General features: G+C 45.4%; 1 protein-coding gene across 1 annotated transcript; it reads right to left on the minus strand.

The window, feature by feature from the left end:
* Positions 1–33,825: 33,825 nt before the first annotated feature.
* Positions 33,826–53,639, minus strand: LOC124009468 (alpha-N-acetylgalactosaminide alpha-2,6-sialyltransferase 5-like). The gene is made up of 5 exons (XM_046321279.1): positions 53,592–53,639; positions 48,777–49,010; positions 40,777–40,955; positions 37,642–37,749; positions 33,826–34,121 (listed from the first exon to the last, which is right to left on the minus strand). Exons 1-5 carry the CDS (start codon positions 53,637–53,639, stop codon positions 33,902–33,904), a joined length of 789 nt encoding a protein of 262 aa, XP_046177235.1. The 3' UTR covers positions 33,826–33,901.
* Positions 53,640–72,089: the final 18,450 nt, after the last annotated feature.

A 72,089-nucleotide genomic window follows, 5' to 3' on the forward strand; every position in this document is an offset into this window, starting at 1 on the left:
CACACTACAGGCTGATCCAACTTGATGTAATGTCCTTAAAATAAGTCAAAATGAGGCTCAGTAGTGTGTGTGGCCTCCATGTGCCTGTATGACCTCCCTACAACACCTGGGTATGCTCCTGATGAGGTGGCGGATGGTCTCCTGAGGGATCTCCTCCCAGACCTGCACTAAAGCATCCGCTAACTCCTGGACAGTCTGTGGTGCAACGTGGCGATGGTGGATGGAGCGAGACATGATGTCCCAGATGTGCTTAATTGGATTCAGGTCAGGGGAACGGGCGGGCCAGTCCATAGCATCAATGCCTTCCTCTTGCAGGAACTGCTGACTCACTCCAGCCACATGAGGTCTAGCATTGTCTTGCATTAGGAGGAACCCAGGGCCAACCGCACCAGCATACGGTCTCACAAGGGGTCTGCGGATCTCATCTCGGTACCTAATGGCAGTCAGGCTACCTCTGGCGAGCACATGGAGGGCTGTGCGGCCCCCCAAAGAAATGCCACCCCACACCATGACTGACCCACCGCCAAACCTGTCATGCTGGAGGATGTTGCAGGCAGCAGAACGTTCTCCACAGCGTCTCCAGACTCTCGTGTCACGTCTGTCACGTGCTTAGTGTGAACCTGCTTTCATCTGTGAAGAGCACAGTGCGCCAGTGGCGAATTTGCCAATCTTGGTGTTCTCTGGCAAATGCCAAACGTCCTGCACGGTGTTGTACAACCCCCACCTGTGGACGTCGGGCCCTCATACCACCCTCATGGAGTCTGTTTCTGACCGTATGAGCAGACACATGCACATTTGTGGTCTGCTGGAGGTCATTTTGCAGGGATCTGGCAGTGCTCCTCCTGCTCCTCCTTGCACAAAGGCGGAGGTAGCGCCTGATGCTGGGTTGTTGCCCTCCAACGGCCTCCTCCTGATGTACTGGTCTGCCTCCGGTTAGCGCCTCCATGCTCTGGACACTACGCTGACAGACACAGCAAACCTTCTTGCCACAGCTCGCATTGATGTGCCATCCTGGATGAGCTGCACTACCTGAGCCACTTGTGTGGGTTGTAGACTCCGTCTCATGCTACCACTAGAGTGAAAGCACCACCAGCATTCAAAAGTGACCAAACCATCAGCCAGGAAGCATAGGAACAGAGAAGTGGTCTGTGGTCACCACCTGCAGAACCACTCCTTTATTGGGGGTGTCTTGCTAATTGCCTATAATTTCCACCTGTTGTCTATTCCATTTGCACAACAGCATGTGACATTTATTGTCAATCAGTGTTGCTTCCTAAGTGGACAGTTTGATTTCACAGAAGTGTGATTGACTTGGAGTTATTGTGTTGTTTAAGTGTTCCCTTTATTTTTTGGAGCAGTGTATATTCTATCATTACCGAACAGCAGTAATGTTATGCAGTAATACTATTACAAGCCTCTCAACAACGACAACAAAAAACCTTCATCCAAGTCGTGGGAGGCGGAAACAGGTAAAGTAGGAGATGGCCAGACAGGGCCAGACAGGGCCAGACAGGGCCAGACAGACAGGGCCAGACAGGGCCAGACAGGGCCAGACAGGGCCAGACAGACAGGGCCAGACAGGGCCAGACAGGGCCAGACAGAGCCAGACAGGGCCAGACAGGGCCAGACAGGGCCAGACAGGGCCAGACAGGGCCAGACAGGGCCAGACAGAGCCAGACAGAGCCAGACAGGGCCAGACAGGGCCAGACAGGGCCAGACAGGGCAAGGTTTTGTGGCCAGACAGGGCCAGACAGGCCATGGAGACAGAGCCAGAACAGACGGCCAGACATTGACAGGGCTGGTCCTTCAACACTGTGCAGCAATTTGGTCAAGTTTTCTGCAAACTAAGATGCTGGTCTCTTCAACACTGTGCAGCAATTTGGTCAAGTCTGCAAACTAAGAGGACTTACTGTTTGGCCACAATCCATAGCCTGGTCCTGTAGCGCTCTTTCTATTGTGGCCTGGTCAGAATGTGTGAAGGTACTGCAGCCAATTCAGTGTTGTTGAACACTGCATCACACCCTGGCATATCACTGCTGTTGTCTACGTCTCATTCACCAAGATGGAACTATATGAAACGATTTCTATCTTTTCACCATTTCTTAAAGTAGTTTTTTCAGATGAACATGCCACTGCACTCCAGAAGAATCAAGTGGATGAACTCTCCAGAAGAATCAAGTGGATGAACACTGCTCTCCAGAAGAATCAAGTGGATGAACATGCCACTGCTCTCCAGAAGAATCAAGTGGATGAACTCTTCAGAAGTGGATGAACATGCCACTGCTCTCCAGAAGAATCAAGTGGATGAACTCTCCAGAAGAATCAAGTGGATGAACTCTCCAGAAGAATCAAGTGGATGAATCAGAAGTGGATGAACATGCCACTGCAGAAGAATCAAGTGGATGAACCAGAAGAATCAAGTGGATGAACATGCCACTGCTCTCCAGAAGAATCAAGTGGATGAACATGCCACTGCTCTCCAGAAGAATCAAGTGGATGAACATGCCACTGCTCTCCAGAAGAATCAAGTGGATGAACATGCCACTGCTCTCCAGAAGAATAAAACAGCAGATAAAACAGCAGATCAACGACAACAATGGAAGGAACAAGTCAACTCAATCCCCCCCCCAAGACTGAAGTACTGATGTTCTCCAACGAGAACATCCAGTCTAGTGGCAGGTGACCAACAGCTTGGGGGACAGTCCGCTCCAGGCAAAGCAGCGTGTGCAGTGATGCTGCGTAACATGTGCCTTAGGGCAGAAACCAATGACAAGAACATCACATTGAAAGTGATGTGAATAATGCGTTGTGAGAAACAGATACTTAGAGGTAATATGTTTATTTAGGATTGATTTGGTAACAGTGAACAAGTGACTTGAAAATGTACTTGTTTTAAAACATGTCCTATTTTGATCATCTGCTGATGTGCTAATAGTTGTGAAAATGACAACCACGTTGTCGGAAAGAAACAGCACTGAAACACACAGGGAAGCTTTTGAACGTTACACAGGGAAGCTTTTGAACGTTACACAGGGAAGCTTTTGAACGCTTTTTACACAGGGAAGCTTTTGAACGTTACACAGGGAAGCTTTTGAATGTTACACAGGGAAGCTTTTGAACGTTACACAGGGAAGCTTTTGAACGTTACACAGGGAAGCTTTTGAACGTTACACAGGGAAGCTTTTGAACGTTACACAGGGAAGCTTTTGAACGCTACACAGGGAAGCTTTTGAACGATACACAGGAAGCTTTTGAACGTTACACAGGAAAGCTTTGAACGTTACACAGGGAAAGCTTTTACACAGGGAAGCTTTTGAACGTTACACAGGAAGCTTTTTACACAGGGAAACGTTACACAGGGAAGCTTTTGAACAGGGAAGCTTTTCAACGTTACACAGGGAAGCTTTTGAACAGGGAAGCTTTTGAACGATACACAGGGAAGCTTTTCAAGCGTTACACAGGAAGCTTTTGAGCGTTACACAGGGAAGCTTTTGAACGTTACACAGGGAAGCTTTTGAACGCTACACAGGGAAGCTTTTGAACGTTACACAGGGAAGCTTTTGAACGCTACACAGGGAAGCTTTTCAACGGTACACAGGGAAGCTTTTGAACGTTACACAGGGAAGCTTTTGAACGGTACACAGGGAAGCTTTTGAACGTTACACAGGGAAGCTTTTGAATGTTACACAGGGAAGCTTTTGAACGTTACACAGGGAAGCTTTTGAACGATACACAGGGAAGCTTTTGAACGTTACTCCCATTGACATCCTACTACAGTCTCTTTGTTTGCCATAATATGTCTACAGTGTATTTAGATAGTCCATCTGTAGAGGTTTTATTTAAATGAGAACCTGTATTTAACTAGGCAAGTCGGTCAACTTCTTATTTACAGTGACGGCCGACACCAAACCCGGACGACGCTCTCCAGACTATCGGAAAACATTTCAACTAATTATCTACTAAACTTAACCCTTATTCTAAACATAACTCTAACCGTAACCGTAGCAAGGAGTTGCTTAGCAACACATTGTTTATTAATAGTATAACTATATGTAGAGCATCAACAGATGGAAAATCCAGACTATCCAAATAAATGTGACCCAGTGTATCGCCGAAAATAATTTAATGAATCGAATATACACCTGAACCCGTTCCATCAGTGCATTGTAAACTACACCTTAACCCACCTTAACCCATTACATCAGTGCATTGTAAACTACACCTTAACCCACCGTAACCCATTACATCAGTGCATTGTAAACTACACCTTAACCCACCTTAACCCATTCCATCAGTGCATTGTAAACTACACCTTAACCCACCGTAACCCATTCCATCAGTGCATTGTAAACTACACCTTAACCCACCTTAACCCATTCCATCAGTGCATTGTAAACTACACCTTAACCCACCTTAACCCATTCCATCAGTGCATTGTAAACTACACCTTAACCCACCTTAACCCATTCCATCAGTGCATTGTAAACTACACCTTAAACCATCAGTGCCTTAACCCATTCCATCAGTGCATTGTAAACTACACCTTAACCCACCGTAACCCATTCCATCAGTGCATTGTAAACTACACCTTAACCCATTCCGTTCCATCAGTGTATTGTAAACTACACCTTAACCCATTCCATCAGTGCATTGTAAACTACACCTTAACCCATTCCATCAGTGTATTGTAAACTACACCTTAACCCATTCCATCAGTGCATTGTAAACTACACCTTAACCCATTCCATTCCATCAGTGCATTGTAAACTACACCTTAACCCATTCCATCAGTGTATTGTAAACTACACCTTAACCCGTTCCATCAGTGCATTGTAAACTACACCTTAACCCACCTTAACCCATTCCATCAGTGCATTGTAAACTATACCTTAACCCATTCCATCAGTGCATTGTAAACTACACCTTAACCCATTCCATTCCATCAGTGCATTGTAAACTACACCTTAACCCATTCCATCAGTGTATTGTAAACTACACCTTAACCCGTTCCATCAGTGCATTGTAAACTACACCTTAACCCGTTCCATCAGTGCATTGTAAACTACACCTTAACCCGTTCCATCAGTGTATTGTAAACTACACCTTAACCCGTTCCAGCTGTGCATTGTAAACTACACCTTAACCCGTTCCATCAGTGCATTGTAACTACACCTTAACCCATTCCATCAGTGCATTGTAAACTACACCTTAACCCATTCCATCAGTGTATTGTAAACTACACCTTAACCCGTTCCATCAGTGTATTGTAAACTACACCTTAACCCATTCCATCAGTGCATTGTAAACTACACCTTAACCCACCTTAACCCATTCCATCAGTGCATTGTAAACTACACCTTAACCCGTTCCATCAGTGTATTGTAAACTACACCTTAACCCGTTCCAGCTGTGCATTGTAAACTACACCTTAACCCGTTCCATCAGTGCAATGTAAACTACACCTTAACCCACCTTAACCCATTCCATCAGTGTATTGTAAACTACACCTTAACCCGTTCCATCAGTGCATTGTAAACTACACCTTAACCCACCTTAACCCGTTCCATCAGTGTATTGTAAACTACACCTTAACCCATTCCATCAGTGTATTGTAAACTACACCTTAACCCATTCCATTCCATCAGTGCATTGTAAACTACACCTTAACCCATTCCATCAGTGCATTGTAAACTACACCTGAACCCATTCCATCAGTGTATTGTAAACTACACCTGAACCCATTCCATCAGTGCATTGTAAACTACACCTCAACCCATTCCATCAGTGCATTGTAAACTACACCTTAACCCACCTTAACCCATTCCAGCTGTGCATTGTAAACTACACCTTAACCCACCTTAACCCATTCCAGCTGTACATTGCAAACTACACCTTAACCCGTGCCAGCTGTGCATTGTAAACTACACTTTAACCCGTTCCATCAGTGCATTGTAAACTACACTTTAACCCATTCCATCAGTGCATTGTAAACTACACCTTAACCTGTTCCATCAGTGCATTGTAAACTACACCTTAACCCATTCCAGCTGTGCATTGTAAGTAAACTACACCTTAACCCGTGCCAGCTGTGCATTGTAAACTACACTTTAACCCGTTCCATCAGTGCATTGTAAACTACACCGTAACCCACCTTAACCCATTCCATCAGTGCATTGTAAACTACACTTTAACCCATTCCATCAGTGCATTGTAAACTACACCTTAACCCGTTCCAGCTGTGCATTGTAAACTACACCTTAACCCACCTTAACCCATTCCATCAGTGTATTGTAAACTACACCTTAACCCATTCCATCAGTGCATTGTAAACTACACCTTAACCCGTTCCATCAGTGCATTGTAAACTACACCTTAACCCATTCCATCAGTGCATTGTAAACTACACCTTAACCCATTCCATCAGTGTAATGTAAACTACACCTTAACCCGTTCCATCAGGGTATTGTAAACTACACCTTAACCCACCTTAACCCATTCCATCAGTGCATTGTAAACTACATCTTAACCCATTCCATCAGTGCATTGTAAACTACACCTTAACCCGTTCCATCAGTGCATTGTAAACTACACCTTAACCCGTTCCATTAGTGTATTGTAAACTATACCTTAATTCCAGCTGTGCATTGTAAACTGTGCACACCACCTTAACCCGTTCCATCAGTGTATTGTAAACTACACCTTAACCCATTCCACCTTAACCCATTCCAGCTGTGCATTGTAAACTACACCTTAACCCGTTCCATCAGTGCATTGTAAACTACACCTTAACCCACCTTTACCCATTCCATCAGTGTATTGTAAACTACACCTTAACCCGTTCCATCAGTGCATTGTAAACTACACCTTAACCCATTCCATCAGTGCATTGTAAACTACACCTTAACCCATTCCATCAGTGTAATGTAAACTACACCTTAACCCGTTCCATCAGGGTATTGTAAACTACACCTTAACCCACCTTAACCCATTCCATCAGTGCATTGTAAACTACATCTTAACCCATTCCATCAGTGCATTGTAAACTACACCTTAACCCGTTCCATCAGTGCATTGTAAACTACACCTTAACCCGTTCCATTAGTGTATTGTAAACTATACCTTAACCCGTTCCAGCTGTGCATTGTAAACTACACCTTAACCCGTTCCATCAGTGTATTGTAAACTACACCTTAACCCGTTCCAGCTGTGCATTGTAAACTACACCTTAACCCGTTCCATCAGTGCATTGTAAACTACACCTTAACCCACCTTTACCCATTCCATCAGTGTATTGTAAACTACACCTTAACCCGTTCCATCAGTGCATTGTAAACTACACCTTAACCCGTTCCATCAGTGTATTGTAAACTACACCTTAACCCATTCCATCAGTGTATTGTAAACTACACCTTAACCCATTCCATTCCATCAGTGCATTGTAAAGTACACCTTAACCCATTCCATCAGTGCATTGTAAACTACACCTGAACCCATTCCATCAGTGTATTGTAAAGTACACCTGAACCCATTCCATCAGTGCATTGTAAACTACACCTTAACCCATTCCATCAGTGCATTGTAAACTACACCTTAATCCACCTTAACCCATTCCAGCTGTGCATTGTAAACTACACCTTAACCCGTGCCAGCGGTGCATTGTAAACTACACTTTAACCCGTTCCATCAGTGCATTGTAAACTACAATTTAACCCATTCCATCAGTGCATTGTAAACTACACCTTAACCCGTTCCATCAGTGCATTGTAAACTACACCTTAACCCATTCCAGCTGTGCATTGTAAACTACACCTTAACCCGTGCCAGCTGTGCATTGTAAACTACACTTTAACCCGTTCCATCAGTGCATTGTAAACTACACCTTAACCCACCTTAACCCATTCCATCAGTGCATTGTAAACTACACTTTAACCCATTCCATCAGTGCATTGTAAACTACACCTTAACCCGTTCCAGCTGTGCATTGTAAACTACACCTTAACCCACCTTAACCCATTCCATCAGTGTATTGTAAACTACACCTTAACCCATTCCATCAGTGCATTGTAAACTACACCTTAACCCGTTCCATCAGTGCATTGTAAACTACACCTTAACCCATTCCATCAGTGCATTGTAATCTACACCTTAACCCATTCCATCAGTGCATTGTAAACTACACCTTAACCCATTCCAGCTGTGCATTGTAAACTACACTTTAACCCGTTCCATCAGTGCATTGTAAACTACACCTTAACCCATTCCATCAGTGCATTGTAAACTACACCTTAACCCATTCCATCAGTGCATTGTAAACTACACCTTAACCCACCTTAACCCATTCCATCAGTGCATTGTAAACTACACCTTAACCTGTTCCATCAGTGCATTGTAAACTACACTTTAACCCGTTCCATCTGTGCATTGTAAACTACACCTTAACCCACCTTAACCCATTCCATCAGTGTATTGTAAACTACACCTTAACCCATTCCATCAGTGCATTGTAAACTACACCTTAACCCATTCCATCAGTGCATTGTAAACTACACCTTAACCCACCTTAACCCATTCCATCAGTGCATTGTAAACTACACCTTAACCCGTTCCATCAGTGTATTGTAAACTACACCTTAACCCATTCCAGCTGTGCATTGTAAACTACACCTTAACCCGTTCCATCAGTGCATTGTAAACTACACCTTAACCCACCTTAACCCGTTCCATCAGTGTATTGTAAACTACACCTTAACCCATTCCATCAGTGGCGAGAATCTGTCTCCTCACCACGCGCTCTCACCACTGGTGTCCCCCAGGGCTCTGTTCTTGGCCCTCTCCTATTCTCGCTATACACCAAGTCACTTGGCTCTGTCATAACCTCACATGGTCTCTCCTATCATTGCTATGCAGACGACACACAATTAATCTTCTCCTTTCCCACTTCTGACGACCAGGTGGCGAATCGCATCTCTGCATGTCTGGCAGACATATCAGTGTGGATGATGGATCACCACCTCAAGCTGAACCTCTGCAAGACGGAGCTGCTCTTCCTCCCGGGGAAGGACTGCCCGTTCCATGATCTCGCCATCACGGTTGACAACTCCATTGTGTCCTCCTCCCAGAGCGCCAAGAACCTTGGCGTGATCCTGGACAACACCCTGTCGTTCTCAACCAACATCAAGGCGGTGGCCCGTTCCTGTAGGTTCATGCTCTACAACATCCGCAGAGTACGACCCTGCCTCACACAGGAAGCGGCGCAGGTCCTAATCCAGGCACTTGTCATCTCCCGTCTGGATTACTGCAACTCGCTGTTGGCTGGGCTCCCTGCCTGTGCCATTAAACCCCTTCAACTCATCCAGAACGCCGCAGCCCGTCTGGTGTTCAACCTTCCCAAGTTCTCTCACGTCACCCCGCTCCTCCGTTCTCTCCACTGGCTTCCAGTTGAAGCTCGCATCCGCTACAAGACCATGGTGCTTGCCTACGGAGCCGTGAGGGGAACGGCACCTCAGTACCTCCAGGCTCTGATCAGGCCCTACACCCAAACAAGGGCACTGCGTTCATCCACCTCTGGCCTGCTCGCCTCCCTACCACTGAGGAAGTACAGCTCCCGCTCAGCCCAGTCAAAACTGTTTGCTGCGCTGGCCCCCCAATGGTGGAACAAACTCCCTCACGACGCCAGGACAGCGGAGTCAATCACCACCTTCCGGAGACACCTGAAACCCCACCTCTTTAAGGAATACCTAGGATAGGATAAGTAATCCCTCTCACCCCCCCCCTCCTTTAAGATTTAGATGCACTATTGTAAAGTGACTGTTCCACTGGATGTCATAAGGTGAATGCACCAATTTGTAAGTCGCTCTGGATAAGAGCGTCTGCTAAATGACTTAAATGTAATGTAAATGTAAGTGTATTGTAAACTACACCTTAACCCATTCCATTCCATCAGTGCATTGTAAACTACACCTTAACCCATTCCATCAGTGCATTGTAAACTACACCTGAACCCATTCCATCAGTGTATTGTAAACTACACCTGAACCCATTCCATCAGTGCATTGTAAACTACACCTTAACCCATTCCATCAGTGCATTGTAAACTACACCTTAACCCACCTTTAACCCATTCCAGCTGTGCATTGTAAACTACACCTTAACCCATTCCAGCTGTGCATTGTAAACTACACCTTAACCCGTGCCAGCTGTGCATTGTAAACTACACTTTAACCCGTTCCATCAGTGCATTGTAAACTACACTTTAACCCATTCCATCAGTGCATTGTAAACTACACCTTAACCCTTTCCATCAGTGCATTGTAAACTACACCTTAACCCATTCCAGCTGTGCATTGTAAACTACACTTTAACCCATTCCATCAGTGCATTGTAAACTACACCTTAACCCACCTTAACCCATTCCATCAGTGCATTGTAAACTACACTTTAACCCATTCCATCAGTGCATTGTAAACTACACCTTAACCCGTTCCAGCTGTGCATTGTAAACTACACCTTAACCCACCTTAACCCATTCCATCAGTGTATTGTAAACTACACCTTAACCCATTCCATCAGTGCATTGTAAACTACATCTTAACCCGTTCCATCAGTGCATTGTAAACTACACCATAACCCATTCCATCAGTGCATTGTAAACTACACCTTAACCCATTCCATCAGTGCATTGTAAACTACACCTTAACCCACCTTAACCCATTCAATCAGTGCATTGTAAACTACACCTTAACCCGTTCCATCAGTGCATTGTAAACTACACTTTAACCCGTTCCATCTGTGCATTGTAAACTACACCTTAACCCACCTTAACCCATTCCATCAGTGTATTGTAAACTACACCTTAACCTATTCCATCAGTGCATTGTAAACTACACCTTAACCCGTTCCATCAGTGCATTGTAAACTACACCTTAACCCATTCCATCAGTGCATTGTAAACTACACCTTAACCCATTCCATCAGTGCATTGTAAACTACACCTTAACCCGTTCCATCAGTGCATTGTAAACTACACTTTAACCCGTTCCATCAGTGCATTGTAAACTACACCTTAACCCATTCCATCAGTGCATTGTAAACTACACCTTAACCCATTCCATTCCATCAGTGCATTGTAAACTACACCTTAACTTTCAATTGTGGCTCATTCCATTGTGCCACATGATTTCACCAGAGAGATCCTTGATGAAAACCTGCTCCAGAGCGCTCAGGATCTCAGACTGGGGCGAAGGTTCACCTTCCAACAGGACAACGAGCCTAAGCACACAGCCAAGACAACGGAGGAGTGGCTTTGGGACAAGTCTCTGAATTACCTTGAATGGCCCAGCCAGAGACCGGACTTGAACCTGATCGAACATCTCTGGAGAGAAGAATGGGAGAAACTCCCCAAGCTTGTAGCGTCATACCCAAGAAGAGTCTAGGCTGTAATCGCTGCCAAAGGTGCTTCAACAAAGTACTGAGTAAAGGGTCTGAATACTTGTTTTTACATTTTTTATATATTTGCAATTATAAAAATAAAAAAAACACTTTTTGCTTTTTAAAATTAATTTTCATTGTGTGTAGATTGATGAGTGGAAAAAAACAATTTAATCAATTTTAGAATAAAGATGTAACATAATGAAATGTGGAAAAAGGTCAAGAGGTCTGAATACTTTCTGAAGGCTCTGTAAATTAGACACGACGACTGCCTTCTGAATAACCGGTCTGGGCACTTTCCAATCAGCTTCAGGTAACTTTGTAAGGTGACTTCTTCTCTGTCACGCCCTGTGCAGTTCAGTGTTGCTTATCTACTGTTCACTAGATATATCAATAACACAATGTTGAATAACACTTTTTATTAAAAAATAAAAACTATTATTTGTGGCGAAGTAATAACGGAGTTCATTTCAACTGATGACTTAAAAAAATAAAATACAGAGGCACAATTACAAAGTGATAAATTATAAAGGTAGTACCGTATGTTCTTCATAATCAAAGACAAAATACAGGTTGACTTGTTGGCTACATTTACAGTACACTTTGAAAAACTACCGTCAAACAGCTGTTTTTAATATAGCGCCTGCTCTGAAACACCTCATCCATGATGTATTGTGGCCCATCTCCAACTCCATCTCCAGGCCCATCTATAGGCCCATCTCCAACTCCATCTCCAGGCCCATCTCGAGCTCTAGGCCCATCTCCAGGCCCATCTCCAGGCCCTTCTCCATCTCCAGGCCCATCTCCAGGCCCTTCTCCATCTCCAGGCCCATCTGGAGGCCCTTCTCCATCTCCAGGCCCTTCTCCATCTCCAGGCCCTTCTCCATCTCCAGGCCCTTCTCCATCTCCAGGCCCATCTCCATCTCCAGGCCCTTCTCCTTCTCCAGGCCCTTCTCCATCTCCAGGCCCTTCTCCATCTCCAGGCCCTTCTCCATCTCCAGGCCCATCTCGAGCTCTATGCCCAGCTGCAAACAGATATTCTAAAATAAAAAAAATGTGCTCCATCTTTTCATAATCAGCAGACACATTGACACAGAAAAAGAAAATAACTAGTAGTGGATGGCCATATATAGCAAAGCCCTTTAGTGAGAGCTGTGGCCGGATATCTGTTCAAAGGGAATGTCCTGATTGTTTAGACCAGGCCTGGGTAGTGATTTTCCATGGAGGGCCACATTAGAATAGATTTTTTGCCTTCCTGGGCCAGAATCCTATTACAGGATTATACATCATGTGAACGACTGTGTTGACAGATATATCTACTGTAAATCACGTCCAGATATGCTACTTATTTTTACTTTCTTAACATGCCCAGAAATAAGCCACATCCATGTTCTCCTTTTGGTAGATATTTTCATTCTTAAACAAGCAAAGAGCTACACATTGACTAGAGGAGGGAAGTCTCTGATGGGCATTGACTAGAGGAGGGAAGTCTCTGATGGGCATTGACTAGAGGAGGGAAGTCTCTGATGGGCATTGACTAGAGCAGAGAAGTCTCTGATGGGCATTGACTAGAGCAGTGAAGTCTCTGATGGGCATTGACTAGAGCAGAGAAGTCTCTGATGGGCATTGACTAGAGCAGTGAAGTCAGATACAGTTTCTGATGTCGCTGTGCGCAGGATTGCTGAGAGGGGAGAGTCAGTAAGAGATGATCTGTGCTTTGACTTGTTATATTTAAATCACTGAAAAAGTCTGTTCACATCGGTTGACCCAAACAGTACAAACATCTTCTGAGCTCGACTCCTAATCTTTGGAAAGTTGTGTTCATTGAGAGATGCATAGAACCTCGTCAGTGGCATTGTTCTGAATAGTTCTCCAATCACTGCATCAGACTGAATCACTGCATCAGACTGAATCACTGCATCAGACTGAATCACTCCATCAGACTGAATCACTGCATCAGACTGAATCACTGCATCAGACTGAATCACTGCATCAGACTGAATCACTGCATCCATCAGACTGAATCACTCCATCAGACTGAATCACTGCATCAGACTGAATCACTGCATCAGACTGAATCACTGCATCCATCAGACTGAATCACTGCATCAGACTGAATCACTGCATCCATCAGACTGAATCACTGCATCAGACTGAATCACTGCATCCATCAGACTGAATCACTGCATCAGACTGAATCACTGCATCCATCAGACTGAAGATCAATAAGCTCCAGTTGCAGGTCAGTGGGAGCGTTATCCACATTGAAGGTGAAAGGAGAGGAAACCAACAGCATGTCATTTTCCAACACTTTGAAATCCTCAAAACGATGAGAAAACTCACCGTTCAAAGCACACAGCAGCGATGTATAGTTCTCACGTTGGTCGTCAGATAGGGAACAGACGAGTGGTGTCAGAAGGAGACTGTTGACTTCTACTTGGTGGGTCAGGAGGAGTAATGATCCCTTGAAGGCTACATCTTTGTACATTGTACATCTGATGTTGAAAAAGGCCCCAAAAAACATCCTACATTGAATTTTTTTCTAGCTAGCTACTATTTGTAACTGTGATGTGTGTGTCAGCCTGTCAGTCACAGTCTGTCCTCGTGCAGTTGTTATTTATACGTGCCTTCAAAATAAAAGTCCCACAAGCGGTGTGAGTTAAATCATTACACAAAGGTGAGTATTCATTGGGTTTTTAATATGAATAACAAATACCTTTTTCAAAACTTTTATTATCAAAAATTCTTTATGTGTTCTGAGCATGATTCCGCGGGCCGTATTGAATCGGGTCGCGGGTCACATACGGCCCCCGGGCCGGGTCTTTTCTAAAGTAATGGGTCAAGTCACTGCCTGTACTGTACATGTCAATGTTGTTCATCTCAATGACCAAGACATTACAATTCTGCACTAATAATATTGTAGAGAGCATTGCATCTTATTTATGGTGAACTTGATGCCACCACCTGACTCCAAAATGTCAGATAGTTGGTCCATTCCATAGTGGGAGGACTTTTTCAACTCTATCCCACCTGGCATACACTCTACTTCAATGACCACCTTCTTGGCAGTCACAGTCATTATATGGAACTCTGCCATGTTCACCTGTTTCATCTAAACAGAGAAAAAACCAAGCCATGAGGTTGAAGGAATTGTCCGCAGAGCTCCGAGACAGGATTGTGTCGAGTCACAGATCTGGGGAAGCGTACCAAAACATTTCCGCAGCATTGAAGGTGGCCTCCATCATCTTTGAATTTTTGGAACCACCAAGACTCGTTTTAGAGCTGGTCGCCCGGCCAAACTGAAAAATCGGGGGAGAAGGGCCTTGGTAAGGGAGGTGACCAAGAACCTGATGGTCACTCTCACAGAGCTCCAGAGTTCCTCTGTGGAGATGGGAAACCTTCCAGGACAACCATCTCTGCAGCACTCCACCAATCAGGCCTTTGTGGTAGAGTGGCCAGATGGAAGCCACTCCTCAGTAAAAGGCACATGACAGCCTGCTTGAAGGCACCTAAAGACTCTCAGACCATGAGAAACAAGATTATTGATGAAAACCTTTTCAAGATCACTCAGGACCTTAGACTGGGGCGAAGGTTCACCTTCCAACAGAACAATGAGTGGCTTCGGGAATGCCCTTGAATCAGGAATGTCCTTGAGTGGCCCAGCAAGAGCCCGAACTTCAACCTGATCGAACATCTCTGGAGAGACCTGAAAATAGCTGTGCAGCGATCCTCCCCATCCAACCTGACAGATCTTGAGAGAATCTGCAGAGAAGAATGGGAGAAACTCCCCAAATACAGGTGTGCCAAGCTTGTAGCGTCATACCCAAGAAGACTCAAGGCTGTAATCACTGCCAAAGGTGCTTCAACAAAGTACTGAGTAAAGGGTCTGAATACTTATGGAAATGTGATATTTAAAATAAAAAAATTGCAAACATTTCTAAAAACCTGTTTTCGCTTTGGAATTATGGGGTATTGTGATGTCATTATGGGGTGTTGTGATGCCATTATGGGGTATTGTGATGTCATTATGGGGTATTGTGATGTCATTATGGGGTATTGTGTGTAGATTGATGAGGGAAAAAAACTATTTAAACCATTTTAGAATAAGGCTGTAACGTAACAAAATGTGGATAAAGTCAAGGGGTCTGAATACTTTCCGAAGACACTTTATTCAGATAGTTGAGGGTCATGTTCCCTGACCAAATTGCAGGTAATACATTGCATCAACCAATAGTTGCATAGCATGTAATTTCAACGCAGTCGGGCATTAGATTGATATACCGCTATATGATATTGGTGGCATTCCTGCATGACTACATTGCAGACCAGATCAAAGCTTGGAAAGGTGTTTAACATATCAGCTAACCACATCATATGAAATAGCAATGTAATGCCTGACTATGGATGACGTGGCGCACAGCCATTGGTTGATGCAATGCAACATCTTCAATGTAATCAGGCAGGAACACCACCACTATGTGGTTTGGTGATATGTTTAACACTAGCCTCGCGTGGCCATCCTTCCAATATGTTTAACTCCCATGGCCATCCTTCCAATATGTTCAGCACTAGCCTCGCATGGCCATCCTTCCAATATGTTTAACTCCCGTGGCCATCCTTCCAATATGTTTAACTCACATGGCCATCCTTCCAATACGTTCAACACTAGGCTCGCGTGGCCATTCTTCCAATATGTTTAACACTAGCCTCGCGTGGCCATCCTTCCAATATGTTTAACACTAGCCTCGCGTGGCCATCCTTCCAATATGTTTAACACTAGCCTCGCGTGGCCATCCTTCCAATATGTTTAACACTAGCCTCGCGTGTCCTTCCTTCCAATACGTTCAACACTAGCTCTCATGGCCATCCTTCCAATATGTTTAACACTAGCCTCGCGTGGCCATCCTTTCAATATGTTTAACACTAGCCTCCCGTGGCCATCCTTCCAATATGTTTAACACTAGCCTCGCATGGCCATCCTTCCAATATGTTCAACACTAGGCTCGCGTGGCCATTCTTCCAATATGTTTAACACTAGCCTCGCGTGGCCATCCTTCCAATACGTTCAACACTAGCCTCGCGTGGCCATCCTTCCAATATGTTTAACACTAGCCTCGCGTGTCCTTCCTTCCAATACGTTCAACACTAGCCTCGCGTGGCCATCCTTCCAATATGTTTACCTCCCATGGCCATCCTTCCAATATGTTTACCTCCCATGGCCATCCTTCCAATATGTTTACTTCCCATGGCCATCCTTCCAATACGTTCAACACTAGGCTCGCATGGCCATCCTTCCAATATGTTTAACTCCCGTGGCCATCCTTCCAATATGTTTAACTCACATGGCCATCCTTCCAATACGTTCAACACTAGGCTCCGTGGCCATTCTTCCAATATGTTTAACACTAGCCCATGGCCATCCTTCCAATATGTTTAACACTAGCCTCGCGTGTCCTTCCTTCCAATACGTTCAACACTAGCCTCGCGTGGCCATCCTTCCAATACGTTTAACACTAGCCTCGTGTGGCCATCCTTCCAATATGTTCAACACTAGGCTCGCGTGGCCATTCTTCCAATATGTTTAACACTAGCCTCGCGTGGCCATCCTTCCAATATGTTTAACACTAGCCTCGCGTGGCCATCCTTCCAATACGTTCAACACTAGCCTCGCGTGGCCATCCTTCCAATATGTTTAACACTAGCCTCGCGTGTCCTTCCTTCCAATACGTTCAACACTAGCCTCGCGTGGCCATCCTTCCAATATGTTTAACACTAGCCTCGCGTGGCCATCCTTCCAATATGTTTAACACTAGCCTCGCATGGCCATCCTTCCAATATGTTCAACACTAGGCTCGCGTGGCCATTCTTCCAATATGTTTAACACTAGCCTCGCGTGGCCATCCTTCCAATACGTTCAACACTAGCCTCGCGTGGCCATCCTTCCAATATGTTTAACACTAGCCTCGCGTGTCCTTCCTTCCAATACGTTCAACACTAGCCTCGCGTGGCCATCCTTCCAATATGTTTACCTCCCATGGCCATCCTTCCAATATGTTTACCTCCCATGGCCATCCTTCCAATATGTTTACCTCCCATGGCCATCCTTCCAATACGTTCAACACTAGGCTCGCATGGCCATCCTTCCAATATGTTTAACTCCCGTGGCCATCCTTCCAATATGTTTAACTCACATGGCCATCCTTCCAATACGTTCAACACTAGGCTCGCGTGGCCATTCTTCCAATATGTTTAACACTAGCCTCGCGTGGCCATCCTTCCAATATGTTTAACACTAGCCTCGCGTGTCCTTCCTTCCAATACGTTCAACACTAGCCTCGCGTGGCCATCCTTCCAATACGTTTAACACTAGCCTCGTGTGGCCATCCTTCCAATATGTTCAACACTAGTGGCCATTCTTCCAATATGTTTAACACTAGCCTCGCGTGGCCATCCTTCCAATATGTTTAACACTAGCCTCGCGTGGCCATCCTTCCAATACGTTCAACACTAGCCTCGCGTGGCCATCCTTCCAATATGTTTAACACTAGCCTCGCGTGTCCTTCCTTCCAATACGTTCAACACTAGCCTCGCGTGGCCATCCTTCCAATATGTTTAACACTAGCCTCGCGTGGCCATCCTTCCAATATGTTTAACACTAGCCTCGCGTTGCAATCCTTTCAATATGTTTAACACTAGGCTCGCGTGGCCATCCTTCCAATATGTTCAGCACTAGCCTCCCGTGGCCATCCTTCCAAATCTTGTCTTGGAAGTCTGGAGAAATCCAGTATAGGATTCTGGGTTTGAATGGAAGTTTAGGTTTTTTGTTCAAACCCTTCTCTACCCTTCTCTATTTACCTAACTAACTGGTTGATATGTTCATCGCGTCAGTTACTACTGGGTTTGGAGCGTAAACCTGCAGGATGTTCGCTCTCTAGGAACAGAGATGCGCAGATCTGCAGTAGTGATTTGGGATTTGTAAAAAAATATATGAAAAAGTAGAGGCCAATAAATCATCAGATAATTTTAACCAATTTAGCTAATTTATTATATTAACTAACCAATAAATTAAGAAGCAATGAAGTCCACCTGGGACGCACCCATTTCAACCTGCAAAATGGAACGCACCCACGGGCTAGCAATATCAATAAAGCTAGCCACCTGGGCCACGAGCTGCAAGAGCTGGTTCAGAGGTCATGTTTAAAACAATGTTTTAAATGCAATACTCGCTTATTATTTATTAATTACCATTTTGCTTCCTATGGCGGACAAGGAAGGTTCTGGTTGTCGGCCATGACGGAAATGTGATCTGGCGCTATTGTGTCATTGTCAATACAGTACATCTACACCACGATGTGTGGCGTCCCACTGTCTGATTCACATCGCTTGATTTCTGATGATTGTTCTCCATTATTTCGACTGATTGCTGTTATATGGGGTGGCTAGATAGCCGTTTTCAAGTCTTTGCCATAGATTTTCAAGTAGGTTTAAGTCACAACTGTAACTCGGCCGCTCAGGAACAATCACTGTCGTCTTGGTTACCATCTCCAGTGTAGAGCTGGTTGTAGGTTATTGTCCTGCTGAAAGGGGAGTTTGTATTTTGGTATCTGTTGGAAAGTAGACTGAACCAGGTTTTCGTCTAGGATTTAGCTTGTGCTTAGCTCTATTTTGTTTATTTTTATCCTAAAAAGCTCCCTAGTCCTTGCCAATGACAATCATACCCATAACATGATTCAGCCATCACCATGGGAGATAGTGATGGGAGATCTCAGGATCGATGCTTGATACTTGATACGGCTCCGGTTAACTTGAATAAAGAAGGACTTATGTTTCAAAGAACAGTTGTTTTCTTTAGTATTTCTTAGATGAGAAGATACAACATGGTGGCTGGATTCTCCTTTGACTCATCCATCAAGTTTTGGTTGAAAATGCTGATCGGCGCCAAGAGGCTTCACATCAACTAGCGAACATTAGCTAACTAGCCATAGGACTAACGAGACTGAGGTAAAAACAACCATGCTGGAAGCTAACGGAGCGTGCAGTGTATGTAACTAGTCATTTTGCAGTGCCAGCTGGCTAACGGAGCATGCAGTGTATGTAACTAGTCATTTTGCAGTGCTAGCTGGCTAACTGAGCATGCAGTGTGTATGTAACTAGTCATTTTGCAGTGCTAGCTGGCTAACGGAGCATGCAGTGTGTATGTAATTAGTCATTTTGCAGTGCTAGCTGGCTAACGGAGCATGCAGTGTATGTAACTAGTCATTTTGCAGTGCTAGCCGGCTAACGGAGCATGCAGTGTGTATGTAACTAGTCATTTTGCAGTGCTAGCTGGCTAACGGAGCATGCAGTGTATGTAACTAGTCATTTTGCAGTGCTAGCTGGCTAACGGAGCATGCAGTGTGTATGTAACTAGTCATTTTGCAGTGCTAGCTGGCTAACGGAGCATGCAGTGTATGTAACTAGTCATTTTGCAGTGCTAGCTGGCTAATGACATGGAGCGTAACAAATAGGAATTCAGAAAGACACAAATAACCTTCTCGGGTGAAAAACTAACATGTGAAAGTGTTCAGATAGATCAGAGCAAAGTGATGGCCATCAAGAACATGCCACCGCCTACTGATCAAGAGGGTGTACAAATGTTCTTAGATATGGTTAACTATGTGGGCAAATAGAGAATAGAACACCTCTTGTCTCTTGAGGACAGAGAGGAAAACTCCTGTCTCTTGAGGACAGAGAGGAGAACATCTCTTGTCTCTTGAGGACAGAGAGGAAAACTCCTGTCTCTTGAGGACAGAGAAGAAAACTCCTGTCTCTTGAGGGCAGAGAGGGGAGAACATCTCTTGTCTCTTGAGGACAGAGAGGAAAACTCCTGTCTCTTGAGGACAGAGAGGAAATCTCCTGTCTCTTGAGGGCAGAGAGGAGAACATCTCTTGTCTCCTCTCTGAGGACAGAGAGGAAATCTCCTGTCTCTTGAGGGCAGAGAGGAGAACATGTTCTACTGATGGACTATTACTCTCGTTACCCAGAGAGCTTTGCTGAAGGACACTTGCTGCTTTTCAGGTAATAACTCACATGAAGTCATTTTATAATGGGGACTCAGAGGTAGCCTGTACGGACAACACCTCACAATTCAGCTGTTCAGGTTCAAACATATGACATCCAGCCCACTGTACCCACAGTCATTAATGGGTTAGTCGAGAATGGCATCAAAACAGTGAACCTTCTGCTTAAGAATAGCTCTCGACTCAAAGACAGATCTGCGATCTACACGGCTACTCCATCAAAACACGGTCTGTCTCCTGCAGAGCTGTTGTTCAACAGGAAACTCAACAAAAAAAACTAGGTTGCCAGTCGTCCTAGAAACAGAGAAGGACGACAAGGTGATCCTTATCAAACGGAGAGGAGAGAGGGAGCAGAAAAGGTACTGTGACAAAGGGTCCAATGTGCTCAGTGCACTCAGGTCACATGATAGGGGTGAAAATACAGGAAAACATGAAAACAGTGGCAACCAGGTCACATGATAGGGGTGAAAATACAGGAAAACATGAAAACAGTGGCAACCAGGTCACATGATAGGGGTGAAAATACAGGAAAACATGAAAACAGTGGCAACCAGGTCACATGATAGGGGTGAAAATACAGGAAAACATGAAAACAGTGGCAACCAGGTCACATGATAGGTGTGAAAATACAGGAAAACATGAAAACAGTGGCAACCAGGTCACATGATAGGGGTGAAAATACAGGAAATCAGTGGCAACCAGGTCACATGATAGGGGTGAAAATACATGAAAACAGTGGCAACCAGGTCACATGATAGGGGTGAAAATACATGAAAACAGTGGCAACCAGGTCACATGATAGGGGTGAAAATACATGAAAACAGTGGCAACCAGGTCACATGATAGGGGTGAAAATACATTAAATCAGTGGCAACCAGGTCACATGATAGGGGTGAAAATACATGAAAACAGTGGCAACCAGGTCACATGATAGGGGTGAAAATACATGAAATCAGTGGCAACCAGGTCACATGATAGGGGTGAAAATACATGAAAACAGTGGCAACCAGGTCACATGATAGGGGTGAAAATACATGAAATCAGTGGCAACCAGGTCACATGATAGGGGTGAAAAATGAAAACATGAAATCAAGGTCACATGATAGGGGTGAAAATACATGAAATCAGTGGCAACCAGGTCACATGATAGGGGTGAAAATACATGAAATCAGTGGCAACCAGGTCACATGATAGGGGTGAAAATACATGAAATCAGTGGCAACCAGGTCACATGATAGGGGTGAAAATACATGAAATCAGTGGCAACCAGGTCACATGATGTAATGACACCTGAGGGATTTACAAAGCAGGTCTCTCTTGGAAAAGAGATGTTATCTCAATGAGAAAAACCTGTATAAATAAAGGTTTAAAAAAATATATTTAAATACAGGAGAAATAGGAGACACTGTTACATCTACCTGTGTGAGCAAACAGACAGGCAAGAGAGTGACATTACAGGCCAGACAACATCAAGCACACACACTCCTGTGTTAGACCCACCAGGGCAGGTTGTTATAATGAGTAGAGAAGCCCAGACACTCCTGTGTCAGACCCACCAGGGCAGGTTGTTGTAATGAGTAGAGAAGCCCAGACACTCCTGTGTTAGACCCACCAGGGCAGGTTGTTATAATGAGTAGTTTGCGGACGACACAACAGTGGTAGGCTTGATTACCAACAACGACGAGACGGCCTACAGGGAGGAGGTGAGGGCCCTCGGAGTGTGGTGTCAGGAAAATAACCTCACACTCAACGTCAACAAAACTAAGGAGATGATTGTGGACTTCAGGAAACAGCAGAGGGAACACCCCCCTATCCACATCGATGGAACAGTAGTGGAGAGGGTAGCTAGTTTTAAGTTCCTCGGCATACACATCACAGACAAACTGAATTGGTCCACTCACACTGACAGCGTCGTGAAGAAGGCGCAGCAGCGCCTATTCAACCTCAGGAGGCTGAAGAAATTCGGCTTGTCACCAAAAGCACTCACAAACTTCTACAGATGCACAATCGAGAGCATCCTGGCGGGCTGTATCACCGCCTGGTACGGCAACTGCTCCGCCCTCAACCGTAAGGCTCTCCAGAGGGTAGTGAGGACTGCACAACGCATCACCGGGGGCAAACTACCTGCCCTCCAGGACACCTACACCACCCGTTGTTACAGGAAGGCCATAAAGATCATCAAGGACATCAACCACCCGAACCACTGCCTGTTCACCCCGCTATCATCCAGAAGGCGAGGTCAGTACAGGTGCATCAAAGCTGGGACCGAGAGACTGAAAAACAGCTTCTATCTCAAGGCCATCAGACTGTTAAACAGCCACCACTAACATTGAGTGGCTGCTGCCAACACACTGTCATTGACACTGACCCAACTCCAGCCATTTTAATAATGGGAATTGATGGGAAATGATGTAAATATATCACTATAGCCACTTTAAACAATGCTATCTTATATAATGTTACTTACCCTACATTATTCATCTCATATGCATATGTATATACTGTACTCTACATCATCGACTGCATCCTTATGTAACACATGTATCACTAGCCACTTTAACTATGCCACTTTGTTTACTTTGTCTACACACTCATCTCATATGTATATACTGTACTCTATACCATCTACTGTATGCTGCTCTGTACCATCACTCATTCATATATCCTTATGTACATGTTCCTTATCCCCTTACACTGTGTATAAGACAGTAGTTTTGGAATTGTTAGTTAGATTACTTGTTGGTTATCACTGCATTGTCGGAACTAGAAGCACAAGCATTTCGCTACACTCGCATTAACATCTGCTAACCATGTGTATGTGACAAATAAAATTTGATTTGATTTGATTTAGAGAAGCCCAGACACTCCTGTGTCAGACCCACCAGGGCAGGTTGTTATAATGAGTAGAGAAGCCCAGACACTCCTGTGTCAGACCCACCAGGGCAGGTTGTTATAATGAGTAGAGAAGCCCAGACACTCCTGTGTTAGACCCACCAGGGCAGGTTGTTATAATGAGCCCAGACAGAGAAGCCCAGACAGCCCAGACCTGTGTCAGACCCACCAGGGCAGGTTGTTATAATGAGTAGAGAAGCCCAGACACTCCTGTGTCAGACCCACCAGGGCAGGTTGTTATAATGAGTAGAGAAGCCCAGACACTCCTGTGTCAGACCCACCAGGGCAGGTTGTTATAATGAGTAGAAGTAAAAGCCTCAGACACTCCTGTGTCAGACCCACCAGGGCAGGTTGTTATAATGAGTAAGAGAAGCCCAGACACTCCTGTGTCAGACCCACCAGGGCAGGTTGTTATAATGAGTAGAGAAGCCCAGACACTCCTGTGTCAGACCCACCAGGGCACGTTGTTGAAATGAGACGATTCGGGTAGAGAAGTCCAAAAGCTCCTCAGAGGCTGATTGAGGAAGTAGAAATGTGTTATTGAAATGCAGTAACTACAATGTTGTTGATCCATTCACAACGCAAAGAGGTAACCAGGATTGATAGAGAATTGTTATTGTAATTGTTATTGTTTAATCTTGTAAAGGTATATCTTGACAAAGGGAATGTAGTGTATATTGTATCCAAGGCCACGTGACCACTTAGTATTTCTAAGACAAGAAGATACAACAGTATTCAGGACAAAAAGTTCATTTCTTTGCCATGTTTTTTTCTATTTGACTTTAGTACCTTGTTGCAAACAGGAAGCATGTTTTGGAATATTTGTATTCTCTACAGACTTCCTTGTTTTGACTCAGTTAGTGTTGTGGAGTCATTTAGGTTAGTATCGTGGAGTAACTACAATGTTGTTGATCCATCCTCAGTTAGTGTTGTGGAGTAACTACAATGTTGTTGATCCATCCTCAGTTAGTGTTGTGGAGTAACTACAATGTTGTTGATCCATCCTCAGTTAGTGTTGTGGAGTAACTACAATGTTGTTGATCCATCCTCAGTTAGTATTGTGGAGTAACTACAATGTTGTTGATCCATCCTCAGTTAGTGTTGTGGAGTAACTACAATGTTGTTGATCCATCCTCAGTTAGTGTTGTGGAGTAACTACAATGTTGTTGATCCATCCTCAGTTAGTGTTGTGGAGTAACTACAATGTTGTTGATCCATCCTCAGTTAGTGTTGTGGAGTAACTACAATGTTGTTGATCCATCCTCAGTTAGTGTTGTGGAGTAACTACAATGTTGTTGATCCATCCTCAGTTAGTGTTGTGGAGTAACTACAATGTTGTTGATCCATCCTCAGTTAGTGTTGTGGAGTAACTACAATGTTGTTGATCCATCCTCAGTTAGTGTTGTGGAGTAACTACAATGTTGTTGATCCATCCTCAGTTAGTGTTGTGGAGTAACTACAATGTTGTTGATCCATCCTCAGTTAGTGTTGTGGAGTAACTACAATGTTGTTGATCCATCCTCAGCGTTCTCCCATCACAGCCATTCAGCCCTGAAACTACCAATAGGTGGGTCTCTTTAGTGGGGCAGTGGTCTAAGACACTGCATCACAGTGCTAGCTGTGCCATGGGGGGGAACAGAGGGTTAAATACACGACGAGTAATGAGGGAAATGTGAACCAGGTGTGCGGGAAAACAAGACAAAACAAATGGAAAATTAAAGGTGGATCGGCGATGGCTAGAAGACCGGTGACGGCGACCGCTGAACGCCGCCCGAACAAGGAGAGACAACAGGTTTGGCTGGCAGGGATTTCCTTGTCCCATCGCGCTCTAGCGACTCCTGTGGCGGGCCGGGCGCAGTGCACGCTGACACTGTCGCCAGGTGTACGGTGTTTCCTCCGACACATTGGTGCGGCGAGATGAGGTAGCCATGGGGTACAGAGATGAGGTAGCCGTGGGGTACAGAGATGAGGTAGCCGTGGGGTACAGAGATGAGGTAGCCGTGGGGTAGAAGAGATGAGGTAGCCGTGGGGTACAGAGATGAGGTAGCCGTGGGGTACAGAGTTGAGGTAGCCGTGGGGTACAGAGATGAGGTAGCCGTGGGGTATAGAGATGAGGTAGCCGTGGGGTACAGAGATGAGGTAGCCGTGGGGTACAGAGTTGAGGTAGCCGTGGGGTACAGAGATGAGGTAGCCGTGGGGTACAGAGATGAGGTAGCCGTGAGGTACAGAGATGAGGTAGCCGTGGGGTACAGAGTTGAGGTAGCCGTGGGGTACAGAGTTGAGGTAGCCGTGGGGTACAGAGATGAGGTAGCCGTGGGGTATAGAGATGAGGTAGCCGTGAGGTACAGAGATGAGGTAGCCGTGAGGTACAGAGTTGAGGTAGCCGTGAGGTACAGAGATGAGGTAGCCGTGAGGTACAGAGATGAGGTAGCCGTGAGGTACAGAGATGAGGTAGCCGTGAGGTACAGAGATGAGGTAGCCGTGAGGTACAGAGATGAGGTAGCCGTGAGGTACAGAGATGAGGTAGCCGTGAGGTACAGAGATGAGGTAGCCGTGAGGTACAGAGATGAGGTAGCCGTGAGGTACAGAGATGAGGTAGCCGTGGGGTACAGAGATGAGGTAGCCGTGGGGTACAGAGATGAGGTAGCCGTGAGGTACAGAGATGAGGTAGCCGTGGGGTACAGAGTTGAGGTAGCCATGGGGTACAGAGATGAGGTAGCCGTGGGGTACAAAGTTGAGGTAGCCATGGGGTACAGAGATGAGGTAGCCGTGAGGTACAGAGTTGAGGTAGCCATGGGGTACAGAGATGAGGTAGCCGTGGGGTACAGAGATGAGGTAGCCGTGAGGTACAGAGATGAGGTAGCCGTGAGGTACAGAGATTGGTTCATTAAACCGGTTGTGTGGTAATAACAGATATATGTTGATAGTAATGTTTCCCTGGTGAGATCAAACATCGAGGGCCCTGAGAAGCCCACCTCACATTCCCGAGCCAAGTAACTACAGGATCAATACAATTAAGAGTACCAGGATCCATCATGATGAACACAACACTGCTCTGCTTCCCCTGCCCTCTCATTGTATCTTTCAGAGAGGCGAGAGGGAGAGGATTGGGGAGCCATTCTACAGACATCACATGCTTATAATCAATCCCAGACAAAACACTGAATGAATGTTATTTCTTCTCCGATGTCACTGGTCTCCTACGACCTACGGCATCAATCTGTCATTCTGTTCACCTGTACTGAAGCTGTAAAGCTATGAATAGATTTAGCTGCTGTAAATGGCTGTGGTTGGACGTGTGTGTGTGTGTGTGTGTGTGTGTGTGTGTGTGTGTGTGTGTGTGTGTGTGTGTGTGTGTGTGTGTGTGTGTGTGTGTGTGTGTGTGTGTGTGTGTGTGTGTGTGTGTGTGTGTGTGTGTGTGTGTGTGTCAGCAGTGTAACAGTCCCATTTATACAGCCTTGTGTAGATGCTGCAGAACGACACGACAGACAGGAGACGGATGAAGATGGAGGACCGGGGCTGCAGGAATGTAGAGGCTTTCATCCAAACACTCACACTGCCGATGACACCTGTCATTCTCCTTGCTCTGAGAGAAGCGGAGAGAGGAGAGCGTTTGACATGTGTAACACGTGGTCATAGATTGGCAGTCTAGGGCAAGATGTAGCTCAGTTGGTAGAGCATGGCGCTTGTAACGCCAGGGTAGTGGGTTCGATTCCCGGGACCACCCATACGTAGAATGTATGCACACATGACTGTAAGTCGCTTTGGATAAAAGCGTCTGCTAAATGGCATATATTATTATATTATATATTAGTCAGAGTGAAGGGTGTCTGTGTGCATGTGTGCATGTGTGCGTGTGTGTGCGCGCGTGTGCGTGTGCGTGTGTGCGTGTGCGTGTGTGTGTGTGCGCGTGTGCGTGTGCGTGCGTGTGCGTGTGCGCGCGTGTGTGCGTGTGTGCGTGTGTGCGCGTGTGTGCGCGTGTGCGCGCGTGTGTGCGTGCGTGTGCGTGCGTGTGTGTGTCAGAGTGAAGGATGTTAAGTCATTCATATGTCTCTGGCTCTGACAGAACGGGAGAATGATCCCAACTCAACCGCAGTGCTCTGAGGACAAATCTCATCTTCATCCCAAATGGCTCCCTATTTAGTTTTGAGCACACGTCTCATCTCAAAAACTGTTAATGTAATGGTAATTACAGTAGTTACAGAATTACAGTAGTGTTAATGTAATGGTAATTACAGTAGTTACAGAATTATAGTAGTGTTAATGTAATGGCAATTACAGTAGTTACAGAATTACAGTACTGTTAATGTAATAGTAATTACAGTAGTTACAGAATTACAGTACTGTTAATGTAATAGTAATTACAGTAGTGTTAATGTAATAGTAATTACAGTAGTTACAGAATTACAGTACTGTTAATGTAATGGCAATTACAGTAGTTACAGAATTATAGTAGTGTTAATGTAATAATAATTACAGTAGTTACAGAATTACAGTAGTGTTAATGTAATGGTAATTACAGTAGTTACAGAATTACAGTAGTGTTAATGTAATGGTAATTACAGTAGTTACAGATATTACAGTAGTGTTCATGTAATAGTAATTACAGTAGTTACAGAATTACAGTATTGTTAATGTAATAGTAATTACAGTAGTGTTAATGTAATAGTAATTACAGTAGTTACAGAATTACAGTACTGTTAATGTAACAGTAATTACAGTAGTTACTGAATTACAGTAGTGTTAATGTAATGGTAATTACAGTAGTTACAGAATTACAGTAGTGTTCATGTAATAGTAATTACAGTAGTGTTAATGTAATGGTAATTACAGTAGTTACTGATTTACAGTAGTGTTAATGTAACGGTAACTACAGTAGTTACTGAATTACAGTAGTGTTAATGTAACAGTAATTACAATAGTTACTGAATTACAGTAGTGTTCATGTAATAGTAATTACAGTAGTTACTGAATTACAGTACTGTTAATGTAACAGTAATTATAGTACTGTTAATGTAACAGTAACTACAGTAGTTACAGAATTACAGTAGTGTTCATGTAATAGTAATTACAGTAGTGTTAATGTAATGGTAATTACAGTAGTTACTGATTTACAGCAGTGTTAATGTAATAGTAATTACAGTTACAACAATAGCCCAATATGCAGTGAGTGAGTCTCTACCTGAGTGGAATGTCCAATGCTGTCACCTCTGTTATACACTGAGTAAAAAGGGGTAGTAGGTGCCAGGCTCACCGGTTTGTGTCAAGAACTGCAACGTTGCTGGGTTTTTCATGCTCAATAGTTTCCCGTGTGTATGAAGAATGTTCCACCAACCAAAGGACAGCCGACTTGACACAACTGTGGGAAGCATTGGAGTCAAAATGGGCCAGCAGCCCTGTGGAACGCTTTCGACACCTTGTACAGGCCATGCCCCGACTAATTGAGGCTGTTCTGGGGGTAAAAGGGGGAGGGGGGGGAGTGCAACTCCATATTAGGAAGATGTTCCTAATGTTTTGTCCACTCAGTGTAGAACCACCCAGTGTCCTAACTTCAGACTGAGGTGGAACATACACAGTGATGTTTCCTTTGTTTCAGACTAAATTAAAAATACAGGCCAGTCTAACCTGAAGGTGACAGAAGTGTTCCACAGGAAGGTGTGGTTCCTCTCTGTGCCCTTCCACTGTTTGACCATGGTCTACTCCATCTCTGAGTCCTTCCACTGTTTGACCATGGTCTACTCCATCTCTGAGCCCTTCCACTGTTTGACCATGGTCTACTCCATCTCTGAGTCACTCCACTGTTTGACCGTGGTCTACTCCATCTCTGAGCCCTTCCACTGTTTGACCATAGTCTACTCCATCTCTGAGCCCTTCCACTGTTTGACCATGGTCTACTCCATCTCTGAGTCCTTCCACTGTTTGACCATGGTCTACTCCATGTAGACCCTTCCACTGTTTGACCATGGTCTACTCCATCTCTGAGTCCTTCCACTGTTTGACCATGGTCTACTCCATGTAGACCCATCCACTGTTTGACCATGGTCTACTCCATCTCTGAGCCACTCCACTGTTTGACCATGGTCTACTCCATCTCTGAGCCACTCCACTGTTTGACCATGGTCTACTCCATCTCTGAGCCCTTCCACTGTTTGACCATGGTCTACTCCATCTCTGAGCCCTTCCACTGTTTGACCATGGTCTACTCCATCTCTGAACCACTCCACTGTTTGACCATGGTCTACTCCATCTCTGAACCACTCCACTGTTTGACCATGGTCTACTCCATCTCTGAGCCCTTCCACTGTTTGACCATGGTCTACTCCATGTAGACCCATCCACTGTTTGACCATGGTCTACTCCATGTAGACCCATCCACTGTTTGACCATGGTCTACTCCGATGTGTGCAGAGGGTCCCTGGTTCGCGCCCGGGTATGGGCGAGGGGGACGGACGTAAAGTTATTCTGTTACATTTGACCATGGTCTACTCCATCTCTGAGACCTTCCACTGTTTGACCATGGTCTACTCCATCTCTGAGCCCTTCCACTGTTTGACCATGGTCTACTCCATCTCTGAGCCCTTCCACTGTTTGACCATGGTCTACTCCATCTCTGAGCCACTCCACTGTTTGACCATGGTCTACTCCATCTCTGAGTCCTTCCACTGTTTGACCATGGTCTACTCCATCTCTGAGTCCTTCCACTGTTTGACCATGGTCTACTCCATCTCTGAGTCTTCCACTGTTTGACCATGGTCTACTCCATCTCTGAGCCCTTCCACTGTTTGACCATGGTCTACTCCATCTCTGAGTCCTTCCACTGTTTGACCATGGTCTACTCCATGTAGACCCTTCCACTGTTTGACCATGGTCTACTCCATCTCTGAGTCCTTCCACTGTTTGACCATGGTCTACTCCATGTAGACCCATCCACTGTTTGACCATGGTCTACTCCATCTCTGAGCCACTCCACTGTTTGACCATGGTCTACTCCATCTCTGAGCCACTCCACTGTTTGACCATGGTCTACTCCATCTCTGAGCCCTTCCACTGTTTGACCATGGTCTACTCCATCTCTGAGCCCTTCCACTGTTTGACCATGGTCTACTCCATCTCTGAACCACTCCACTGTTTGACCATGGTCTACTCCATCTCTGAGCCCTTCCACTGTTTGACCATGGTCTACTCCATGTAGACCCATCCACTGTTTGACCATGGTCTACTCCATGTAGACCCATCCACTGTTTGACCATGGTCTACTCCGATGTGTGCAGAGGGTCCCTGGTTCGCGCCCGGGTATGGGCGAGGGGGACGGACGTAAAGTTATTCTGTTACATTTGACCATGGTCTACTCCATCTCTGAGACCTTCCACTGTTTGACCATGGTCTACTCCATCTCTGAGCCCTTCCACTGTTTGACCATGGTCTACTCCATCTCTGAGCCCTTCCACTGTTTGACCATGGTCTACTCCATCTCTGAGCCACTCCACTGTTTGACCATGGTCTACTCCATCTCTGAGTCCTTCCACTGTTTGACCATGGTCTACTCCATCTCTGAGTCCTTCCACTGTTTGACCATGGTCTACTCCATCTCTGAGTCTTCCACTGTTTGACCATGGTCTACTCCATCTCTGAGCCCTTCCACTGTTTGACCATGGTCTACTCCATCTCTGAGCCACTCCACTGTTTGACCATGGTCTACTCCATCTCTGAGCCCTTCCACTGTTTGACCATGGTCTACTCCATCTCTGAGCCCTTCCACTGTTTGACCATGGTTTACTCCATGTAGACCCTTCCACTGTTTGACCATGGTCTACTCCATCTCTGAGTCACTCCACTGTTTGACCATGGTCTACTCCATGTAGACCCATCCACTGTTTGACCATGGTCTACTCCATCTCTGAGTCCTTCCACTGTTTGACCATGGTCTACTCCATCTCTGAGCCACTCCACTGTTTGACCATGGTCTACTCCATGTAGACCCATCCACTGTTTGACCATGGTCTACTCCATGTAGACCCATCCACTGTTTGACCATGGTCTACTCCATCTCTGAGCCCTTCCACTGTTTGACCATGGTCTACTCCATCTCTGAGCCCTTCCACTGTTTGACCATGGTCTACTCCATCTCTGAGTCACTCCACTGTTTGACCATGGTCTACTTCATCTCTGAGTCACTCCACTGTTTGACCATGGTCTACTCCATCTCTGAGCCACTCCACTGTTTGACCATGGTCTACTCCATCTCTGAGCCCTTCCACTGTTTGACCATGGTCTACTCCATCTCTGAGCCCTTCCACTGTTTGACCATGGTCTACTCCATCTCTGAGCCCTTCCACTGTTTGACCATGGTCTACTCCATCTCTGAGCCCTTCCACTGTTTGACCATGGTCTACTCCATCTCTGAGCCCTTCCACTGTTTGACCATGGTCTACTCCATGTAGACCCATCCAGTGCATCCAACCGTATTTGGTCCTTGCAGTTGTCCATGACAGATAACAACTACTGTCCCTGAAGGACTCTGTTCTGTATGGACCAGTACCAGTTGGACCAGTATCTGACCAGTACCAATTGGACCAGTATCTTACCAGTTGGACCAGTATCTGACCAGTTGGACCAGTATCTGACCAGTACCAGTTGGACCAGTATCTGACCAGTACCAGTTGGACCAGTATCTTACCAGTTGGACCAGTATCTGACCAGTTCCAGTTGGACCAGTTTCTGACCAGTACCAGTTGGACCAGTATCTGACCAGTACCAGTTGGACCAGTATCTGACCAGTTCCAGTTGGACCAGTATCTGACCAGTACCAGTTGGACCAGTATCTGACCAGTACCAGTTGGATCAGTATTTGACCAGTTGGACCAGTATCAGTTGGACCAGTATCTTACCAGTTGGACCAGTACCAGTTGGACCAGTTTCTGACCAGTACCAGTTGGACCAGTATCTGACCAGTACCAGTTGGACCAGTATCTGACCAGTACCAGTTGGACCAGTATCTGACCAGTACCAGTTGGACCAGTATCTGACCAGTACCAGTTGGACCAGTATCTTACCAGTTGGACCAGTATCTTACCAGTTGGACCAGTACCAGACCATTTAGACTGGTACCATTTGAACCAGTACCAGTTGGACCAGTACCAGTTGTGGTCAGAAGGCTTTGGGACCATCCCATGCGGTCCAGCCTGCTCCAGCCAAGTCCTCAGTCCATCTGAGCTGCATCTCTTCCACAGACGCCCAGCGATCCCCATCCCGGTCCCTCTCCCGGTCACCAGTCACGTATTCTGATCCTGACCTTCTCCGTCTCCCCCTGCGTGCGGTTAGCGGGGGTTTAGCGGGGGTCAGTGTGGGTCAGCGGGGTTAGCAGGGTCAGCGGTTAGCGGGAATCAGCGGTGGTCAGCTGTTAGTGGGGTCAGTGGTTAGCGGGGGGTCAGTGGTTAGTGGTGATCAGTGGTTAGCGGTGATCAGTGGTTAGTGGGGATCATTGGTTAGTGGGGATCAGTGGTTAGTGGGGATCAGTGGTTTGTGGGGATCAGTGGTTAGCGGTGATCAGTGGTTAGTGGGGGTCAGTGGTTAGCAGTGGTCAGCGGTTAGCAGTGGTCAGCGGTTAGCAGTGGTCAGTGGTTAGCAGTGGTCAGCGGTTAGCAGTGGTCAGTGGTTAGCAGTGGTCAGTGGTTAGCAGTGGTCAGTGGTTAGCGGGGGGTCAGTGGTTAGCAGTGGTAAGCGGTTAGCAGTGGTCAGTGGTTAGCAGTGGTCAGCGGTTAGCAGTGGTCAGTGGTTAGCAGTGGTCAGCGGTTAGCGGGGGGGCAGTGGTTAGCAGTGGTCAGTGGTTAGCGGGAGTCAGTGGTTAGCAGTGGTCAGTGGTTAGCAGTGGTCAGTGGTTAGCAGGGGATCAGTGGTTAGCAGTGGTCAGCGGTTAGCAGTGGTCAGCGGTTAGCAGTGGTCAGCGGTTAACAGTGGTCAGTGGTTAACAGTGGTCAGTGGTTAGCGGGGGGTCAGTGGTTAGCGGTGGTCAGCGGTTAGCGGTGGTCAGCGGTTAGCGGGGGTCAGTGATTAGCAGTGGTCAGTGGTTAGCAGTGGTCAGTGATTAGTGGGGGGTCAGTGGTTAGCAGTGGTCAGTGGTTAGCAGTGGTCAGTGGTTAGCAGTGGTCAGTGGTTAGCGGGGGGTCAGCGGTTAGCAGGGGGTCAGTGTTAGCGGGGGGTCAGTGGTTAGCAGTGGTCAGTGGTTAGCAGTGGTCAGTGGTTAGCAGTGGTCAGTGGTTAGCGGGGGGTCAGCGGTTAGCGGTGATCAGTGGTTAGTGGGGGTCAGTGGTTAGTGGGGGTCAGTGGTTAGCAGTGGTCAGCGGTTAGCAGTGGTCAGCGGTTAGCAGTGGTCAGTGGTTAGCGGTGGTCAGTGGTTAGCAGTGGTCAGTGGTTAGCAGTGGTCAGCGGTTAGCGGTGGTCAGTGGTTAGCGGTGGTCAGTGGTTAGCAGTGGTCAGTGGTTAGCAGTGGTCAGCGGTTAGCAGTGGTCAGTGGTTAGCGGTGGTCAGTGGTTAGCGGGGGCCAGCGGAGGGGGCTCCCAGTCAGGCTGGTAGAAGTGGATGTTGAAGGTTCGAGCCCAGCTGGTGAAGACCCTCTTCTCCGTGATAAAGCGGTGATGGCTGCCCCTGCGGTCCCGCTCATGGCTGATGTACATGGCACACTCCTCTGGACCGAGGGGTTCGTAGTAGTGGTAGGGGGAGGGGGAGGATGGGGGCCGGGGCTCTCTAGGAGGGGCAACAGGAACACAGGATAGATTATTAGAGAGAGAGGAGAGAGAGAGAGAGAGAGAGAAACCTACCAAAAAACAATTAGGCAACAACAAATTCAATCCCTTTTAGACAATTTCCTGGGTAAAACGTTCCACTCTAATAGTGAAGGTGTAAACCTGGCAGTAGAAAATCTTAACAGTATATTTGACCTCTCAGCTTCCCTATCAAATCTAAAAATCTCAAATAGAAAACCGAAGAAAATTAACAATAATGACAAATGGTTTGATGAAGAATGCAAAAATCTAAGAAAGAAATTGAGAAACCTGTCCAACCAAAAACATAGAGACCCGGAAAACCTGAGTCTACGCCTTCACTAGGGTGAATCACTAAAACAATACAGAAATACACTACGGAAAAAGAAGGAACAGCATGTCAGAAATCAGCTCAATATAATTGAGGAATCCATAGACTCTAACCACTTCTGGGAAAATTGGAAAACACTAAACAAACAACAACACGAAGAATTATCTATCCAAAATGGAGATGTATGGGTAAACCACTTCTCCAATCTTTTTGGTTCTATAACAAAGAATAAAGAGCAAAAACATATACATGATCAAATACAAATCTTAGAATCAACTATTAAAGACCAGAACCCACTGGATTCTCCAATTACATTGAATGAGTTACAGGACAAAATAAAAACCCTTCAACCCAAAAAGGCCTGTGGTGTCGATGGTATCCTCAATGAAATGATCAAATATACAGACAACAAATTCCAATTGGCTATACTAAAACTCTTTAACATCATACTTAGCTCTGGCATCTTCCCCAATATTTGGAACCAAGGACTGATCACCCCAATCCACAAAAGTGGAGACAAATTTGACCCCAATAACTACCGTGGAATATGTGTCAACAGTAACCTTGGGAAAATCCTCTGCATTATTATTAACAGCAGACTCGTACATTTCCTCAATGAAAACAATGTACTGAGCAAATGTCAAATTGGCTTTTTACCAAATTACCGTACAACAGACCATGTATTCACCCTGCACACCCTAATTGATAACCAAACAAACCAAAACAAAGGCAAAGTCTTCTCATGCTTTGTTGATTTCAAAAGCCTTCGACTCAATCTGGCATGATGGTCTGCTATACAAACTGATGGAAAGTGGTGTAAAACATACGACATTATAAAATCCATGTACACAAACAACAAGTGTGCGGTTAAAATTGGCAAAAAACACACACATTTCTTCACACAGGGTCGTGGGGTGAGACAGGGATGCAGCTTAAGCCCCACCCTCTTCAACATATATATCAACGAATTGGCGCGGGCACTAGAAAAGTCTGCAGCACCCGGCCTCCCCCCTGCTAGAATCTGAAGTCAAATGTCTGCTGTTTGCTGATGATCTGGTGCTTCTGTCACCAACCAAGGAGGGCCTACAGCAGCACCTAGATCTTATGCACAGATTCTGTCAGACCTGGGCCCTGACAGTAAATCTCAGTAAGACCAAAATAATGGTGTTCCAAAAAAGGTCCAGTCACCAGGACCACAAATACAAATTCCATCTAGACACTGTTGCCCTAGAGCACACAAAAAACTATACATACCTTGGCCTAAACATCAGCGCCACAGGTAACTTCCACAAAGCTGTGAACAATCTGAGAGACAAGGCAAGAAGGGCATTCTATGCCATCAAAAGAAACATAAATTTCAACATACCAATTAGGATTTGGCTAAAAATACTTGAATCAGTCATAGAGCCCATTGCCCTTTATGGTTGTGAGGTCTGGGGTCCGCTCACCAACCAAGACTTCACAAAATGGGACAAACACCAAATTGAGACTCTGCATGCAGAATTCTGCAAAAATATCCTCCGTGTACAACGTAAAACACCAAATAATGCATGCAGAGCAGAATTAGGCCGATACCCACTAATTATCAAAATCCAGAAAAGAGCCGTTAAATTCTACAACCACCTAAAAGGAACCGATTCACAAACCTTCCATAACAAAGCCATCACCTACAGAGAGATGAACCTGGAGAAGAGTCCCTAAGCAAGCTGGTCCTGGGGCTCTGTTCACAAACACAAACACACCCTACAGAGCCCCAGGACAACAGCACAATTAGACCCAACCAAATCATGAGAAAACAAAAAGATAATTACTTAACACATTGGAAAGAATTAACAAAAAAACAGAGCAAACTAGAATGCTATTTGGCCCTACACAGAGAGTACACAGCGGCAGAATACCTGACCACTGTGACTGACCCAAAATTAAGGAAAGCTTTGACTATGTACAGACTCAGTGAGCATAGCCTTGCTATTGAGAAAGGCCGCCGTAGGCAGACATGGCTCTCAAGAGAAGACAGGCTATGTGCTCACTGCCCACAAAATGAGGTGGAAACTGAGCTGCACTTCCTAACCTCCTGCCCAATGTATGACCATATTAGAGAGACATATTTCCCCCAGATTACACAGATCCACAAAGAATTCGAAAACAAATCCAATTTTGAAAAACTCCCATATCTTTTGGGTGAAATTCCACAGTGTGCCATCACAGCAGCAAGATTTGTGACCTGTTGCCACGAGAAAAGGGCAACCAGTGAAGAACAAACACCATTGTAAATACAACCCATATTTATGCTTATTCATTTTATCTTGTGTCATTTAACTATTTGTACATTGTATATATATATAATATGACATTTGTAATGTCTTTACTGTTTTTAAACTTCTGTATGTGTAATGTTTACTGTTAATTTTTGTTGTTTTTCACTTTATATATTCACTTTGTATGTTGTCTACCTCACTTGCTTTGGCAATGTTAACACATGTTTCCCATGCCAATAAAGCCCTTTAATTGAATTGAATTGAATTGAGAGAGAGAGAGAGCGAGTAAGAGAGAGAGAGAGAGAGAGAGAGAGAGAGAGAGAGAGAGAGAGAGAGAGAGAGACAGAGAGAGAGAGAGAGAGAGAGAGAGAGAGAGAGAGAGAGAGAGAGAGAGAGAGAGAGAGAGAGAGAGAGACAGAGAGAGAGAGAGAGAGAGAGAGAGAGAGAGAGACAGAGAGAGAGAGACAGAGAGAGAGAGAGAGAGAGAGAGAGAGAGAGAGAGACAGAGAGAGAGAGAGACAGACAGACAGAGAGAGAGAGAGAGACAGAGAGAGAGAGAGAGAGAGAGAGAGAGAGAGAGAGAGAGAGAGAGACAGAGAGAGACAGAGAGAGAGACAGAGACAGAGAGAGAGACAGAGAGAGAGAGAGACAGAGAGAGACAGAGAGAGAGAGAGAGAGAGAGAGAGAGAGAGAGAGAGAGACAGAGAGAGAGACAGAGAGAGAGAGAGAGAGAGAGAGAGAGAGAGAGAGAGAGAGACAGAGAGAGAGAGACAGAGAGAGACAGAGAGAGAGAGAGAGACAGAGACAGAGAGAGACAGAGAGAGAGAGACAGAGAGAGAGAGAGAGACAGAGAGACAGAGAGAGATCAGTTCTCACCTGCAGTGGTCAGGAGACAGAGAGAGATCAGTTCTCACCTGCAGTGGTCTGGAGCCACCATGCCATAGACATTGATCCGGTCACACAGCTCCAGAGCGATGGTCATAGTGAACCAACCAGTACTCAACCACGAGTTGGAGATACGCCTGGAGGAGGGGGAGGGAGGGAGAGAAAAGGGGGTAGAGAGAGAGAGGAGACAGGGAGGAGGGGGAGGGAGAGAGGGGAGACAGGGAGGAGGGGGAAGGAGAGAGGGAAAAGGGGGGTAGAGAGAGAGAGGGAGACAGGGAGGAGGGGGAGGGAGAGAGGGAAAAGGGGGGTAGAGAGAGAGAGGGAGACAGGGAGGAGGGGAGGGAGAGAGGGAAAAGGGGGGTAGAGAGAGAGAGGGGAGACAGGGAGGAGGGGGGAGGGAGAGAGGGAAAAGGGGGTAGAGAGAGAGGGGAGACAGGGAGGAGGGGGAGGGAGAGAGGGAAAAGGGGGGGTAGAGAGAGAGAGGGGAGACAGGGAGGAGGGGGAGGGAGAGAGGGGAGACAGGGAGGAGGGGGAGGTGGAATGAGATTATAGAAGATTGTCTGGCATAGGTAATCAGTAACTCCCATGTCCATGTAAACTCATCCATCTCTCTCTCTCTCTCTCAATTAAATTAAATGGGCGTTATTGGCATAGGAAACAAATATTTAAATGACCAAAGCAATTGAAATAGATAATAAAGAAAAGTGAAATAAACAACAACAAAAATGTGTAACAATCTCTGCAGCCCTCCACCAATCAGGCCTTTATGGTAAAGAGGCCAGATGGAAGCCACTCCTCAGTAAACAGAACATGACAGCCTTCTGGAAGGTTCTCCCATCTCTGCAGCACTCCACCAATCAGGCCTTTATGGTAAAGAGGCCAGATGGAAGCCACTCCTCAGTAAACAGAACATGACAGCCTGCTGGGAGTTTGCCTAAAGGCACCTAAAGGACTCTCAGAGGAACAAGATTCTCTGGTCTGGTGAAACCAAGATTGAACTCGTTGGCCTGAATGCCAAGTGTCCCGTCTACAGGAACCCTGTGGCTTTAGATAGATGTACTTAAGACCCTATTGAAGAAATACTCCACGAAGAAATCTGCAGGGTTTTCAGCGGTTGAATTACATTTATTCAAGGGAACCACGTCTGAGAAGTGCGTAGGAGAGCTAGGAAAGACGTACATTTCCTAAGACTGAATCGGGCGCTAAATCCTCTCCAAAGGGATTTTCCTGGTGGTGTCTGAAGGGAGCCTGGTGTCTGAAGGACTTGTGTCCCCAATGGCCCCTATTCCCTATTTAGTGTATTACATTTGACTGGAGACCTATGAACCCTGGTCAAATGTAGTGCACTATGTAGGGAATAGGGTGCACTATGTAGGGAATAGGGTGCACTATGTAGGGAATAGGGTGCACTATGTAGGGAATAGGGTGCACTATGTAGGGAATAGGGTGCACTATGTAGGGAATAGGGTGCACTATGTAGGGAATAGGGTGCACTATGTAGGGAATAGGGTGCCATTTAATCAGATAGGATCCCAGCAGCAGACAGACTCCCAGAGCCACACCTCAGAGCGAGAGAGAGAAAGAGAGAGAGGGAAACAAAGCCTTTCATGCTTTTTGTTTTGTTCAGTATCAATGGGTAGGGATTCAGAACGGAGCACACTATGAACGAGCGAGATGCCTAACTGCCCCCACTATCTGAAAGAGATGAAACTCTGCCCCACTATCTGAGGGAGATCCTGAAGCATGCATGAGAGCACCAGCTGTTCCGGACAACTGTGTGATCACGCTCTCCGTAGCCGATGTGAGCAAGCAGGACTCCAACACCATCATTAAGTTGACGTGGTTGGCCTGAACACCGACAACGATGAGACGGCCTATAGGGAGGACTATTGACATTGGCCCTGCCTTTGTTTTTACACTGCTGCAACTCGCTGTTCATTATCTCTGCAGTCACTTTACAAATCACCTTGACTAACCTGTACCCCCGCACACTGACTAGGTACCGGTACCCCCTGTATATAGCCTCCACATTGACTCTGTACCGTAACACCCTGTATATAACCTCCACATTGACTCTGTACCGTAACACCCTGTATATAGCCTCCACATTGACTCTGTACCATAACACCCTGTATATAGCCTCCACATTGACTCTGTACCGTAACACCCTGTATATAGCCTCCACATTGACTCTGTACCGTAATACCCTGTATATAGCCTCCACATTGACTCTGTACCGGTACCCCCTGTATATAGCCTCCACATTGACTCTGTACCGGTACCCCCTGTATATAGCCTCCACATTGACTCTGTACTGTAACACCCTGTATATAGCCTCCACATTGACTCTGTACCGGTACGCCCTGTATATAGCCTCCACATTGACTCTGTACCGGTACCCCCTGTATATAGCCTCCAAATTGACTCTGTACCATAATACCCTGTATATAGCCTCCACATTGACTCTGTACCGTAATACCCTGTATATAGCCTCATAATTTTTAATGTACATTTACTTTTTGATTTATTCAATTTTTTTCTTTTAGTTTATTTAGTAAATATATTAGTAACTCAATTTCTTAAACTGCATTGTTGGTTAAGGGCTTGTAAGTAAGCATTTCACGGTAAGGTCCACTACACCTGTTGTATTCAGCATTTCACTGTGAGGTCCACTACACCTGTTGTATTCAGCATTTCACTGTGAGGTCTACTACACCTGTTGTATTCAGCATTTCACTGTGAGGTCTACTACACCTGTTGTATTCAGCATTTCACTGTGAGGTCTACTACACCTGTTGTATTCAGCATTTCACTGTGAGGTCTACTACACCTGTTGTATTCAGCATTTCACTGTAAGGTCCACTACACCTGTTGTATTCAGCACATGTGACAAATACAATTTGATTTGATTAATTTTTTATTTATTTGAGATGAAGTTCTTTCTTCTAAATTAATCATATAAGCTATTTGAAGGGAAGAAATACTGATCACGACTTCTAATGTAACTTTTGTAATGTTTTCCATTCTTTAAAGGAAGCAGTTGACTTATTTATCCAAACTTACTTTGGGAGATAAGTCTTTTAAGTATCATTCGTGGTTCATCTCAGCCACTTCTGCTCCACTCATCCTTTGTTACAATGCTCCAGCTTGCACGTGAAACTCACCTGTCCTTGCCCGTTTCCCTCTTGAAGAGTTCGTCAAACTGCAGCATCTTCTGCCTGGAGATCATGTAGACCTTTAGTTTGGGCAGCACCTGGTTCATCAACCTCAGGTTGTTGTAGACCAGACCCTTCCCATCCCGCCTCATGTAATTACTGGGCCCCCAGAAGATAAACACTGTGTCCTGGAGGGAGGAGAATGTAATGTTACTACTGATAAACACTGTGTCCTGGAGGGAGGAGAATGTAATGTAATGTTACTACTGATAAACACTGTGTCCTGGAGGGAGGAGAATGTAATGTAATGTTACTACTGATAAACACTGTGTCCTGGAGGGAGGAGAATGTAATGTTACTACTGATAAACACTGTGTCCTGGAGGGAGGAGAATGTAATGTAATGTTACTACTGATAAACACTGTGTCCTGGAGGGAGGAGAATGTAATGTAATGTTACTACTGATAAACACTGTGTCCTGGAGGGAGGAGAATGTAATGTTACTACTGATAAACACTGTGTCCTGGAGGGAGGAGAATGTAATGTAATGTTACTACTGATAAACACTGTGTCCTGGAGGGAGGAGAATGTAATGTAATGTTACTACTGATAAACACTGTGTCCTGGAGGGAGGAGAATGTAATGTAATGTTACTACTGATAAACACTGTGTCCTGGAGGGAGGAGAATGTAATGCGCTATTTTGTTGACTTTTTTCACATTGTTTGTAACTCATTTTCTACATAATGTTGCTGCTGCTACTGTTTCTTATGGCCGATAAAGAGCGTCTGGACATCAGAACAAAGATTTTATCTTTATTAATGATTCCGACGCGAAGGATATACTGCTTTGTTGAGACAAGGCCCAAATCCCCGTCATCAGTGGGAAGAAAAGACGGAGAAAAAGAGGGAGCAGGGCAGGGTGTAAGAATTCGATGACAAGTAGGTAAACCACCACAACCTTTTGTATTATTGGCCAATAATTGGGGGTAAAATCTGGATGATCTACTATTAAGAATTTCCTACCAACGGGACATTAAAAACTGTAATATCTTATGTTTCACCCGAGACGTGGATGAACGACGACATGGATAATATAGAGCTGGCTGGCTTCTCCGTGTATCGGCAAGACAGAGCAGCTACGTCTGGTAAGATGAGGGGCGAGGGTCTGTGTCTATTTGTCAATAACAGCTGGTGCGCGATGTCTAATATTAAAGTCTCAAGGTTCGGCTCGCCTGAGGTAGAGTACCTCATGATAAGCTGTAGACCACACTATCTACCAAGAGAGTTCTGATCTGTATTATTCGTAGCCATCTATTTACCACCAAACCAATGCTGGCACTAAGACCGCACTCAACCAACTCTATAAGGCCATCAGCAAACAATGAAATGCTCATCTAGAAGCAGCGCTCCTAGTGGCCGGGGACTTTAATGCAGGGAAACTTAAATCCATTTTATCTCATTTCTACCAGCATGTTAAATGTGCAGCCAGAGAGAAAAAATCTCGAGACCACCTTTACTCCACACAGAGACGCATACAATGCTCCCCCTCGCCCTCCATTTGGCAAATCTAAACATGATTCTATCCTCCTGATTCCTGCTTACAAGAAAAAACTAAAGCAAGAAGTACCAGTGACTCGCTTAATACAAAAGTGGTCAGATGACGCGGATGCTAAGCTACAGGATTGTTTTGCTAGCACAGACTGGAATATGTTCCGGGATTCATCCAATGGCATTGAAGAGTACACCACCTCAGTCAACAGCTTCATCAATAAGTGCATCAACAACAGTCCTATATTGTCCCCAGTAGATAACACTGTGACCTATATTGTCCCCAGTAGATAACACTGTGACCTATATTGTCCCCAGTAGATAACACTGTGACCTATATTGTCCCCAGTAGATAACACTGTGACCTATATTGTCCCCAGTAGATAACACTGTGACCTATATTGTCCCCAGTAGATAACACTGTGACCTATATTGTCCCCAGTAGATAACACTGTGACCTATACTGTCCCCAGTAGATAACACTGTGACCTATATTGTCCCCAGTAGTACAGCATGCATCAACAACAGTCCTATATTGTCCCCAGTAGATAACACTGTGACCTATATTGTCCCCAGTAGATAACACTGTGACCTATACTGTCCCCAGTAGATAACACTGTGACCTATATTGTCCCCAGTAGTACAGCATGCATCAACAACAGTCCTATATTGTCCCCAGTAGATAACACTGTGACCTATATTGTCCCCAGTAGATAACACCGTGACCTATATTGTCCCCAGTAGATAACACTGTGACCTATATTGTCCCCAGTAGATAACACTGTGACCTATATTGTCCCCAGTAGATAACACGGTGACCTATATTGTCCCCAGTAGTACAACATTCATCAACAACAGTCCTATATTGTCCCCAGTAGATAACACTGTTGTCAGGACCCGGTTACGAACCCAGGTCTCCGGAGTGAGAAACAGTCACTTAACCAACTGAGCCACGAATAGTCGGCAGAACCCAGAAGATGAGGCAGACACAGCAGTACTTGAGACGGTGTATTTAATGAAGTAAAAAGTGAAGTTCTTCAGGAAAACATATAACTCCACAACCTCAAAAGGAATTCCACAAGAACTAAGGTAATCCTCCAAGACAAAAAGGTAAATCCACAAGGTGGAAGGAACTGTCATGTTTTGTCATATATTGTCATGTCTTGTCCTTGTGCTTTCCCTCCTATTCGTTTCCCTCTGCTGGTCTTATTAGGTTCTTTCCCTCTTTCTGTCCCTCTCTCTCCCCCTCCCTCTCTCCCTCTCTCGCTCTCTCTCTCTCTATCGTTCCGTTCCTGCTCCCAGCTGTTCCTCATTCTCCTAACTACCTCATTTACTCTTTTCACACCTGTCCCCTATTTTGCCCTCTGATTAGAGTCCCTATTTCTCCCTCTGTTTTCCGCTTCTGTCCTTGTCGGATCCTTGCTTGATGTTCGCTGTTCTGTGTCCTTGTTCCGCCCTGTCGTGTTTTACCTTCTTCAGATGCTGCGTGTGAGCAGGTGTCTATGTCAGCTACGGCCGGTGCCTTCCCGAAGCGACCTGCAGTCTGTGGTCGCGTCTCCAGTCATTCCTCTCTACTGACGAGTGGATTTCAGTTTTCCTGTTTTTTCATTTACCTAGATAATATCCAGGATTATCGCTTTTGTTTAAAACTGGAATAAAGACTCTGTTTCCGTTAAGTCGCTTTTGGGTCCTCATTCACCAGCATAACAGGAACAGCACAAAAAGCCTTAAAATATACTCAAAAAACAAACAAACAAGAACAAAAAAACAGAATTCCACAAGAGAGTCCACCGGGATCTACAAGAGTTCACAGAGTACTAGGGCTGGGTGCTAACATACAAACAGAGAGCACAGAACTGAGGAAAACAAAGGGTTTAAATACAATCAGGGGAAACGAGGCACAGGTGCAAATAATAATGGGGATCACTGGAAAACAAAAGGTCAAAAGGCACAATGCCTGACAGAATCCCCCCCCTAGGAACGGCTCCTGACGTTCCTACCAGCTCTCTCAGGGTGGAGGGCCCTGAACTGACGAATGAGGTCAGGGTCCAGTATGTCTTTGGCAGGAACCCAGGAGCGCTCCTCAGGAGCCTTCCCAGTCCACCAGATACTGCCAGGACAGCTGCACCCGGCGGGAATCCAGTATCTGATGGACGGTATAAGCCGGCTGGCCACCAATGATACGAGGCGGAGGGGGAGGTCTGTCTGCCGGGACAAGGGGAGAAAAAACAACAGGTTTTAATAAGGAAATGTGAAATGTGGGATTAATCTTAAGGGATCTGGGTAAGTGTAGGCGATAAGAAACTGGGTTAACTCTCCTGGCAACCTTAAAGGGGCCGATGTATTTTTGGGACAGCTTGCGAGACTCCACCCGTAGTGGTAAGTCTCTTGTGGAGAGCCAGACTCTCTGGCCGGGGCGCAGGGTAGGCCCGGGACGGCGACGTCTGTTGGCTTGTTGTTGGTACCTCTGTGAGGAACGCATAAGATTAAGACGGGTCTTCCTCCGCATAAGCCGATAGCGTCTGACGAACTTCAAGGCTGAAGGAACTCTGACTTCTGCCTCCTGGTCCGGGAACAATGGAGGGGCATAGCCAAACTGACACTCATGCGGGGACATACCAGTGGAGGAGGAGCGCAAGGTGTTGTGCGCGTATTCGGCCCAAACAATGAAGGACGACCATGTGGACGGGTTGTTACGAGTCATACATCGGAGGGTGGTTTCCAGCTCTTGATTCATCCTCTCTGTTTGGCCGTTGGACTCTGGATGGTACCCTGAAGATAGACTGGCAGAAGCCCCCATGAGTTGGCAGAAGGCCTTCCAAAACCTAGAGGCGAACTGGGGACCTCTGTCAGAAACCATATCTTGAGGAATGCCGAAGACTCGGAACACATGATTTATTACCAACTCAGCCGTTTCCTTGTCAGAAGGTAACTTAGTCAGAGGGACGAACCTGGCCGCCTTTGAAAACCTGTCGATAATGACTAGGATAGTAGTATTGCCATGGGATGGAGGAAGGCCAGTAATTAAGTCCAACGAGATATGGGACCAGGGTCTGTGGGGAACAGGTAAAGGGTGAAGGAGTCCTTGCGGGCGGAGGTGAGAAGATTTGCCCTGGCAGCACACGGGGCAGGCATTGACGAAAGTGGCAACGTCTTCTCTTATGGTAGGCCACCAGAACTTACGCTGGATGAACTCCAAGGTGCGACCTACGCCCGGGTGACAGGTGAGGCGAGAGGAGTGCCATCACAGAAGGACCTGAGTCCTCACTGCCTTGGGGACAAACAACCGATTGGCAGGACCTCCTTTCGGGTCCGGTTCAATAGCTTGAGCTCGTCTCACGGTATCCTCAACTTGCCACGAGATTGGAGCCACGATCTTAGCAGCAGGAAGGACAGGCATGTCCGTGTCATCTCGAATGGCAGGAGCATAGACTCGGGACAGGGCATCCGGTTTGAGATTCTTCGACCCGGGCCGATTGGTGAGGATAAACTGGAATCGATTGAAGAAAAGAGACCATCTAGCTTGTCTAGAGTTCAACCGCTTCGCCTGCTGAATATACTCCAGATTTTTGTGGTCCGTAAGCACTTGAAACGGGTGAGAAGCCCCCTCGAGCCAGTGTCTCCATTCCTTCAATGCCATCTTAACCGCTAGGAGTTCACGATCCCCACATCGTAGTTCCTCTCAGCCGGGGTAAGCCGGTGTGAGAAGAAAGCGCACGGATGAAGCTTCTTGTCTTCACCCCTCTGAGACAGGACAGCTCCAACACCAACCTCTGAGGCGTCTACCTCCACCACAAACGGTTCATCCGTAGTCGGTAGTATCAGGATGGGAGCAGAGAGGACGCGCTGCTTGAGTCCTTGGAAGGCCGTCTCAGCTTCTCTTCCCCACAAAAACCTTGCATTGCCACCCTTGGTTAAAGCTGAGAGGGGCTGCCACCAAGCTGAAGTTCTTGATGAACTTGCGGTAAAAGTTAGTGAAGCCCAGGAAACGCTGAACTTCCTTAACTGATTTGGGGGTGGGCCAATCCGCTACCGCCCCTACCTTCCTGGGGTCCATTTGGACTCGACCGGGTTCCACTACAAATTCCAGGAATTGTACTCGGGATGAATGGAATTCACATTTTTCCGGCTTAACGTACGGATGGCTGTCTAGGAGGCATTTGAGTACTTGTCTGACATGCTTTGTGTGTTCTTGAAGAGAGCTTGAAAAGATGAGGATGTCATCCAAGTAAACGAACACAAATATGTTAAGCATATCCCTAAGCACATCGTTTATGAGCGCTTGGAACACCGCTGGGGCATTGGTCAGGCCGAAGGGCATCACCAAGTATTCATAGTGACCAGTAGGCGTGTTGAAAGCGGTCTTCCACTCGTCACCAGGTCTGATCCGCACAAGATGGTATGCGTTCCGCAGGTCAAGCTTAGTGAAAACAACTGCTTCCTGGAGCAGCTTGAAGGCTGTGGCCATAAGGGGTAGCGGGTAACGGTTACGGACGGTTATGGCATTGAGTCCCCGGTAGTCGATGCAAGGACGTAATCCACCGTCTTTCTTGGCCACAAAGAAAAACCCTGCTCAATAATAAAATACAAGTAGCTTGGCACGTAGGACCCCACTGCTTGATAGTGCCCACAGACCAGTCGATGTGAGGGTTATGGCTGTGAAGCCAGGGGTATCCAAGGACGAGAGGGAACTCGGAACAGGAGATCAAATGAAAGTTCATCAATTCCTGGTGTTGTGAAACTGAAAGTCGCAAGGAGGTAGTGACATGAGTGACAAGTCCAGATGCCAAAGGGCTTCCATCCAATGTAGTAACCCTCATGGGGTCACTTAGAGGTTCAGAGGGAACGCCATTCTCCTTCGCCCAGACACCATCCATGAAGTTACCTGCGGCTCCAGAGTCTACCAAGGCTTGAAGGTGAAGCTTGTGGTTGTCCCAGGAAAGGGTGACTGGAATGAGCAGACGGGAGTTGGACGGATGGGAGGAGGTTATGTTTCCCATTACAGTTCCCCCCGGTCTGTACGGGACAGAGCGTTTCCCTGGAGCCCGGGACACGTGGAATGGAAATGGCCCGGTTTGCCGCAATATAGACAGCGTCGCTCCCTCATCCGGCGGTCTCTCTCAGCCTGGGAGATGCGTCCAATCTGCATGGGTTCCGGTGGAGCCAGCGAGGATAAAGGTGGGGACTCGGAGCTGGGACTGATAGGGGCTAGAGGTCTACGGTTGAGTTCTCTCTCTCTCAGACGCTGGTCAATGTGTGAGGCCAACTTGATCAGGGACTCGAGATTGTCCGGTGGTTCCCGAGTGGCCAGTTCATCTTGGATAGTGTCGGAAAGGCCTTTCAGAAAGCAAAGGGTTTAAATACAATCAGGGGAAACGAGGCACAGGTGCAAATAATAATGGGGATCAAGGGAAAACAAAGGGTCAAAAGGCACAATGGGGGCATCTAGTGACCAAAAACCGGAACAACCCTGACCAAATCCTGACAACTGTGACCTATATTGTCCCCAGTAGATAACACTGTGACCTATATTGTCCCCAGTAAATAACACTGTGGCCTATATTGTCCCCAGTAGATAACACTGTGACCTATATTGTCCCCAGTAGATAACACTGTGACCTATATTGTCCCCAGTAGATAACACTGTGACCTATATTGTCCCCAGTAGTACAACATTCATCAACAACAGTCCTATATTGTCCCCAGTAGATAACACTGTGACCTACATTGTCCCCAGTAGATAACACTGTGACCTATATTGTCCCCAGTAGATAACACTGTGACCTATATTGTCCCCAGTAGATAACACTGTGACCTATATTGTCCCCAGTAGATAACACCGTGGCCTATATTGTCCCCAGTAGATAACACTGTGACCTATATTGTCCCCAGTAGATAACACTGTGACCTATATTGTCCCCAGTAGTACAACATTCATCAACGACAGTCCTATATTGTCCCCAGTAGATAACACTGTGACCTATATTGTCCCCAGTAGATAACACTGTGACCTATATTGTCCCCAGTAGTACAACATTCATCAACAACAGTCCTATATTGTCCCCAGTAGATAACACTGTGACCTATATTGTCCCCAGTAGTACAACATTCATCAACAACAGTCCTATATTGTCCCCAGTAGATAACACTGTGTCCTACATTGTCCCCAGTAGATAACACTGTGACCTATATTGTCCCCAGTAGTACAACATTCATCAACAACAGTCCTATATTGTCCCCAGTAGATAACACTGTGACCTATATTGTCCCCAGTAGTACAACATTCATCAACAACATGCAGAAAGAAGTAATGGAAGTATATCAGGTCAGAGAGGAGAGGAGAGGCTGAGTAGGGACTTGTACCCCGTCGTCACATGTCTAGTTCGGAGTCGAGAGTGTTGCTGTTCAACCATACCGTTTACACAAGATGCACGTTTGCAATCCCAGAGAATCATCTAACCTGGGATGTGTTGAGCAGTTCGTGGCGGTTCCGTAGGACCCTCTGCATGCTGGAGTGAGCGATGACGCGTAGCGAGGTGCGGCGTCCGACGTCCCGCCCGTACCCCAGCGCCGTGGGGGCGTCGTTCATACGGATGACACAGTCCGCCCGGTCGATCTCCTCACCGCGACCACCACCCATCAGGTGACCAGAGCTGGTGACCAACGCACAGCTATGGCAGTGCATTCTTAGAGGCTGGGGGAGAGAAGGATGTTTTGGTATTTTAGTAGAGAGAGGGAGGAAGGGGGGGAGGATGAGGGAGAGAGGGGTGTTTTGTTATTTTAGGAGATGAAGGGGGAGAGGATGAGGGAGAGAGGGATGTTTTGGTATTTTAGTAGAGAGAGGGAGGAAGGGGGAGAGGATGAGGGAGAGGGGGATGTTTTGGTATTTTAGTAGAGAGAGGGAGGAAGGGGGAGAGGATGAGGGAGAGAGGGATGTTTTGGTATTTTAGTAGAGGAAGGGGGAGAGGATGTGGGAGAGAGGGATGTTTTGGTATTTTAGTAGAGGAAGGGGGGAGAGGATGAGGGAGAGAGGGATGTTTTGGTATTTTAGTAGAGAGACGGAGGAAGGGGAGAGGATGAGGGAGAGAGGGATGTTTTGGTATTTTAGTAGAGAGACGTAGGAAGGTGGGAGGATGAGGGAGAGAGGGATGTTTTGGTATTTTAGTAGAGAGACGGAGGAAGGGGAGAGGATGAGGGAGAGAGGAATGTTTTGGTATTTTAGTAGAGACGGAGGAAGGGGGGAGGATGAGGGAGAGGGGGATGTTTTGGTATTTTAGTAGAGGAAGGGGGAGGATGAGGGAGAGAGGGATGTTTTGGTATTTTAGTAGAGGAAGGGGGAGAGGATGAGGGAGAGAGGGATGTTTTGGTATTTTAGTAGAGAGAGGGAGGAAGGGGGAGAGGATGAGGGCGAAGGGGATGTTTTGGTATTTTAGTAGAGAGAGGGAGGAAGGGGGAGAGGATGAGGGAGAGAGGGATGTTTTGATATTTTAGTAGAGAGAGGGAGGAAGGGGGAGAGGATGAGGGAGAGAGGGATGTTTTGGTATTTTAGTAGAGAGAGGGAGGAAGGGGGAGAGGGTGAGGGAGAGAGGGATGTTTTGGTATTTTAGTAGAGAGAGGAAGGAAGGGGAGAGGATGAGGGAGAGAGGGATGTTTTGGTATTTTAGTAGAGAGACGGAGGAAGGGGGAGGATGAGGGAGAGGGGGATGTTTTGGTATTTTAGTAGAGAGAGGAAGGAAGGGGGAGAGGATGAGGGAGAGAGGGATGTTTTGGTATTTTAGTAGAGAGAGGGAGGAAGGGGGAGAGGATGAGGGAGAGAGGGATGTTTTGGTATTTTAGTAGAGAGAGGGAGGAAGGGGGGAGGATAAGGGAGAAGGGGATGTTTTGGTATTTTAGTAGAGAGAGGGAGGAAGGGGGAGAGGATGAGGGAGAGAGGGATGTTTTGGTATTTTAGTAGAGAGAGGGAGGAAGGGGGAGAGGGTGAGGGAGAGAGGGATGTTTTGGTATTTTAGTAGAGAGAGGAAGGAAGGGGGAGAGGATGAGGGAGAGAGGGATGTTTTGGTATTTTAGTAGAGAGAGGAAGGAAGGGGGAGAGGATGAGGGAGAGAGGTTCCGGTTGGAGCGAGTGGTCGCATCTGCACGTCGCTCCAACGGGTAGTATAACTTTTTCATTATATTTCATTATATCACAACGGTTTGATTTGTCTTATCTTAGCAATTTCTTCTCAGCTAGCTACATAGCCGTCTTTGTATCAAAGATAATTGCGTAATTATCGTATTTCGCCGTCCTAACGTAGTCTTCACTAGCCAGCTAGCTAACGTCCACTGATTAGCTGCACTGGAGAAACTGTTACACTCAACTGAACGACTTGATTAGTTTAGTGTTAGCTATCTACATAGCTGTCTTTGCTGTCTTCGTATCATCGTATCATCGTATCCAAGATAATTGTGTTGTTTAGGTTTAGAGTGTGTAGTCTTAGAGTGATTATCTTAATTTACCGAGGTTAGCTAGCCAGCTATTTGAGGTCCTTAACGTAGGTGACTCTGCTAGCTAGCCAACAGCTAGCCAACGCTAGCCAACGTCTTCTGTATAGAACTCAACTACCCGGTCGCATTCACAGGTTGTATCACATTTTCACTTCATTTTCATTACAGTACAACGGTTTGATTTGTTTGATCGTAGCTAGCTACTTAGCTAGCTACATAGCCGTCTTTGTATCAAAGATAATTGTGTAGTCTAGAGCGATTTTCTAGGTTCGCTAGCCATCTATTGTCGTTCTTTTAACGCAACGTAACGTAAACAACACTGCTAGCTAGCCTGCTAGCCCCCGAATAGCAACACTGCAGAAACTATTACACTCAACGGAACGACTTGATTAGTGTAGTGTCAACAACGCAGCCACTGCCAGCTAGCCTACTTCAGCAGTACTGTATCATTTTAACCATTTTAGTCAATAAGATTCTTGCTACGTAGCTTAACTTTCTGAACATTCGAGACGTGTAGTCCACTTGTCATTCCAATCTCCTTTGCATTAGCGTAGCCTCTTCTGTAGCCTGTCAACTATGTGTCGGTTTATCCCTGTTCTCTCCTCTCTGCACAGACCATACAAACGCTCCTCACCGCGTGGCCGCGGCCACCCTACTTTGGTGGTCCCAGCGCACGACCCACGTGGAGTTCCAGGTCTCCGGTAGCCTCTGGAACTGCCAATCTGCGGTCAACAAGGCAGAGTTCATCTCAGCCTATGCCTCCCTCCAGTCCCTCGACTTCGTGGCCCTGACGGAAACATGGATCACCACAGACAACACTGCTACTCCTACTGCTCTCTCTTCGTCCGCCCACGTGTTCTCGCACACCCCGAGAGCGTCTGGTCAGCGGGGTGGTGGCACCAGAGGGATCCTCATCTCTCCCAAGTGGTCATTCTCTCTTTCTCCCCTTACCCATCTGTCTATCGCCTCCTTTGAATTCCATGCTGTCACAGTTACTAGCCCTTTCAAGCTTAACATCCTTATCATTTATCGCCCTCCAGGTTCCCTCGGAGAGTTCATCAATGAGCTTGATGCCTTGATAAGCTCCTTTCCTGAGGACGGCTCACCTCTCACAGTTCTGGGCGACTTTAACCCCACGTCTACCTTTGACTCTTTCCTCTCTGCCTCCTTCTTTCCACTCCTCTCCTCTTTTGACCTCACCCTCTCACCTTCCCCCCTACTCACAAGGCAGGCAATACGCTCGACCTCATCTTTACTAGATGCTGATCTTCCACTAACCTCATTGCAACTCCCCTCCAAGTCTCCGACCACTGCCTTGTATCCTTTTCCCTCTCGCTCTCATCCAACACCTCCCACACTGCCCCTACCGGATGGTATCGCGCCGTCCCAACCTTCGAGGACTCTCTCCCCGCTACTCTCTCCTCTTCCATCCTATCATCTCTTCCCTCCGCTCAAACCTTCTCCCACCTATCTCCTGATTCTGCCTCCTCAACCCTCCTCTCCTCCCTCTCTGCATCCCTTGACTCTCTATGTCCCCTATCCTCCAGGCCGGCTCGGTCCTCCCCTCCCGCTCCGTGGCTCGATGACTCATTGCGAGCTCACAGAACAGGGCTCCGGGCAGCCGAGCGGAAATGGAGGAAAACTCGCCTCCCTGCGGACCTGGCATCCTTTCACTCCCTCCTCTCTACATTTTCCTCCTCTGTCTCTGCTGCTAAAGCCACTTTCTACCACGCTAAATTCCAAGCTGCTGCCTCTAACCCTAGGAAGCTTTGCCACCTTCTCCTCCCTCCTGAATCCTCCGCCCCCTCCCCCCTCCTCCCCTCTCTGCAGATGACTTCGTCAACCATTTTGAAAAGAAGGTCGACGACATCCGATCCTCGTTTGCTAAGTCAAACGACACTGCTGGTTCTGCTCACACTGCCCTACCCTGTGCTCTGACCTCTTTCTCCCTCTCTCTCCAGATGAAATCTTGCGTCTTGTGACGGCCAGGCCGCCCAACAACCTGCCCGCTTGACCCTATCCCCTCCTCTCTTCTCCAGACCATTTCCGGAGACCTTCTCCCTTACCTCACCTCGCTCATCAACTCATCCCTGACTGTTGGCTACGTCCCTTCCGTCTTCAAGAGAGCGAGAGTTGCACCCTTCTGAAAAAACCTACACTCGATCCCTCCGATGTCAACAATTACAGACCAGTATCCCTTCTTTCTTTTCTCTTCAAAACTCTTGAACGTGCTGTCCTTGGCCAGCTCTCCCGCTATCTCTCTCTGAATGACCAGGAATGACCTTCTTGATCCAAATCAGTCAGGTTTCAAGACTAGTCATTCAACTGAGACTGCTCTCCTCTGTATCACGGAGGCGCTCCGCACTGCTAAAGCTAACTCTCTCTCCTCTGCTCTCATCCTTCTAGATCTATCGGCTGCCTTCGATACTGTGAACCATCAGATCCTCCTCTCCACCCTCTCCGAGTTGGGCATCTCCGGCGCGGCCCACGCTTGGATTGCGTCCTACCTGACAGGTCGCTCCTACCAGGTAGCGTGGCGAGAATCTGTCTCCTCACCACGCGCTCTCACCACTGGTGTCCCCCAGGGCTCTGTTCTTGGCCCTCTCCTATTCTCGCTATACACCAAGTCACTTGGCTCTGTCATAACCTCACATGGTCTCTCTTATCATTGCTATGCAGACGACACACAATTAATCTTCTCCCCCCCTTCTGATGACCAGGTGGCGATCGCATCTCTGCATGTCTGGCAGACATATCAGTGTGGATGACGGATCACCACCTCAAGCTGAACCTCGGCAAGACGGAGCTGCTCAGAGGGGGGAAGGACTGCCAGTTCCATGATCTCGCCATCACGGTTGACAACTCCATTGTGTCCTCCTCCCAGAGCGCCAAGAACCTTGGCGTGATCCTGGACAACACCCTGTCGTTCTCAACTAACATCAAGGCGGTGGCCCGTTCCTGTAGGTTCATGCTCTACAACATCCGCAGAGTACGACCCTGCCTCACACAGGAAGCGGCCAGGTCCTAATCCAGGCACTTGTCATCTCCCGTCTGGATTACTGCAACTCGCTGTTGGCTGGGCTCCCTGCCTGTGCCATTAAACCCCTTCAACTCATCCAGAACGCCGCAGCCCGTCTGGTGTTCAACCTTCCCAAGTTCTCTCACGTCACCCCGCTCCTCCGTTCTCTCCACTGGCTTCCAGTTGAAGCTCGCATCCGCTACAAGACCATGGTGCTTGCCTACGGAGCTGTGAGGGGAACGGCACCTCAGTACCTCCAGGCTCTGATCAGGCCCTACACCCAAACAAGGGCACTGCGTTCATCCACCTCTGGCCTGCTCGCCTCCCTACCACTGAGGAAGTACAGCTCCCGCTCAGCCCAGTCAAAACTGTTCGCTGCCCTGGCCCCCCAATGGTGGAACAAACTCCCTCACGACGCCAGGACAGCGGAGTCAATCACCACCTTCCGGAGACACCTGAAACCCCACCTCTTTAAGGAATACCTAGGATAGGTTAAGTAATCCCTCTCACCCCACCCCCCCTAAGTTTTAGATGCACTATTGTTAAGTGACTGTCCCACTGGATGTCATAAGGTGAATGCACCAATTTGTAAGTCGCTCTGGATAAGAGCGTCTGCTAAATGACTTAAATGTAAATGTAAATGTAAATGGATGTTTTGGTATTTTAGTAGAGAGAGGGAGGAAGGGGGAGAGGGTGAGGGAGAGAGGGATGTTTTGGTATTTTAGTAGAGAGAGGAAGGAAGGGGGAGAGGACGAGGGAGAGAGGAAGAAATGGATGCTACAGCAGTGTATCTTAAAATAATAATAGTCATATAATATTATAATAATCCCTTCAGTGGATGGAGGAGAGAGGGGGAGATTTTGTTATTTCATAGAGAGAGGGAGGAAGAGGATCAGAAGCAGAGGGAGAGGACCAGAGGGAGAGGACCAGAGGGAGAGGACCAGAGAGGAGAGGACCAGAGAGAGAGGTCCAGAGAGGAGAGGACCAGAGGGAGAGGGCCAGAGAGGAGAGGACCAGAGGGAGAGGACCAGAGGGAGAGGACCAGAGAGGAGAGGACCAGAGAGAGAGGTCCAGAGAGGAGAGGACCAGAGGGAGAGGACCAGAGGGAGAGGACCAGAGGGAGAGGACCAGAGGTAGAGGACCAGAGGGAGAGGACCAGAGGGAGAGGACCAGAGGTAGAGGACCAGAGGGAGAGGGCCAGAGGGGGGAGAGGACCAGATGGAGAGGACCAGATGGAGAGGACCAGATGGAGAGGACCAGAGGTAGAGGACCAGATGGAGAGGACCAGATGGAGAGGACCAGATGTAGATGACCAGAGGGAGAGGACCAGATGGAGAGGACCAGAGGAGAGGACCAGATGGAGAGGACCAGATGGAGAGGACCAGATGGAGAGGACCAGAGAGGAGAGGACCAGAGGAGAGGACCAGAGGGAGAGGACCAGACCAGGGGGAGAGGACCAGATGGAGAGACCAGAGGGAGAGGACCAGAGGTAGAGGACCAGAGGGAGAGGGCAGAGGGGGAGAGGACCAGGGGAGAGGACCAGATGGAGAGGACCAGAGGGAGAGGACCAGAGGGAGAGGACCAGAGGGAGAGGACCAGAGGGAGAGGACCAGAGGTGGACCAAGGAGAGGACCAAGTTGAGAAAAACATCTCAAGGATGATCAATGGAAACAGGATACACCTGAGCTCCATTTAGAGTCTCATAGCAAAAGGACTGAGTACTTATGTAAATAAGATATTTCAGTTTTTTTTAAAATTTGTAATAAATTTGCAAACATTTCTAAAGAACAGTTTTTGCGTTTGTCATTATGGGGTATTGTGTGTAAATTGATGAGAAAAAAACAATTTAATCAATTTTAGAATAAGGCTGAAACGTAACAAAATGTGGAACAATGTCAAGGGCTCTGAACACTTCCTGGATGCTCTGTATGGTTTCTTCATGCAAACTCCTGGCATTATAGAAGGCTGGTCTTTGACTTGGTCATATGGCTAAAGAAAGAGTGTGTGGTGTGTGTGTGTGTGTGTGTGTGTGTGTGTGTGTGTGTGTGTGTGTGTGTGTGTGTGTGTGTGTGTGTGTGTGTGTGTGTGTGTGTGTGTGTGTGTGTGTGTGTGTGTGTGTGTGTGTGTGTGTGTTGTGTGTGTGTGTGCATCCATATGTGTCCAGGTTTGGAGGGCAGTAGCCTTCCTTTGGGAAGTTTTCAATTTCCGGTCTGTGCGTGTGATCGCCCCAAGATAGGACAAATAAACTCCGTTCTTTAAATTAATGATAGCTGGTAGTTAGCCCAGTGATAATGCAAACCAAGTGTAGAAACACTGAAATCGCTCCTTGGCAACAATATAATAATAATAATAATAATAATAACTTTTATATGCCATTTAAGCTAATGACATGACAATAACGAAGCCTTTATCCAAAGTCAGTTATGATGACTTGGTCAGTATGAGTGTGGGGCCCCTGGTAATGACTCATATTCTAATGAGCATGACAAGTTATGATGTATCAGTATGGGGCCCCCTGATGTAGCCCCTGGTCAGTTATGATGTATCAGTGTGGGGCCCCTGGTCAGTTATGATGTAGCAGTGTGGGGCCCCTGGTCAGTTATGATGTATCAGTATGGGGCCCCTGGTCAGTTATGATGTAGCAGTGTGGGGCCCCTGGTCAGTTATGATGTATGATGTAGCAGTGTGGGGCCCCTGGTCAGTTATGATGTATCAGTCTGGGGCCCCTGGTCAGTTATGATGTAGCAGTGTGGGGCCCCTGGTCAGTTATGATGTATCAGTGTGGGGCCCCTGGTCAGTTATGATGTATGGTGTAGCAGTGTGGGGCCCCTGGCCCAGTTATGGTTATGGTGTAGCATGGTGTATGGGGCCCCTGGTCAGTTATGATGTAGCAGTTATGGGGCCTGGCCAGTTATGGTGTAGCCGTGTTGGGGCCCTGGCCAGTTATGGTGTAGCTGTGTTGGGGCCCCCCTGGCAGTTATGGTGTAGCCGTGTTGGGGCCCCTGGCAGTTAGTTATGGTGTAGCCGTGTTGGGGCCCTGTGATATCAATGGTATGATGTAGTACTGTGCACCTCCCATAGTCTGTTCTGGACTTGGGGACTGTGAAGAGACCAGTTCTGGTGGCATGTCCCTTGTGGTGGGCCCTGTGATATTAATGGGCATGGGTGTCCCATAGCTGTTCTGTGTGTGAAGAGATTTTACCTCAGACAGCTTGTCAACACCTCTTACAAAAATAAGTAATGATGAAATCAATCTCTCTTCCACTTTGAGCCAGGAGAGATTGACATGCATGTCATTAATGTTACTATGTGTACATCCAAGGGCCAGCCGTGCTGCCCTGTTCTGAGCCAACTGCAATTTTACCAAGTGCCTCTTTGTGGCACCTGACCACACGACTGAACAGTAGTCCAGGTGTGACTAAACTAGGACCTGTAGGACCTGCCTTGTTGATAGTGTTGTTAAGAAGGTAGAAACTAGGGCCTGTAGGACCTGCCTTGTTGATAGTGCTGTTAAGAAGGTAGAAACTAGGGCCTGTAGGACCTGTCTTGTTGATAGTGTTGTTAAGAAGGTGAGAAACTAGGACCTGCCTTGTTGATAGTGCTGTTAAGAAGGTGAGAAACTAGGGCCTGTAGGACCTGCCTTGTTGATAGTGTTGTTAAGAAGGTGAGAAACTAGGGCCTGTAGGACCTGCCTTGTTGATAGTGTTGTTAAGAAGGTGAGAAACTAGGACCTGCCTTGTTGATAGTGCTGTTAAGAAGGTGAGAAACTAGGGCCTGTAGGACCTGCCTTGTTGATAGTGTTGTTAAGAAGGTAGAGCAGCGCTTTATTATGGACAGACTTCTCCCCATCTTAGCTACTGTTGTATCGATATGTTGACCATGACAGTTTACAATCCAGGGTTACTCCAAGCAGTTCAGTCACCTCAACTTGCTCAATTTCCACATTATTCATTACGAGACGTAGTTGAGGTTTAGGATTTAGTGAATGATTTGTCCGAAATACAATGCTTTTAGTTTTGGAAATATTTAGGACAAGCTTATTCCTTGCCACCCATGAACTAACTGCAGCTCTTTGTTAAGCCATTTTATACACTACTGTCTGATTATTTTATTTAGTTGTACTTTTTAGCCTTCTTTCTCCCCAACTGGTAATTAGTGTCTCCTCTACAGACTCGGGAGAGGCGAAGGTCGAGAGCCATGTATCCTCCAATACACGACCCTGCCAAGCCACACTGTTTCTTGACACACGGCTTGCTTAACCTGGAAGCCAGCTGCATCAATGTGCCAGAGAGACACTGTCCAGCTGTCGACCCAAGTTAGCTTGCAGACTCCCGGCTGGCCAAACCTTCCCCTAACCCAGACTCCCGGCTGGCCAAACCGTCCCCTAACCCAGACTCCCGGCTGGCCAAACCATCCCCTAACCCAGACTCCCGGCTGGCCAAACCATCCCCTAACCCAGACGATGCTGGCCCAAACCCTCCCTTAACCCAGACTCCCGGCTGGCCAAACCCTCCCCTAACCCAGACTCCCTGCTGGCCAAACCCTCCCCTAACCCAGACGTCGCTGGGCCAAACCCTCCCCTAACCCAGACTCCCTGCTGGCCAAACCCTCCCCTAACCCAGACTCCCTGCTGGCCAAACCCTCCCCTAACCCAGACGACGCTGGGCCAATTGTGTGCCACCTCATGGGTCTCCCGGTCACAGCTGGCTGTGACACAGCCTGAGATCGAACCCGGGTGTGTAGTGACGCCTCAAACACTGCAATGCAGTGCCTTAGACTGCTGCGGCACTCGGGAGGCTCACCACTGTCTGATTCTAAAGGAGTATCTATGATTTATGAAGACCGCTCTGATTATCTCTGATTTATAAAGACAGCTCTGATCTTCTCTGATTTATAAAGACAGCTCTGATCTTCTCTGATTTATAAAGACAGCTCTGACTTCTCTGATTTATAAAGACAGCTCTGATTATCTCTGATTTATAAAGACAGCTCTGACTTCTCTAATTTATAAAGACAGCTCTGGACTTCTCTGATTTATAAAGACAGCTCTGATTTTCTCTGATTTATAAAGACAGCTCTGGACTTCTCTGATTTATAAAGACAGCTCTGATCTTCTCTGATTTATAAAGACAGCTCTGATCTTCTCTGATTTATAAAGACAGCTCTGATTATCTCTGATTTATAAAGACAGCTCTGGACTTCAGAGTGAGTGGCAAAAAAAGAAAGGACTTGACTTTCACTATTGAACAAAGAGCTTTAGCATGTGTGATTATGTGTGTGTGTGTATATGCTTGCATGTGTGTGTGGTACATATATGTGTATCAAACTGAGATAAGATTGACTGATCCAAGTTGTTTTGAAACAGGTCTGCCCATGTAAATCCATCTATCTAAAATCACCTCCATCTAACATCACCTCCATCTAACTAACATCATCTAACATCACCTCCATCTATCTAACATAATCTAACATCACCTCCATCTAACTAACATAATCTAACATCACCTCCATCTATCTAACATCACCTCCATCTATCTAACATCACCTCCATCTAACTAACATCACCTCCATCTAACTAACATCACCTCTAATGTTAGTTAGATGGAGATGATGTTAGATTATGTTAGTTAGATGGAGGTGATGTTAGTTAGATTGAGGTGATGTTAGTTAGATGGAGGTGATGTTAGATGATGTTAGATAGATGGAGGTGATGTTAGATAGATGGAGGTGATGTTAGTTAGATGGAGGTGATGTTAGATGATGTTAGTTAGATGGAGGTGATGTTAGTTAGATGGAGGTGATGTTAGTTAGATGGAGGTGATGTTAGTTAGATGGAGGTGATGTTAGTTAGATGGAGGTGATGTTAGATTATGTTAGTCAGATGGAGGTGATGTTAGTTAGATGGAGGTGATGTTAGTTAGATGGAGGTGATGTTAGTTAGATGGAGGTGATGTTAGATGATGTTAGTTAGATGGAGGTGATGTTAGTTAGATGGAGGTGATGTTAGTTAGATGGAGGTGATGTTAGATGATGTTAGTTAGATGGAGGTGATGTTAGTTAGATTGAGGTGATGTTAGATGATGTTAGTCAGATGGAGGTGATGTTAGATGATGTTAGATAGATGGAGGTGATGTTAGTTAGATGGAGGTGATGTTAGTTAGATGGAGGTGATGTTAGATTATGTTAGTTAGATGGAGGTGATGTTAGATGATGTTAGTTAGATGGAGGTGATGTTAGATAGATGGAGGTGATGTTAGATGATGTTAGTTAGATGGAGGTGATGTTAGTTAGATGGAGGTGATGTTAGATTATGTTAGTTAGATGGAGGTGATGTTAGATGATGTTAGTTAGATGGAGGTGATGTTAGATAGATGGAGGTGATGTTAGATGATGTTAGTTAGATGGAGGTGATGTTAGTTAGATGGAGGTGATGTTAGATAGATGGAGGTGATGTTAGATAGATGGAGGTGATGTTAGATGATGTTAGTTAGATGGAGGTGATGTTTAGATAGATGGAGGTGATGTTAGATGATGTTAGTTAGATGGAGGTGATGTTAGATGATGTTAGATAGATGGAGGTGATGTTAGATAGATGGAGGTGATGTTAGATGATGTTAGTTAGATGGAGGGGATGTTAGATAGATTGAAGTGATGTTAGATAGATGGAGGTGATGTTAGATTATGTTAGATAGATGGAGGTGATGTTAGATGATGTTAGATAGATGGAGGTGATGTTAGTTAGATGGAGGGGATGTTAGATTATGTTAGATAGATGGAGGTGATGTTAGATGATGTTAGATAGATGGAGGTGATGTTAGTTAGATGGAGGGGATGTTAGATTATGTTAGATAGATGGAGGTGATGTTAGTTAGATGGAGGTGATGTTAGATGATGTTAGTTAGATGGAGGTGATGTTAGTTAGATTGAGGTGATGTTAGTTAGATGGAGGTGATGTTAGTTAGATGGAGGTGATGTTAGTTAGATGGAGGTGATGTTAGATTATGTTAGTTAGATGGAGATGATGTTAGATTATGTTAGTTAGATGGAGGTGATGTTAGATGATGTTAGATAGATGGAGGTGATGTTAGTTAGATGGAGGTGATGTTAGTTAGATGGAGGTGATGTTAGATTATGTTAGTTAGATGGAGATGATGTTAGATAGATTGAGGTGATGTTAGATAGATGGAGGTGATGTTAGATGATGTTAGTTAGATGGAGGTGATGTTAGATGATGTTAGTTAGATGGAGGTGATGTTAGATAGATGGAGGTGATGTTAGTTAGATGGAGGTGATGTTAGATTATGTTAGTTAGATGGAGGTGATGTTAGATGATGTTAGTTAGATGGAGGTGATGTTAGATAGATGGAGGTGATGTTAGTTAGATGGAGGTGATGTTAGATGATGTTAGATAGATGGAGGTGATGTTAGTTAGATGGAGGTGATGTTAGTTAGATGGAGGTGATGTTAGATTATGTTAGTTAGATGGAGATGATGTTAGATAGATTGAGGTGATGTTAGATAGATGGAGGTGATGTTAGATGATGTTAGTTAGATGGAGGTGATGTTAGATGATGTTAGTTAGATGGAGGTGATGTTAGATAGATGGAGGTGATGTTAGTTAGATGGAGGTGATGTTAGATTATGTTAGTTAGATGGAGGTGATGTTAGATGATGTTAGTTAGATGGAGGTGATGTTAGATAGATGGAGGTGATGTTAGTTAGATGGAGGTGATGTTAGATGATGTTAGATAGATGGAGGTGATGTTAGATGATGTTAGATAGATGGAGGTGATGTTAGATGATGTTAGATAGATGGAGGTGATGTTAGATGATGTTAGATAGATGGAGGTGATGTTAGATAGATGGAGGTGATGTTAGATGATGTTAGTTAGATGGAAGTGATGATAGTTAGATGGAGGTGATGTTAGTTAGATGGAGGTGATGTTAGATGATGTTAGATAGATTGAAGTGATATTTGATAGATGGAGGTGATGTTAGTTAGATGGGGGTGATGTTAGTTAGATGGAGGTGATGTTAGTTAGATGGAGGTGATGATAGTTAGATGGAGGTGATGTTAGATTATGTTAGTTAGATGGAGATGATGTTAGATAGATTGAGGTGATGTTAGATAGATGATGATGTTAGATGATGTTAGTTAGATGGAGGTGATGTTAGATGATGTTAGTTAGATGGAGGTGATGTTAGATAGATGGAGGTGATGTTAGTTAGATGGAGGTGATGTTAGATTATGTTAGTTAGATGGAGGTGATGTTAGATGATGTTAGTTAGATGGAGGTGATGTTAGATAGATGGAGGTGATGTTAGTTAGATGGAGGTGATGTTAGATGATGTTAGATAGATGGAGGTGATGTTAGATGATGTTAGATAGATGGAGGTGATGTTAGATGATGTTAGATAGATGGAGGTGATGTTAGATGATGTTAGATAGATGGAGGTGATGTTAGATAGATGGAGGTGATGTTAGATGATGTTAGTTAGATGGAAGTGATGATAGTTAGATGGAGGTGATGTTAGTTAGATGGAGGTGATGTTAGATGATGTTAGATAGATTGAAGTGATATTTGATAGATGGAGGTGATGTTAGTTAGATGGGGGTGATGTTAGTTAGATGGAGGTGATGTTAGTTAGATGGAGGTGATGATAGTTAGATGGAGGTGATGTTAGATTATGTTAGATAGATGAAGGTGATGTTAGATGATGTTAGATAGATGGAGGTGATGTTAGATGATGTTAGTTAGATGGAGGTGATGTTAGATGATGTTAGTTAGATGGAGGTGATGTTAGATTATGTTAGATAGATGGAGGTGATGTTAGATGATGTTAGATAGATGGAGGTGATGTTAGTTAGATGGAGGTGATGTTAGATTATGTTAGATAGATGGAGGTGATGTTAGATGATGTTAGATAGATGGAGGTGATGTTAGATGATGTTAGTTAGATGGAGGTGATGTTAGATAGATGGAGGTGATGTTAGATAGATGGAGGTGATGTTAGTTAGATGGAGGTGATGTTAGATGATGTTAGTTAGATGGAGGTGATGTTAGATAGATGGAAGTGATGATAGTTAGATGGAGGTGATGTTAGATGATGTTAGATAGATGGAGGTGATGTTAGTTAGATGGAGGTGATGTTAGTTAGATGGAGGTGATGTTAGATAGATGGAGGTGATGTTAGATGATGTTAGATAGATGGAGGTGATGTTAGATGATGTTAGATAGATGGAGGTGATGTTAGATGATGTTAGATAGATTGAAGTGATGTTAGATAGATGGAGGTGATGTTATATTATGTTAGTTAGATGGAGGTGATGTTAGATGATGTTAGTTAGATGTTTGTGATGTTAGTTAGATGGAGGTGATGTTAGACAGATGGAGGTGATGTTAGTTAGATTGAGGTGATGTTAGTTAGACGGAGGTGATGTTAGTTTATGTTAGATAGATGGAGGTGATGTTAGATTATGTTAGATAGATGGAGGTGATGTTAGATAGATGGAGGTGATGTTAGATAGATGGAGGTGATGTTAGATAGATGGAGGTGATGTTAGATGATGTTAGATAGATGGAGGTGATGTTAGATAGATGGAGGTGATGTTAGATGATGTTATATAGATGGAGGTGATGTTAGATGATGTTATATAGATGGAGGTGATGTTAGATGATGTTAGATAGATGGAGGTGATGTTAGATAGATGGAGGTGATGTTAGTTAGATGGAGGTGATGTTAGATGATGTTAGATAGATGGAGGTGATGTTAGTTAGATGGAGGTGATGTTAGATTATGTTAGATAGATGGAGGTGATGTTAGTTAGATGGTCTTCGCACGACCAGATTCAAACCGTTTAAGCCCCTCCCTCTCCCTCCACCGTATGGCCGAACCCATCAGCGTCCTTAGATAATAAGAAAAAAACAGGAACGATTTTCTGTGCAAAATTTCCAAATTAAATCAGTTTCACCGGTTGTAAGAAAATAGAAAGCTGTGAAAATAACCCAACATGTTTCTGATCAGATTTCAGTTCAGCATGGATGCATATTATATTATGGTTGGAATACTATCAGCTGTTATGATGCTGATAAAGACAGCACCTTTACATACGGTCCCTAACTATGGTTGAAAGACCATCAGTTTTTATGATGCTGATAAAGATAACACCTCTACAGACAATCCCTAACTGTGGTTGAAAGACTATCAGCTGTTATGATGCTGATAAAGACAGCACCTTTACATACGGTCCCTAACTATGGTTGAAAGACTATCAGCTGTTATGCTGCTGATAAAGACAGCACCTTTACATACGGTCCCTAACTATGGTTGAAAGACCATCAGCTTTTATGATGCTGATAAAGATAACACCTCTACAGACAATCCCTAACTGTGGTTGAAAGACTATCAGCTTTTATGACACTGATAATGTCATGTGAACCCTAACTGTGGTTGTGGTTGAAAGACCATCAGTTTTTATGATGCTGATAAAGATAACACCTCTACAGACAATCCCTAACTGTGGTTGAAAGACTATCAGCTTTTATGACGCTGATAAAGATAACACCTTTGCATACGGTCCCTAACTATGGTTGAAAGACTATCAGCTTTTATGACGCTGATAAAGACAGCACCTTTACATACGGTCCCTAACTATGGTTGAAAGACTATCAGCTTTTATGATGCTGATAAAGATAACACCTCTACAGACAATCAATTCAATTCAATTCAAGGGCTTTATTGGCATGGGAAACATGTGTTAACATTGCCAAAGCAAGTGAGGTAGACAACATACAAAGTGAATATATAGAGTGAAAAACAACAAAAATTAACAGTAAACATTACACATACAGAAGTTTCAAAACAGTAAAGACATTACAAATGTCATATTATATATATACAGTGTTTTAACAATCCCTAACTGTGGTTGAAAGACTATCAGCTTTTATGACGCTGATAAAGATAACACCTTTGCATACGGTCCCTAACTATGGTTGAAAGACTATCAGCTTTTATGATGCTGATAAAGACAGCACTTTTACATACGGTCCCTAACTATGGTTGAAAGACTACCAGCTTTTATGACGCTGATAAAGACAACACCTTTGCATAGGTCCCTAAATGCACATTCACATTCTCTCAAGATGCTGAAAGAAATAAATCAATTGTGCCTAAATTTGATGTATAGTTTTATTGAAAGAAATGCTTAATTCTGCATGAGTTAATATTACGGTTATGTGACAAGTTATAGACCTACAGTCATTGTCCAGATTTCAGTTTCCATTTAAAACCTCTACAGGATCGGTATCCCCCCCCCTGCGGACGGTTGAGCTAATGTAGGCTAATGTGATTAGCATGAGGTTGTAGATAACAAAAAATAATCACAGGACATAGACATATCTGATATGGGCAGAAATATTACATTCTTGTTAATCTAACTGCACTGTCCAATTTACAGTAGCGATTACAGTGAAATAATACAATGCTATTCTTTGAGGAGAGTGCACAATTATGAAATTGAAAATATATTAAGCTCATGGGAATTGTTGTGGAAGAGGTTCACATGACATCCAAATGGTAAATATAACTAAATAGTTTGATATCAAACGAGTCTGTGTAACAGAATAACTTTACGTCCGTCCCCTCGCCCATACCCGGGCGCGAACCAGGGACCCTCTGCACACATCAACAACTGTCACCCTCGAAGCATCGTTACCCATCGTTCCACAAAAGCCGCGGCCCTTGCAGAGCAAGGGGAACTACTACTTCAAGGTCTCAGAGCAAGTGACGTCACCGATTGAAACGCTATTTAGCGCGCACCGCTAACTAAGCTAGCCGTTTCACACCCGTTACATCAGCACCACCTCTAACTAAGCTAGCCGTTTCACATCCGTTACATCAGCACCACCGCTAACTAAGCTAGCCGTTTCACATCCGTTACATCAGCACCACCGCTAACTAAGCTAGCCGTTTCACATCCTTTACATCAGCACCACCGCTAACTAAGCTAGCCGTTTCACATCCGTTACATCAGCACCACCGCTAACTAAGCTAGCCGTTTCACATCCGTTACATCTGCACTATGTTGAACATTAACTGGACGCCTGGCTAGCTAACTAGCTAGCTGGTAGTGCATAATTAACAGACCTTCTCAAAGAGAATAAGCTAATTTTAGCTAGCCATAGGCCTTGCTCTAACCACATGTTACAACGTTATGGACAGTACGATGACTTCTGTTTGCAAGTCCATAACTATGATTCTACTTCCTGATCTAGACTCGTGTGTTGGATCTTATTGTCTTCCAGGGGAGAGGGTGCAAAAATGGGAGCCAGCCTTCAGCTTTGCAAAGCCGGGAGAACTCAGATCCATTGCCAAATAGTGTTCGGAAACATAGTCACTGAATAAAACCATTTCATGTCCTGGGCCCATATTCATCATATATCTTAGAGCAGGAGTGCTGATCTAGCTAGTAATGCATCAGTCAAAATGAGATGCTAGAAAACTTCTCTCTGACTGAGTCTGTAATACCTACATGTTTAACTTCTCCCTGACAGTCTGTAATACCTACATGTTTAACCTCTCACTGACTGAGTCTGTAATACCTACATGTTTAACCTCTCCCTGACAGTCTGTAATACCAACATGTTTAACCTCTCACTGACTGAGTCTGTAATACCTACATGTTTAACTTCTCTCTGACTGAGTCTGTAATACCTACATGTTTAACCTCTCCCTGACAGTCTGTAATACCAACATGTTTAACCTCTTCCTGACAGTCTGTAATACCAACATGTTTAACCTCTTCCTGACAGTCTGTAATACCTACATGTTTAACCTCTCCCTGACAGTCTGTAATACCAACATGTTTAACCTCTTCCTGACAGTCTGTAATACCTACATGTTTAACCTCTCCCTGACAGTCTGTAATACCTACATGTTTAACCTCTCCCTGACTGAGTCTGTAATACTTACATGTTTAACCTCTCACTGACTGAGTCTGTAATACCTACATGTTTAACCTCTCACTGACTGAGTCTGTAATACCTACATGTTTAACCTCTCCCTGACAGTCTGTAATACCAACATGTTTAACCTCTCACTGACTGAGTCTGTAATACCTACATGTTTAACCTCTCACTGACAGTCTGTAATACCTACATGTTTAACCTCTCCCTGACAGTCTGTAATACCTACATGTTTAACCTCTCACTGACTGAGTCTGTAATACCTACATGTTTAACCTCTCACTGACTGAGTCTGTAATACCTACATGTTTAACCTCTCCCTGACAGTCTGTAATACCAACATGTTTAACCTCTCCCTGACAGTCTGTAATACCAACATGTTTAACCTCTCACTGACTGAGTCTGTAATACCTACATGTTTAACCTCTCCCTGACAGTCTGTAATACCTACATGTTTAACCTCTCCCTGACAGTCTGTAATACCTACATGTTTAACCTCTCCCTGACAGTCTGTAATACCTACATGTTTAACCTCTCCCTGACAGTCTGTAATACCAACATGTTTAACCTCTCCCTGACAGTCTGTAATACCTACATGTTTAACCTCTCCCTGACAGTCTGTAATACCTACATGTTTAACCTCTCCCTGACAGTCTGTAATACCAACATGTTTAACTTCTCCCTGACAGTCTGTAATACCAACATGTTTAACCTCTCCCTGACAGTCTGTAATACCTACATGTTTAACCTGACAATACCTACATGTTTACCTGACAGTCATGTAATACCAACATGTTTAACCTCTCCCTGACAGTCTGTAATACCAACATGTTTAACCTCTTCCTGACAGTCTGTAATACCTACATGTTTAACCTCTCCCTGACAGTCTGTAATACCAACATGTTTAACCTCTTCCTGACAGTCTGTAATACCAACATGTTTAACTTCTCCCTGACAGTCTGTAATACCTACATGTTTAACCTCTCACTGACTGAGTCTGTAATACCTACATGTTTAACCTCTCCCTGACAGTCTGTAATACCAACATGTTTAACTTCTCCCTGACAGTCTGTAATACCTACATGTTTAACCTCTCCCTGACAGTCTGTAATACCTACATGTTTAACATGTTTCTCTCCCTGACAGTCTGTAATACCTACATGTTTAACCTCTTCCTGACAGTCTGTAATACCAACATGTTTAACCTCTCCCTGACAGTCTGTAATACCAACATGTTTAACTCTCACTGAATGAGTCTGACTGACTGAGTCTGTAATACCTACATGTTTAACCTCTCCCTGACAGTCTGTAATACCAACATGTTTAACTTCTCCCTGACAGTCTGTAATACCTACATGTTTAACCTCTCCCTGACAGTCTGTAATACCAACATGTTTAACTTCTCCCTGACAGTCTGTAATACCAACATGTTTAACCTCTTCCTGACAGTCTGTAATACCTACATGTTTAACCTCTCCCTGACAGTCTGTAATACCTACATGTTTAACCTCTCACTGACTGAGTCTGTAATACCTACATGTTTAACTGACAGTCTCAACTGACTGACAGTCTGTAATACCTACATGTTTAACCTCTCCCTGACAGTCTGTAATACCAACATGTTTAACTTCTCCCTGACAGTCTGTAATACCAACATGTTTAACCTCTTCCTGACAGTCTGTAATACCTACATGTTTAACCTCTTCCTGACAGTCTGTAATACCTACATGTTTAACCTCTCACTGACTGAGTCTGTAATACCTACATGTTTAACCTCTCACTGACTGAGTCTGTAATACCTACATGTTTAACCTCTCACTGACTGAGTCTGTAATACCAACATGTTTAACCTCTCACTGACTGAGTCTGTAATACCTACATGTTTAACCTCTCACTGACTGATTCTGTAATACCAACATGTTTAACCTCTCACTGACTGAGTCTGTAATACCAACATGTTTAACCTCTCACTGACTGAGTCTGTAATACCTACATGGTTCAAGCAGACCACCATAGTCCCTGTGCCCAAGAAAGCGAAGGTAATCTGCCTAAATGACTACCGCCCCGTAACACTCACGGGGCGGTAAGTCCTTCTCTACTAGCACATTATAACCTGCACATCTATCACTCCAGTGTTAATGCTACATTTTTATTATTTAATCTCTATGGCCTTTTCATTGCTGCACATATATTTTTTTCTATTGTGTTATTGACTGTACGTTTGTTTATGTGTAACTCTGTGTTGTTGTTTTTGTTGCACTGCTTTGCTTTATCTTGGCCAGGTCGCAGTTTTAAATGAGAACTTGTTCTCAACTGGTTAAATAAAGGTGAAATACATTTTTAAAAGTAACTAATTTCGGGAGGAAACCTCCCCATATTTCTGTCCAGTAGCACTCACGTCCGTAGCCATGAAGTGCTTAGAAAGGCTGGTCATGGCTCACATCAACACCATTATCCCAGAAACTCTAGACCCACTCCAATTTGCATACCACAACAACAGATCCACAGATGACGCAATAGCACTCCACACTGCCCTTTCCCACCTGGACAAAAGGAACACCTATGTGAGAATGCTGTTCATTGACTACAGCTCAGCGTTCAACACCATAGTGCCCTCAAAGCTCATCACTAAGCTATGGACCCTGGGACTAAACACCTCCCTCTGCTACTGGATCCTGGACTTCCTGACGGGCCGCCCCCAGGTGGAAAGGGTCGACAACAACACATCTGCCATGCTGATCCGTACGGCCCAGTACATCACTGGAACCAAGCTTCCTGCCATCCAGGCCCTCTACACCAGCCGGTGTCAGAAGAAGGACTAAATAATTGTCAAAGACTCCAGCCACCCTAGTCATTGACTGTTCTCTCTGCTACTGCACGGCAAGAGGTACCGGAGCACCAAGACTAGTCATTGACTGTTCTCTCTGCTATTGCACGGCAGGCGGTACCGGAGCACCAAGACTAGTCATTGACTGTTCTCTCTGCTACTGCACGGCAGGCGGTACCGGAGCACCAAGACTAGTCATTGACTGTTCTCTCTGCTACTGCACGGCAGGCGGTACCGGAGCACCAAGACTAGTCATTGACTGTTCTCTCTGCTACTGCACGGCAGGCGGTACCGGAGCACCAAGACCAGTCATAGACTGTTCTCTCTGCTACTGCACGGCAGGCGGTATCGGAGCACCAAGACTAGTCATTGACTCTTCTCTCTGCTACTGTACGGCAAGCAGTACCGGAGCACCAAGACTAGTCATAGACTGTTCTCTCTGCTACTGCACGGCAGGCGGTACCGGAGCACCAAGACTAGTCATTGACTGTTCTCTCTGCTACTGCACGGCAGGCGGTACCGGAGCACCAAGACTAGTCATAGACTGTTCTCTCTGCTACTGCACGGCAGGCGGTACCGGAGCACCAAGACTAGTCATAGACTGTTCTCTCTGCTACTGCACGGCAGGCGGTACCGGAGCACCAAGTCCAGGTCCAAGAGTGAGCAGATCTGTCATCTATATTTAGATTTTTGTTAACACTTCCTTGGTTGCTACATGATTTCATATATAAGTTATTTCATCATCTTGATGTCTTCTCTATTATTCTACAATGTAGAAAATAGTAAAAATAAAGAAAAACCCTGGAATGAGTCGCTGTGTCCAAGCTTTTGACTGATACTGTATGTTTTCTCAACAACAGGTTATGGTCAATAATATTGAAGGCTGCACTGAAATCTAACAGTACAACTCCCACAAGCTTCTTATTATTTTAATTCAACCAATCATCAGTCATTACTGTCAGTGCAGTACATCTTAGAGTGCCCTTCTCTATAACTGAAAGTCTGTTGTTCATTTGATTACAGAGAAATAGCATTGTATTTGGCCAAACGCCATTTTTTTCACCAGCTTGCTAAGAGCTGTCAGCAGGCTGATTGGTCGGCTGTTAGAACCAGTAAAGGATGCTTTACCACTCTTGGGTAGAGGAATGACTTTGGCTTCCCTCCAGGCCTGAGGACAATGACTTTCCTCTAGGCTCAGATTAAAGACTTGACAGACAGGCGTGGCTATAGAGTCAGCTACCAGGCCTGAGGACAAAGTAGGCTCAGATTAAAGACTTGACAGACAGGAGGTGGCTATAGAGTCAGCTTCCCTCCAGGCCTGAGGACAAAGACTTTCCTCTAGGCTCAGATTATAGATATGACTGATACGAGTGGCTATAGAGTCAGCTACCATCCTCAGTAGCTTTCCATCTAAGTTGTCAATGCCAGGAGAATTGTCATTATTGATCGATAACAATAATTTTTAAACTTCTCCCACACTAACTTTTCTTTCATTATTAGTTATTTTATGCATAAATTCGATTTCTCACTTTTCGTTGTGGGCATTACCTGCCTAAGTTTGCCCACTTTGCCAATGAAGTAAACATTAAAATAATTGGCGACATTAAACGGTTTTGTGATGAATAAGCCATCTGATTGGTTGAAAGATGGAGCTGAATTTGTCTTTCTGTCCATAATTTCATTTAAAGTTCTCCAAAGTTTTTTTCCCATCATTCTTTATGTCATTGATCTTGGCTTCATAATACAGGTTCTTCTTCGTGTTGAGTTTAGTCACATCATTTCTCAATCTGCAGTAAGTCAGCCAGTCAGATGTGCAGCCAGACTTATCAGCCACTTCCTGTTGCCCACATCGCTTTCAACCATACAGTTTTGAACTTCCTCATCAATCCATGAAGCCTCAACAGTTCTAACAGTCCGTTTCTTAACAGGTGCATGATTATCAATCATTGGAAGAAGTAATTTCATAAATTCATCAAGTGCAGCACCTGGATGCTCCTCATTAATCACACCAGACCAGCGTCTGGATGCTCCTCATTAATCACATCAGACCAACTAATATTTGCAACATCCATATAAGAGTCACAGTTAAATATTTTGTATGATCTCTACACTATTTTAGACCTGCTGTTGGAACTTTGTCTTTCCTGTATAATAGCCACTATATTGTGATCACTGCATCCAATGGGTACGGATACAGCTTTAGAACTAAGTTCTACAGTATTCTACAGTATTAGTAAAGATGTGATCAATACATGTGAATGATCTTGTTCCTGTAGTGTTTGTAAACACCCTGGTAGGTTGATTAATAACCTGAACCAGATTACAGACACTGGTTACAGTGAGAAGCTTCCTGTTGAGTGGGTTGATTAATAACCTGAACCAGATTACAGACACAGGTTACAGTGAGAAGCTTCCTGTTGAGTGGGTTGATTAATAACCTGAACCAGATTACAGACACTGGTTACAGTTAAAGCTTCC

The sequence above is a fragment of the Oncorhynchus gorbuscha genome, linkage group LG22 (assembly GCF_021184085.1).
Source record: "Oncorhynchus gorbuscha isolate QuinsamMale2020 ecotype Even-year linkage group LG22, OgorEven_v1.0, whole genome shotgun sequence".
Taxonomy (NCBI): Eukaryota; Metazoa; Chordata; class Actinopteri; order Salmoniformes; family Salmonidae; genus Oncorhynchus; species Oncorhynchus gorbuscha.

Excerpts from the sequence above, each read along its gene's own strand:
- LOC124009468 (XM_046321279.1), bottom strand. The coding sequence starts at position 53,639 with ATGGAACTGGCAGTCCTTCCCCCCTCTGAGCAGCTCCGTCTTGCCGAG. Across the intron at positions 49,011-53,591 it reads AGCAGCTCCGTCTTGCCGAG|CCTCTAAGAATGCACTGCCA; the intron begins GTTCAGCTTGAG and ends TCTCTCCCCCAG. Across the intron at positions 37,750-40,776 it reads AGGGAAACGGGCAAGGACAG|GCGTATCTCCAACTCGTGGT; the intron begins GTGAGTTTCACG and ends CCCCTCCTCCAG.